Genomic DNA, 60,948 nt, shown 5'->3' on the forward strand with positions numbered 1-60,948 from the left:
AGGGAAAATTTGAACCTCTGCTGACCTAGCGACATGTGGAATCCATCTTCACTGCTTGACACCTCAACACCACGTAGATGGATGCATATCTTGCCGAGTCAAGGGGACGCACCCCGAATTTAGTCCAGGGCACCTCGGCAGGGCGGCTAACAACACCTCTCCCAAGGCCGACCTGTTGTACCTCATCGTTACTGGTCCAAGGAATCTCGATGTGAGGAGGGACCTCCTCGAAGACTTGCTGACTTGTGTACCTCGTTAGTACCGGTCGAAGTGACCTCGGCGTGAGCAGCGAGCTCCTCGAGGACTTGCCAATCTGACTAAGGTCTAGGTGGCGACCTGCGAGATGTACTCACTGACCTCTTCCTTAAGCAGATTATTGTTTCTGACTTCTCTGAGATCATGATGCTTGACTGTTGCACCCGACTTTCCTTATCGTCCACATCAGAGTTGATTGAACAAACTTTATCCCTCTCCATCAAACATGGCAAGTGTGGTTTCTTGGGAATCTCGGACGCATTAAGCTCCTAGTTTCTTATGCCAATATAAAGGCACCCCCTCCCTGAGAGAAGGTACACACGATTCAGCTCTCAGACACCCTACCCTTTTTGCTCTTTAGCTCTCTCCAAAATCTCCAGTTCGATGACTTAAGCATCGGAGCTCCCACCCCAGGTAAAGTAGCCCGGGTACTCTGATACAGTCTTTTTGCAGGTCAACCCGGCGAACTTGCCAACTCAACATCCGAGTTGCCCTCCAACAGGGAGTTTCTAGATCACACAATCAATTGGTGTCGTCTATGGGAACCGCTATTTAATAGACAGGTTCTCACCTCTCATTTTAAATTTGCACTCAGTTGTAACAAGCGCGAACAAGCCTCGTCAGCTTTGTTCGCGTGGTTGCTTCTCTAGGTCGAGCCTTCATGGCTCCCGCGGGAGTTGGCAACCAATGAATTGTGTTGTCACCCTTGCAAGTCGATCCTTTTCAAGGCTCCCATGCGAGTTGGTGATCGATAGTTGGTAGAGCCACCCTCATAGGTTGAGCTCCTTGTGGCTATCATAGGAGTAGATGACCAACATTTCTAAGGGCTGATGCATTGCAGCCGTGGTACCAACCTACTATCCAACCTCGACAACAACCCACGTATCGACGGTGCTATCACAAGAGGGGAAAAATTTGAATGACTAGCCTGGGCAAGCTTCAACGATCTGGCCCAGATTGTCTCCTAGCCCTAATTGTAGAGTCTCACTACTGATCGACCCTCCATGGCTCTCGTGAGAGTTGGCAGCCACCTGATTGTGGAGCCGGACTCACAGGTCAAACCTTTCATGGTTCCCTAAGAGTAGACGACCCACAGACAGTAGAGCCACCCCCTCAGGGTGATCCCCACATGGCTTTGGTGGGAGTAGACGACCAGCAGTTCCAGGAGTAGGTGCAACACATGTGTGGCATTGACCTACAAATGCTGGCCTAGGAGAGTCACTTCTTCGTGAGGGCCTAGAGGTAGTCATGCTTCGTGTTTGGATCCTAGATGCTTCAAGTGCACCTACACAACAACACGATCGATCATCTCTTAGGGTGAGTGTAATTCCGACCTATACCCGTCTATTTGAAATCAAATGATAAAAGTTGCATTGAGTAGAAAAGCAACTACAGAATGGCCGTCTACTTCGACGACCTAGTTAAGACAAACTCTACGTGGAAGTTAAACTGCTTTCTGCTTAAGGCCCTCTCAAGCCGACCTCAAAACATGTCGGCAACAACTAGCTCGACAGGTCATCCAACTAGTGAGGATTGATTCGACTAATGTCTAGAGCAGGTCATTGTTAGACAGCGTATGCCCTTAGCTCCAATAGCATGATGTACATTATGACATTATTGGTAAATGAATAAAGTACAAATTTTATTCATGTTATTGTGGAGTGTTTCTGTGTAATACCCTTAAGATGGACACATATGAGACTCGTGTTAGTTTAGAATCTTCACAGTCGTTGGATGGATCTGGGGAGATTTATCCTGTCAAGGCTGACATTGATGTGCCGCCAAGTTGGTTGGGGTGGCTTGTCTCAGCTGCCAGGGTGAAACCTGAGGTACATGCAGTGTGGGTTTTCTTGAAACCCTAAACCGGACCAAAGTTCCAGTATTGCTCTGGACCCTTGAGATTGATGGGCAAAAATGGAATGTTACACCTGACCCCTAGACTCGATTATTGATAGAGTGCATAATTTCCATATTAATTATATTTGTATTCTTCTTTTTGCACTTAATTGATAGATTTAATTGTGTTTTATTAGAAAACGAAGCTGAAAGGAGCTTGAAGCACAATCCTAGCATTGATTGGATTTCCAAAGGAGATTAACACAATTTCAGCAGAAGACTTGAGCATGCAAGGCGTGGGTGCGCTCTATCAATCTCACACTTGGTGGAATTCAGCTAAATTGGAGGCGTGAATCACTAGAATTTAGTAGAGTTTATTTCATGCTGTACTTCTGAAAAGAGTCAGAGACCCATTTTAATTAGAATTCTTATTCCTATTTAGGGATGAGAATAGATTAGATAAGGGGGTGATCATTATCCCTTAATGAGGATAGACTTCTATTTGAGGAAGAACTCCTAAGAGATGCTGGAAACAACCTCTCTAGGGCTATATAAGTGGGGATAGAATAGCAAGGACGATCATCTTGGGAAGCAGAATACATACTTCTTGTCTTGGAGCTGCGTTCTCTCCATGAAGTGCGATTAAACTCTTATTTTCTGGTTGAAGGTTAAGGAAGCTTTGGTTCTACAACAATTGTGGGATCTAATTGATTTTTTTCAGTTCATTGTTTCTTGAGTATTTATATATTTTCTGTAATTTCCTGTGATGATTATTTTTATTGATTGAGCAAAAAGGATCCATTGCTCAATCGATGAAATAGTCTATTGCCAATTAGGTCAACAAATTCATATATGTTTGTTAGATTTAATCTTTGTGGTGAATAACATAAATTGATTATGGACAAGTTTTCGATTTATGTTATGAAAATATATGATCTGATTTAAATGAACCAAGCTTACGTGTTCATTGATTAGAATTGGGTCTCTCTAATTCTTAATGCTATTGATAGATTAGTCCTAAGAGTTTGTTTAGGGTTGTCTATCAATAAGAAAGGTAATCAAAGAGCTTGTTTTGGTTATCGAAAAATCAAGGAGAGATTGGCTATTAGATCTTGTTAATAGCTATAACCAATTTACTCATAAACACATGAATTCATCCTTGCATCGATGATCAATTGCATGAATCAAAGCTGAACTTATCCCTTCAACCAGAAGCTACCTCCTATTGATTTAATCTTTATTTTATTTTCTTTTTTTTTACAACAACTCCCTAATTCGTTTTACTATTTTTCTTGGAAATAAATCAACCCAATCCCTGTGGATATGACCTTGCTCATCGCTATATACAAAAGTATCTATTTCGAGCAGGATTTTTATTTTTGTTGGATTCGACACCCATCAAATTTTGGTGCCATTTCCGGGGATTGGTGTCTTTAATAAGATTTATTTCCTCTTGCTTGGTTAATTCCTCGTTCTTCTCGTACAAGTGAACTTCAATACAATCCTGAAATCGAAAACACAGTTCGTTGGTTAAGGAAAGAAGCCAAGCAACGTCATAGCCAGTCAACATCGCCCCCATCTCCCAGGGTGAATTCAGAAATTGACCTCGTCGATTCATCTAGAAACTCTGAAGAAGAAATCATGGCCAATATCGATGAAAGAACTCTTAGAGAGTTAGCTGCAACAAATCTAAATCAACAGCCACTCTGCATTGAATATGCAGATCTAACGATACCTTTTGAATTGAAATATGGTCTTATTCACTTACTTGCTACTTTTCATGGACTTTCAGGTGAAGATCCCCACAAACATTTAAAGGAGTTTCATGTTGTATGTTTAAGCATGAAACTTCAAGGTGTTACCGAAGAGCAAATCAAGTTGCGCGGCTTTCCCTTCTCATTAGCTGACAAAGCTAAGGATTGGCTTTACTACTTACCCTCCGGTTCTATCACTACATGGAATGAGATGAAGAAGCAATTTCTTGAGAAATTCTTCCATGCTTCACAAGCTGCTAACATCAGGAAGGAAATTTGTGGGATAAGACAATTCAATGGAGAAACTCTCTATGAGTATTGGGAGAGATTCAAACAACTTTGTGCAAGCCGTCCTCAACATCAGATTCCTGATCAACTCCTTATCCAATATTTTTATGATGGATTATTGCCAATGGACAGGAGTATGATCGATGCTGCAAGTGGAGGAGTGTTGGTAAATAAAACTCCTACTCAAGCAAGGGAACTAATTTCAAACATGGCTTCCAATGCACAACAGTTTGATAATAGACAAGATTCCATCCCAAGGAGAGTTAATGAGGTAAGTACTTCTTCCATTGATCAACGATTAGATACTCTCACTTCTCTTGTGGAAAAACTGGTTGTGGGTCACATACAACAAGTGAAGACTTGTGGCATTTGTTCTACTATGGGTCATCCAACCGACATGTGCCCTACACGTCAAGATGAACCCTATGAACAAGCCAATGCTGTTGGAGGATTCCCACAAAGGAGATACCATCCCTATTTAAATACTTACAATTTAGGATGGAGGGATCGTCCTAATCTTAACTATGGAGCTAAGCCCTTCGGTTTCCAACAACAATATCAAGCTAGACAGCCGGCTCCACAACATTCATCTTTCAAACTAGGTATGTTTTAGATGAAATTGTTAAAGCACTTGCAACTAACACCCAACAATTTCAACAGGAGACAAGGGCAAGCATCCAAAACTTGGAAAATCAAGTGAGTCAATTGGCAACTGCTGTGAGTCGATTGGAATCGCAAGGATCAGGAAAATTGCCCTCACAAACCGTAGTCAACCCCAAGTAGAATGCTAGTGCAATTACTTTAAGAAGCGGAAAGGAGCTGAAAAAGCCCAACAATGAAGTACCCAAGAGTGCAATTGAAGGAGAAATCAAAAAGGAAGCTCAAGACACATAGCTGAAAGACCCAAGTAGTAAACAACCCCAAGCCATAGTGACAACTCCACCTTTTCCTAGCCGATTTGCAAAATCCAAGAAAGAAGAGCAAGAGAAGGATGTTCTTTAGACATTTCACAAAGTTGAGGTAAATATTCTCCTCCTTGATGCAATTAAGCAAGTACCTCGCTATGCTAAATTTCTCAAGGAGTTATGTACTGCTAAGAAAAAGCTGAAAGGTGAATAGAAAGTCCATTAGGGGAGAATGTTTCAACAATCCTCCAAAAGAAATTACCTCCTAAATGCAAGGATCCAGGTATGTTTACTATCCCTTGTAAGATAGGAAACGTTAAGATTGAAAGAGCAATGTTAGATTTAGGAGATTCAATAAATGTCATGCCCTGTTCTATTTACACAACTTTGAACCTTGCACCATTGAAAGAAACGGGTGTGATTCTACAACTTGTTGATCGATCCACTACATATCCGAAGGGGGTTTTGGAGGACGTGCTAATTCAAGTCAATGATCTAGTCTTTCCTACTGATTTTTATGTGATTGATATGGAAGAAGATAATTCTTCCAATTCAACTCCAATTTTGTTGGGAATGCCATTTCTTAAGACATCTAAGACTAAAATTGATGTGCATAAGGGGACACTTATCATGGAATTTGATGGTGAGATTATCAACTTTAATATCTATGATGCTATGAGATATCCTAGTGATGTACATTCTGTTTTTTCTATAGATATTATTGACTCTTTAGTGCAGCAAACTTTTGAGTTGGATGATGAAGATGCATTGAAGGTTGCACTTAACAACGATTTTGATCATAAAGAATTACAACGGTTTTGATCTCCCATCCCTTTAGTGGTATCAGAGCTAAGTTCAAGTCTTGAACCAAATTAGAACAGATCTGAATCTGCGCAAATGGGCAGAAGGCATTCTACTCGATTTGCGCAGTTGGCATTTTTTTGGAAATTGGTTTCCAGATTTTGGGCAGATGATCTGGAAAATAATTCTTTATTATTCTGTCATTTTATAAAATTGTTTTCTGAATGTTTCTTGAATTTTTGGCCTGCACATGTGATGGAGATCGAATCTTTTTGGTGCCAAGATTGGCGCACCCTGCGATTTCTTTTCTATTCAATTTGGTCTGTAAATAATATTTTTATTTAATTTTAGACAAATTGTATAGGAATTCGAAGTGATTTAATAATAGAAAATTTAGGTTTTTCTATTTTAATTCCATCTGGAGATTGCTGGAGTGTGCAACAGAGGAGAAGAAGATTTCGCAGAAAGGAGTTCTGCGATCTGTGATTTTGTAGATATGAATTCTGCAATCTGCGATGAACTGTTCTTTGCAGGTTTGCAGGATATCCAAGAAAATCACAATCTACGATGAACTGCAATCTGCGCAGAAAGGATATCCAAGAACTGGAGATCAAACAGGGTAGGGCGGCAAGAGCAGGAAGAAAAAGATTTGGATCAGGGAACTCCTAATTTGATTAGGAATAAGCTGATCTTTAACTGTAGATAAGATAAGGGATTATCCTTATCACTTAAAGAATTTATATCCAAATAGAGATTTGGATTAGAAGACTCCTAATCAGATTAGGAGGTTGTCTCTTTAAGGTTATAAATAGCGAGCAGGGTGGACATGAAAAAGACACCAGACACAATACAAAGAGAAGACAACTCAATTAGATTGGTCTTTCCTTTAGTTTTTTTTCTTCCTGCTCTTGCTGCCCTACCCTGTTCGATCTCCAGTTCTTGGATCTTATCAAGATTTGATCTTGATATTGTTTCTCGCTAGAAGAAACAATTTTGAAGCTATGCTCACTACCCCATTCGATTCTTGCTGAAGAATCACAAGTTCTTGGTGAAGAACAACTTGCTGATCCTGCCTCATCCTAAGCTATGCTCACTACCCCATTCGATTCTTTCGGCATGAACACCTACATTTGGTGGAGCTTTTTGCATCGATTCCGTATCAGGTATATCCCTCCCTAATCTTGGTTTCAGATTTGGTTCGGTTTGGTTATAAGAACGAACCTTGAAAATGCAGTTTTCTAAATTGAGAATAGGATTTCCGCATGGGAGTAAAGAAATTTTTGAAATTTCGCCCAACCTTCACGTACGGTTCAACCATCCAAATGGTGGATCTCCCATCCCTTCAATGGTATCAGAGCCAGGTTCAAGTCTTGAACCAAATTAGAACATATCTAAATCTGCGCAAATGGGCAAAAGGCATTCTACCCGATTTGCGCAGTTGGCATTTTTTCTGGAAATCAGTTTCCAGATTTTGGGCAGATGATCTAGAAAATAATTCTTTATTATTCTATCATATTTATAAAATTGTTCTATGAATGTTTCTTGAATTTTTGGGCTGCACATGTGATGGAGATCGAATCTTTTTGGTGCCAAGATTGGCACACCCTGCGATTTCTTTTCTATTCATTTTGGTCTGTAAATAATTTTTTTTATTTAATTTTAGACAAATTGTATAGGAATTCGATGTGATGTAATAATAGAAAAATTAGGTTTTTCTATTTTAATTCCATTTGGAGATTGCTGGAGTGTGCAACAGAGGAGAAGAAGATTTCGCAGAAAGGAGTTCTGCGATCTGTGATTTTGCAGATACCAATTCCGCAATCTGCGATGAACTATTCTTTGCAGGTTTGCAGGATATCCAAGAAAATCACAGTGCAGCCCTCCGATTTCAGTTTCTTGATAATCTGGTTATCTTGAATTAATTTATTTTTCAGATCATTATTCTTGAATTAAATCTTGAACTGGACACCAAAACTTGGGCCAATTTGTACCAGATTTGGTCCAAACTGGTTGGACCAAATTGTTGGTTCGATGGGGTTGGTTTTTCTGACCCTAATTTGATTTAGGCCAGAGGGTTGATGGCCCACTTCAAGTTTTAATTCGGCCCATCTCTGTAAAACCCAAATTTAATATGATAAAACTGAATCAGCCCTGATTTAACTACATGGGTTGAACTGCCTTTTGCAGTACAACCCATGTACCTAGATAATGTTTTATGATAATATTATGGGCTATATTGGGATAATACCAATTTAATCTAATTATTAAGGGTTTTACAGATATTTTAATTGATTGGATCAATTTGTTGCATGCATTTAATGTATGGATGTGTGATGTGCTACGTACATGGGCCATAAGTACTTGGCCCATGTTAATTCGGTAGTGGCTCTTTCGCACACCATGGCTGAATGCACATCATTGCCATGGTGTCCATAAGATCATTGGATGATCTCCCCATTTGATGGGCCCCACATCAGCTTCCTCCCCAAGAGGAACCGTGTGGAACCCTAGCCGTTTAGGGCCTGTTTAAACCTGGCTTTAGAAAGCCAATGGGAGCCACTCTGGTTTGACATAAATAAAACTAGGGCATAATATTTTGTTCCCTTGCTGAAATATAAGTGCACGTGATAGGGAGATTCATATGATAAACTCTCTAAAGGCCTTCCATCATTAGCATGAAGATGGGTCATTCAGTAATGAGGAGATGCACCATAAAATTGGGTTATCCATTTGCTGCTAGATCTGTTGGATTGTTTCATAAGATGATAGGGGTGTCATAGACCGATGTGGGAGGGGCCTATCCTAAAATGAAAGACTCTCTCACGGTACCTTGGCGTTCATGAATATGATGGATAAGCACTTACTGGACAGAAAAGGTTTAACCTAAAATGGCAATGAACCTTGTCTGACAGAGGTCAAAGGGAAAGCTCATGAGATGTGTGGATGTGATCCTTCACAAAAGGTGGTGGGGTTACATCCTGAACAATCATTGTCATGAAGTTGTTCTTGATGAGGAGAGCTCATGGGTAGTGGGAAATGTTCCATAAGCTCCAGTTAATAACCAACCTAGGAGATCTACCCGGGCATCTAGACCTCCAGTTCGTTATGGCTATGACCAAGAAAGTTACTTGGTGGAAGCCACGACAAGTAAGGATGATCCTGTACTTATACAGAAGCTATGTTGGACATAGATTCCTTGAAGTGGGTAGATTCCATGAGAACTGAGATGGACTCAATGGAGGCCAATGAAGTCTAGACTCTGGTAGATCCGCCCCTGGGGTAAAAGCAATTGGTTGCAAATGGATCTACAAGAGGAAGAAGGGCCCCGATGGTAAGGTTTTGGCGAAAGGGTACACTCAAAAAGAGGGAATCGATTATGAGGAAACCATTTCACCCGTGGCCATGCTTAAATCCATTAAAATCCTGCTAGCTGTAGCAGCATACCATGACTATGAGATTTGGCAAATGGATGTCAAAACCGCGTTCTTGAAAGGAGATCTTACTGAAGATATCTATATGCAACAACCGTAAGGTTTCATAGTTGCAGGTCAGGAACACATGGTATGTAAACTCAACCGATCCATATATGGACTTAAGCAAGCTTCTAAGAGTTGGAACATCCAATTTGACTCTACTGTCAAATAGTTCTACTCATTGGGAATGATGTAGGAATGCTGACTACGGTGAAAGTATGGATTTCACAACAATTCTCCATGAAAGATCTTGGAGAAGCCTCTTATATCTTGGAACTTTGACTCTATAGAGATAGATCAAGAAGGATAATAGGATTATCCCAGTCTACTTACATTGACAAGATAGTCAAGAGATACAGTATGGAGAACTCTAAGAAAGGAAATGTTCCTTTCAGGCATGGAGTCACTCTCTCCAAGGGTATGTCTCCCAAGACACCTGAGGAGATTGAGGGCATGAAAAAAGTTCCCTATTCCTCTACCGTAGGGAGCATCATGTATGCCATGTTGTGCACTCAGCCAGACATTTTTCAGGCTGTGTGTGTGGTATTCGATGGTAATTTACTACAGATCCTTGGGTATACTGATGTCAATTTCCAGTCAGACCCAGATGATAAAAAGTTTACATCCGATTACATCATTACGATGGGGTCCTGTGCAGTTAGCTGGAAAAGCAGCAAACAAGGGTCCACTACAAATTCCACAACCGAGACCGAGTAGATTGTTGCAAGTGAAGCTGCCAAGGAAGCCGTATGGATGAAGAAGTTCATTTAGGAATTAGGAGTAGTTCCATCTAGCACATCACCCATTCCACTGTTGTGTGACAACACTAGAGCCATTGCTCAGGCTAAGGAGCCATGATCCCACTCGAAGAAAAAGCACATCAAGAGGAAATACCATGCACTACGGGAGATAGTTGGAAGAGGGGACGTCCTGATTCAGAAGGTAGCATCAGCGGAAAATGTAGTAGACCCATTGACTAAGCCACTAACACAGAAAGTGTTTAAGAAACACATGGAAAGTATGAGACTCCGGCTTGTACCCGATTGGACCTAAGTGCAAGTGGAAGCTATTAGATAGTGTATGCACTTAGTTCCAATCAGCATGATGTACATTATGACATTTATTGTAAATGAATAAAGTACATATTTGATTCATGTTATTGTGGTGTGTTTCTGTGTAATACCCTTAAGCTAGACACATATGAGACTCGTGTTAGTTTAGAATCTTCACAGCCGTTGGATGGATTTGGGGAGATTTATCCTATCAAGGCTGACACTGATGTGCCACCAAGTTGGTTGGGGTGGCTTGTCTCATCTGCCAGGATGAGACCTGAAGTACATGTAGTGTGGGTTTTCTTGAAACCCTGAACCAGACCAAAATTCCAGTATTGCCCTAGACCTTTGAGATAGATGGGCAAAACTGGAATGTTGCACCTAACCCCTAGACTCGATTATGATATTGCACTAGGTGTCGGATTGGGCTGTCTTTGATATGCCAATCAGTGAGATCCTTAGAGGGGGTCAAAATCTGGGTATGTTGGAACAGTTTGAGAATTCATCTGAGTATGTGATCATAGTGACAAGATCAACCCCTTTGTCGAACAAAGTGAATGATCGGGAAAATGCACTCTCTCTGATGGAAACCTAAATTGCCGACAGTGGATTTCAAATGTGTTTGAAATTTGTTTTTGCAAAATATATTTATATAGAGATATACATATATATTATGGTTTCAAAATGTTTGCAAAAGGTTTTAATTCTCGGGATCCATGTGAGTAGAGAGTGCAGCACTGTACCTTGCAACCGAGGGAGATGTCCTCTCTTGTCGGGCAGTGCTTGATCATTAAGGGCTGAGAGGTTACATGTAAGACCATTGAGGGTTATACCTGATGGGCTAATCTTGTATCTACCCACAGTCCTTGGGCCTTCATAAGAACGCTAAACCCAAGGACCATTTAGTGTAAATATTGGGCCCATTAAGAGCCCATGGTGATGGACTCAGGGGTTCACTATGTTCAACAGTGAATTTGGCCAAGCCTTATAACAGAGGCTAGGCTGAACCCATGTGGCTAATGTGTAGATCAATGTTAGGGTCTCATGATATACAAAAAGAACCAAGGTAGCCAGCATTAAAAGAAAGTGAGCCTGAAAGCTTAATGGGCCTAAAAGCCATTTCGAACTGTGTTATTTGGATTAATTAAATAGGGACAAATCTGGGTTTGGATAAGTAGATAAGGATAAGAGGATAAGTCTTGTCCACTTAAAGAGTCTAGATCCAAATAAAGATTTGGATCAGGAAACTCCTAATTTGATTAGGAAAAATCTAATCTTTAACTGTAGATAAGATATGGGATTATCCTTATCACTTAAAGAGTTTAGATCCAAATAAAGATTTAGATCAGAAGACTCCTAATCAGATTAGGAGGTTGTCTCTTTAAGGTTATAAATAGAGAGCAAGGAAGACATGAAAAAGACACCAGACACAACATAGAGAGAAGACAACTCAGTTAGACTGATCTTGCCTTCAGTTTTTTTTTTCCTGCTCTTGCCACCCTACCCTGTTCGATCTCCAGTTATTGGATCTAATCAAGATTTGATCTTGATATTGTTTCTTGCTAGAAGAAATAGTTTTGAAGCTATGGTCACTACCCCATTCGATTCTTGATGAAGAATCACAAGTTCTTGGTGAAGAACTACCTGCTGATCCTGCCTCATCCTAAGTTGTGTTATCTTCAGTGGAGGGAGGATTTGGTACACTCTTTGGGAATGAACACCTATGTTAGAAGGAGCTTTTTGCTTGGATTCTATATCAGGTATATCCCTCCCTAATCTTGGTTTCAGATTTGGTCCAGTTTGGTTACAAGAAATTTTTGAAATTTCTTGGTAACAGGATTCCCGGATGGGAGTAAAGAAATTTTTGAAATTTTGCCCAACCTTCCTGTAGGGTTCGGTCATCCATATGGTGGATCTCCCATCCCTTCAATCACCATAGGCCTCATCTTCAAGCAAGCTACATCCTTTGCTGAACTAACCTCAGCTTGAGTGTAGGGGGCAATTGATGTGGGAAAATTTGACCCTTCGCTAACCTAGCAACACGTGGCATTCGTCTTCGTCGCTTGACATTTCAAGGCCATGCTGATAGATGCGTATCTCACCGAGTCAAGGGGACACACCTCAGAATCAGTTTAGGGCACCTCATATACAATTTAAGCACCTCGACAGGGCTGCTAGCATCACCTTGCCTAGGGCCGACCTGTAGTACCTCGTTGTTACCGATCCAAGGGACATCGGTGTGAGGAGTGACCTCCTCGAGGACTTGCCGACCTGTGGTACCTTGTCAGTACCGGTCGAAGTGGCCTTGGTGTAAGCAGAAACCTCCTTAAGGACTTGCCGACCTGACTGAGGTCTAATTGGCGACTTGGGAGACGTGGTCGCCAACCTCTTCCTTAAGTAGATTATTGTTTTCGACTTCTCCCAATTCACGATGCTTGACCATTACACCTGTCTTTCTACATTGTCCGCATCGGAGTTGTTCAAATTGACTTTATCCCTCTCCTCTGAACATGGCAGGTGTGTTTTCTTGGGAATCTCAGATGCGTTACATGAAGCTCTCGGTTTCTTACTCCTATATAAACGCATCCCCTCCCAAACATTCCTATATAAGAGAAGGTACGCATGATTCAGCTCCCAAAACACTCTTGCTTTTTCACTCTTTAGCTCTCTCAAAAATCTCTAGTTCGCTAACTTAAGAATTGAAGTGCCCACCCCGGATATAGAAGTCCGGGTACACTGATATTGTCTTTTTGCAGGTCAACCCGATGAAATCGCCATTTCAGCATCCAAGTTGCCCTCCAATAGGGAGCTGTCGAGTCACACATCATCAATGTAAAAAAAAATTAAATTTCAAGGAATTTATACAAATAAAAATATTAATAATAAAATAATTATTTTAGTAAATAAAATTTATAAATTTGCACATGATATGTATCTTAAAAATTTTATAATTTATTAATTAATACTTTATTTTCTATTAAATAACAATGTATTTATTATTAAAAATAAAAGTATTCTTTACAAATTATTAAGAATGTAGAATAAATTGAATCTATCAAATCCACTAATCTACATTTATATAAAAAATTGATAATTTAAAGAAATAAAAATATTAATAAAAGAATAATTATTTTAAGATTATATATTTTTGTAAATAATTAATTGATAGTTTAATTTATATTTTATAATAGCATATTTATTGTTTGAAAAAATAAAATTATTATTCACCAAACATTTGAGAATTAAAATTTTAGTTGACCTTTTTGTTTATGTTAAAAATTAAGAAAGGGAAATTTAAAATAATTCAAGTATAATAGTTGCATATGTTTTTTCTTTTTGCCTTGGACTTTAGTAGAAAATAAAATAATAATGGTTGTGTTTGTATTAATTTGTAAAAATTAAATCTATATAATATATGTGTTGGGCTCTTGATTAATGTACTATCAATAAAGTCGTATGATATCTATGTTTCCTAATATAATAATTGTAATGTATTTCTTTGTATATACCATTAAAATATATGTCCTATGTATTTATAAACTATTTGCGTTTATTTGACATTAAATTTAGTTGTATTAATATATTTATGGAATTCACATGCATTTTTCTAGTGTATCCAAGCGTTTTCATAATTTTTATCCGTATCCATGCATTTCCAAAGGAAAATTTGTAATAATTGGGGAGGACTTATCCTACCTTGCCCCATATATAACCCAAGCACCACCCAAAGAAAAACAAAGCAAAAAATCCTAACAAAACCTAATTAATTCTAAGGTTAGGCAAACCCAAATTATTTTCGTGAATATGATTAGCCAAATTTCTAAGAATTTGGGAATTACCATTGATCACCTTAAGCGTGCATCTTCAATCAATTCCTTTGTTAGCTATGGCATCAACACAGTGATTTCCCTCTCGTATGATATGGGTCCACCTAATTTTCATTCTCTGCAGTAAGTTCTTAATCCTGTGCAAGATGTAAACAAAATTCCAAGGATAATTTGATATACTCATTAGAATGTCAATAATTATCCTATTATCACTTTCAACCTCAATCTCTTTATTGCCTCTTTGCAAACAAAGGCTTAGACCATCATACAAATCTAAAAATTCTGCTTGAATAGAGGTAGACTGACTATAGTAACAGCGAAAAGCAAATATGAGAGTTCCAAAAGAGTTTCTAAGTAAACCCCCACCTCCTCCTTCACCAGGATTGTCGTGACAATTCCCATCCACATTCATCTTGTGAGCAAAATTACTTGGAAATTTCCAGCAAACCTATCTGAATCTGTTTCATTTTGATGCTTTCAGAGGAATGTTTAGCACTTGAAGTGAAAGAGGGTCGTTATCCATATTTGAAGGATCATGAAAAACCCTTACCATCATATATATGTTTACATCTTTCTTTCCATATGATCCAAAGGATTATAGATGAAGTGTTGCAAACAACTTGATTCACTTGAGTATCTCTGCTGTGGAAAATAAATGATTAAATGATTCTACCCCATGATTACCACAACAACAACACTTGGAAGCCAAATTAACACCTCTTTGTGATATGATCTCATCAACTGGAACAATACCATGCATAAATCTCCACATAAAAATGGTTATTTTATTTGGGAGATTAATTAACCTTCCAAACATATTTAAACCAGTAGATGTGCTGCCCATGTTCCTAATGATATTCCAAGCAGATTTTGTAGTGAAAGAGCCACTTTGATTAAATTTCCAAATTAACCTATCATCTTCATTACTTAAACAACTATTTGAGTCCATAGCTCTCTGTTGAATGGCATGAGGAATAGTTCCAACATCATGAAAATACCATAATCCCTCTTGGTTCAAAACCTTATTTAAAGTAGGGAAATTCTCTAAAACTCATCATGAGTTTTCATCATTTCTTTTAAACTCACCACAACTTTTCAAAATGTCAAAAGCTCACCATATCACTAACTTGACGTTAAACAGACTAACGGGTGTTAATATATTACCATTTTAACCTTCATAGAAAAAAAGGAAAAAGTTCAAAAAAATATTTTCAAATATAAATTACATAAAAATATAGAAATTACAAAAATTATAAAAAATTATAGAAATTGCAAACAAAATTATTGTTTTCGAATTATAGAAACTATAGACATTAAAAAACAAAATCAGAAAATAAAAATTGTAGAGAAACACCAAAAATTATAGAAAACCACAGAAATTGTAAATAAATAAAAAAAATACAAGAAACTTTATAGATTGTAGAAAATAGGAAAATGTAAGAAAAACAACAGAAATTATAAAAAACATTGGAAATTATAACAAAAAACTAAAAATGCAAAAAAAAAACAAGAAAATTGAAAACTGAAAAAGACCATTTTTCCTCTAACTCACCATTCAAGGGTAATTTGGTAATGAAAATTGTTATTTATGCTAACATGGACACCTCTGTTAAGAAGCATTAACAGTGCACTAACAAAATGTGAGTTTTGGAAAATAAAAACTTACTGACATGGTGAGTTTTAGACATTTTGAAAAGTTGTGGTGAGTTTAAGAGAAATTTTAAAAACTCATGATGAGTTTTAGACAATTTCCCTTTAAAGTAAAATCCACAACTTCAACTTCACTTTCATCAATTTGACAAATCAAAGGCCCAAAACCCAACCAGTTATCATACCAAAAGGAAATTTCATCTTTCCCTATTATCCATTGACAAGAATTAATAGCAGTATCTTTGATCTCCAACATATCTTTCCAAAATCTACTACCAGAGTAAGGAGTAGTGAGCAAAGTTAGAAGTGTGGACTTAATATATTTTGATTTCATAAACTTTGCCCACATGCCCTCTTTGTTAATAATTTTAAACCAAACTTTTAACCTGAAAGCCTTAATAATATCAAACATGGATCCCACTCCCAAACCCCCTTCATCCATAGGGTTACAAATTTTTGTCCATCCAATCCAATGTTTTTTGTTTCCAAAATTTGAGGCTCCCCACAAAAAAAAAAAAATTAACAAACATTCTATGGACCATGTTGATCACCATTTTGGGAGGAGAAGCAAATAGACCCTTAATTTCTTCCTTTCTCATAATAATGATTAATAAAATTTTAAGACGGCTGCCCCTCCGCCTAGAGTAACGTAGGAAAAACCAAGAGACTCTTTGATAAGAGATGAAGTGGTAGAACTTAATAGCATATTAATTTGTTTATTAATCAATAAAATATTGAAGGATATAGTAATCCACCTAACATCAGTGACAGAAATACGAAAGAAACAGAAAGTTGTGTGAAATCTCTTTAGTAATTGACTAGTTTCACAAAAGTCCTTGAAGAAATTCCCTCAATTTTCTGCTATCTTAATTTTCCATCAAATTAAACATTGCCTAAAAGACATTGCCAGAAAGAGTACAACTCAGTACTGAAATTCTCCCCATGTCTATTTTCTTTTCTTCAGTTGCTACTAAGATAAGTAAGTAAATGAATTCAATAAAAGGTCACTAGAAATCCAAAACGTAAACGTAGGACCTAAGATGAATAATCAATTTCATTGGTGATTTGGCTTACAACCAGCCTCTCTACCTACCTTCCGTTGACATTGAAAACTTGCATCATCAGAAGAGGCACACAATACACACAAGGGCCCTATTTGAAGTTTGAATACATACTCTTTGAAGAACTGTTTTCAGCCAATTAAGCTGATCCAGTTTCAATTAGATTCAATGTGCGCAGGCAGCGGTCACTGACCAACATTAGTTTTAGTCCATCTTGATCGAGATATCTGATGACATAGAACGACGAAATAAACAATATCTCCATATGGACTTAGGCCTAAAGACTTCAACTTTCAAGGTTAATAATAATTAATATATGCACAACCGAAAGTCTGAAACCTATGTGGGTCAAATAAAGTGTCTCTGTGCTTCTCCTCACCCCATCACCCCATCACCCCATGTCTGAATGCGTTGGAGGAAGACTTTGACTATCCACTAGGCAAGTTTGGTCTCTACATTCTAATGCAGAATTGCCTGAGGAATTGGCATGAAAGTGGAGGGAGACTGGAGTTTTCTACTTTTAGTCTATGGATCTAAGTTCGTTTGCACTGTGATTCATATTGTTCTTATCGCCCTTTCGCCTGCCTTTGCTTGCAAAGTTGATTGAAACTACTCCCCATTGGCCATTGTAATGTTCACACTGCCAAAAGCAAAACCTAATTCGTTATATATGATCTTTATCTGGAGGTTATAACGACGTTTTGAATTTTGATAGAGGGCCCTCTTTTGCTTGTCGAGATGTGACATTGACAAAATTGGTGTGAGTGTGACCCTTTGAATATGTATATTATCAAATTTTCTTGAGGAATGGCTGTGTATTATACTGGCTACACAGCCTGTCCATTTTATGGCTTTCCTATACTAGTATTTGTGTAATGATGATATATAATGTATTTCTAAAATTTTTTACAATATTTTTGTATTTTTATATTTATAAAAAATATTATTATTTATCACATTTTTATGGTTCATTAATATAAAGATATGTTCAAATAATTTTTTTTGCAAAGTAATAAGAATTAATAAAATTCTTATTATTCTTATTTATTATGGTTCATTAATATAAAGATAAGTTCAAATAATTTTTTTTGCAAAGTAATAAGAATTAATAAAATTCTTATTATTCTTATTTATTATGGTTCATTAATAAAATTAATAATTTTTATCGGTCATCTTTGTCAGAATTTTATTTGAATTATCTTTACCATTGCAAGAATTAACTTCTATATGATAAATCCAATTTCAGCTAATTCCACTGTCAAAAACATTATAACGAACTACTATAAAAAAATATCACTTACTCTTGTGGATATCTTGTCATCCAATTATGTGGGCTTTAAGATAACGGAAATGAAAAATTAACCCACCATATGGTGGGAATAAAGAAGAGAAAGCCATCTACTACCTTAATGATCAAGAACTGAATCAATGAAAATAGGTTAAAAATATTTAAAAAAACAAGAAAATAATTTAAAGAATAAATTGCTCATCAATTTGCAATTTGAAAATTTCTTCATGGTAGTTAATGTGGCCCAACATTGGCTATTGAGAACATAAGATGTACTTTCAGATTTTTTTTTTAATTTAAATAAATGAAAGAGTAAATTGCTAAAAACTCCCATAAAATTTTTGATCATTGCTGAACCCCCTCCCCTAAAGTTTGGTAAACTCAATCACCTCCCATGAACTTTTTGACACAGTTGCAAGTAAACCCTCTGTTAATCTTCTAACAAAAAACCCTCTACCCATATAGTTACTTTTGACCAAAATGTTTATTTTTTAAATTTTTTTCTTTATATCAATCACTACCCCAATCCCTTTTAATCTCTTTTTCGAAATTGATGTATTATCCAAAATTGCCCTTCATATCGAAGCTAAAATTTCAACTTTAAACTCTTTTATTTGTTGTTCATAACATTTACATTGTTTTTTACGAACAAACCAGCCTCAATAATAATTACATGGGTATTTTGGACATTTTATGCCTCTTGTTAAAGGATTTTACAAAGGGAGTCTACTTGCAACTATGTCAAGAAGTTTAGAGGAGGTGATTGTAATTACCAAACTTCATGGGAGGTTTGGGCAATGGTCAAAAACTTCAAGGAAGGTTTTAGTAATTACCATGGTTTGTTTTCCAATTATTCAACAAAAAGATGACTTTTTTTTTTGTATTTTCCCTAACAAGCATTAAATGGGAATGTTAATTAAATAATATTTTTGCCATTGATGACTTGTTTTACAATTATGAACAAAAAAAATAGAGCGTTTTGTCTTTTTGTAATAAGCATTAAATGAGAAAGAAGAGTCATTTCTTGATAAGCATCAAATGAGAAAACAAAATTTCCTTCTCTTATTTAAACCTTAGAGATAGTATAGATATGTCCATTTGGTGAAAAATCCGGAGACTCCAAATCAATTGTGGTAAGGTTGTTAAAGGGATTTTGAATGTTCAAAATTCGATCCAATTATCTGAAATTCAGATGATATGTTTATGTATACCTTTATTTGATGCCCACTTATGGCTTTCCGAGATATGCCCATTTAGGGAAAAATCCGAAGAGTTCAAATCAATTGTGGTAAGGTTGTTAACCCATTTTGAAAGTTCAAAATTTGATCCAATATCTCATATTTAGATGATATGTTTATACAATTAGATTGATATCCGATTAATAATCAGATTGGATATAGATTTAATTAACTTCTTCTGATTAAAATTCGAATCTAACTATATTATATTATATATTGAATTTGATACATAAAAATTATATAATTAATTATATTTAAATATAAAACCAATAGATAAATTGATATATAATAAATTCAATATATATGTTACACGACCACACACAAGCATCTATATTAAATTAAACCTTAACCTTTTTGTTATTCTGAACGAAACTAGCTGAATCTTCAACTCAACCAATGGGCACTTACAGCAGGTGCTCACTACTTACCAAGGGCTGCTCATGGTTATTTTTAGATTCTCAGTTAGTTGCATGCTCCATTTATTAATACGTGGTGTGCCCAATCAACATTCATTTCTCTTAGCCCAATTGCAGAGCCCACATCTCCTGCAAGAAAAAGCTCTGCATACACGGCATCCAGCCACACTGAGAATTTCTCCCCTACATGTTTCTTAGAATTATAGGGAGATGTTCCCCATATGTCTGGATGTCCCTGTTTTAGAGTGTTTGCAGAGTTTTTGTTTGCAGGGTTTCCCTCACCTCATCATGCCAAAAGAGAGGGAAGAGGTTTAGGTGATTGGCAGATTTTACTTGTCATGTGGTGATTGAAATGACGAAGAACAATGAAGTCAATTGCGCTAGCATCAGCCAATTCTTTTTCTGCTAAAATAACCAAATGATTTAACAGTTATTAGTAGGGGTGAGTATCGGTCAGTTTGGTTCAATTCCATGCTATAACCTGGAACCTACCTTGGAGGAGACGGTTTTAGGTTTTTGGAACTTCACCTACCCTGTGAATGTCAGTTCTGGAGTCAGTTCCAAGGTTTACCCATGTAACTTGTTCTTTCTTTACTTTCCCTCTTCACAAAAAAAAAAAAGAAAAAGAAAAAAAGACATGTCTTTTAAAAACTTAATTTTTAATAATGATAATATATAATTTAAAACTTATATTATCTTTACTAATTAAATTAAGTAATTTAATATGTGGAATGTCATAATATATTAATATATGGCCCAGAATTTGTTATTATAATTTAAATTTTGTAAATGTTACTATTTACATTATTTAGTATACACATCAAATCACTTAAGTAACTCAATGGCAAAGTGAGACCATGGCTTTTGTAACCATGAGTGCTTGGGTTCAAATAAATCTTCACATCCTTAAAAACTTTTGGAGCATATTTCAAGGCAAGTTCAGTTCCAAGGCCAGTTCCATTAAGGCCAACCAAGGTCGGTTCACCGGGTCGGCTCAGGTAGGGTAAACCCCCTTGACTCTAGAATCGACCTGAGTGGGGGTCAGTTCCAATAATTTGGAACCAGACAGATTGGATAGGATCGGTTCAAGGCCAGTTCAAGGTCAGTTCCATTTGGTTCCAAGTATAACTTACCCATTTGCTCACCCCCCAATTATTAGTCCTACCTAATGCTAGCAGGGGCAGAGTCGGGATTTTTTATTGGGGAGATGCTAATAAACATAGTATAGGGTGGGGGCCAAAAGCTAATAAACATGAATTGAGGGAAAAATATAATTTGGATACCAATGGGGTTGTTGGAATTTGCAAGGCATAAGGAGGCCATGGCTCCCCTCCGCCCCCGGACATTTGATGACCATCCTATCAAGTTGTTAGTAATATCTAGTAGTATCTTCTTTTAAGGTGTGTTTGGCTTGATAGAAATAGAAAAGATATACAAAGTTGAGGGTGTGTTCACAAGGAATTTCACAAATTTGTTAAGAAATTTCTCTCAATTTTCTCTTTTTCACTTATTTTTATCAAACCAAACATAGCCTTAAATTGAACTGCCATTAAATGTATTCTAAAGGAATTAATGTAAGGTTGATGATAATGGTCAGCTGTCATATAAATGTTTTGTTATACCAAATTAAGAAGAAAATAAATACATGTTATCTAAACTTGATGTAAAACAAGTTGTAAAAGGTTTTTAGAGGTTCATGATCGACACAGAAAAAGAGACCAGAAAAGAAACTAAAACTTTAAGCAACCATAGCTTTTGATTCGGGTATCCTTTTTCGATGTATATGCCAAAACTGATCATCTAAACGAGTACAGTGTTGACAAATTAATACCCAAGGGATTCATTTCCGGTATTTTGCTCAAGTTCCATAATTTTGGTCTCATATATAAAAAGTCTCCATTTATAATAAATCTTATACCTTGATCATTTTAGCTTGTGTTTTGAACCCGCGTTTGATCAGGAAGTACTTTTTCTTCAAAGTGAAATGTTTTAGAAGGTTTGAATTCAAATAGAAGTTTTACTATTTCTAATAATTTTGTCATTTCATGTATAGTTAATATGATTAACCTGTTTAATTGTGTACTAAATGACACCTACAACTCCAATTCATATGAAATCAATTAATCTATTTAAATTAAATAATAAAATATATTTATTTAATAAAATAAACATTTCAATCATCCATTACCTAAACACCCAAACCCATTAACTTTGTAGTGAGAATGACAGTTCAGCCCAGGGTCAGAATTTTTAGGCCCAAAGTACAATTGGGGTGGGTGCCAGCTCGGAATTGATGTCAATTCATAGGCAGGTGTTGGTGTATAAAGTGTGGGTTTTTGACATTTTGAATATTTATACCTCTGCAGTCGAAATCAGAAATCTGCATTTGAACCTATTCGTACTTTTCCGAACTTTGTCTTGTATTCAAGTCATTTTCACATGTTGTGGCATATATTGTCAACTCTAGATTTCGTACCCTATTGCATATGTATTATTAGTTATATTGATGTTATTCAATCCAACGTACCCGAATACGCAACAAAGAAGTCTTGCCAATTTGGATAAATCCAAGGTGGTAGGACAAAGTTGTGTACCAAGCAGATTTGTAAGCAAATAGAAAATCAGAGGCCCAAAGATGAGGTCCTCAGGAAGGCACTCTAACACTCAAGCCAGTAAGAGAGTGATAAAGTCGGTTGGGTCGAGCTGATCTGAGCCGAGGATAAGATATGAGAGATAAGAGAGCAGGAGAATGAGATAGGTAAAAGATGGCGAACCTTAGGAGAGATGCCTTTAAATAGTCATGTGTTTATCTTGTATCTGGACATACTCCTCACAGGGTTGTAGGGATGAGATCGCTCACCGAAGTCTTCAGAAGATCCACCTTCCCCAAGGGGGGCACTTATCCTTGGAAGGTGGCATTTATCCTTACCTTTGAGAGATTCTACTTCTGTCCAAGATCTTCAATGACATAATTGTCCACATTTCTCGATGGGCAGCGTGCTGATGTGGTTCGAGGACGTTGGCCATGGAAGTGCCCATGTGGTAACTTTGACCAGCTAGGATACTGCTTGGTGCTCAGCCACAATGGAGTGGAAGAGCTCCTGTAGTGCTCAGTTGAGGAACTTAATAGATTTTTTGGTTAGTCAAAGCATGATCGAACCGTGTTGGAGAACCATTGTGCTGATTTAGGAGTACTTTACCACTAATCCTACAATCTAATGGTCGCGTCGTTTTGTCTTCCTGAACTTACATGTGTGTGGGGTGCGACGATGCATCTAGATCATCCATTGCATTTGCTTTGGACCGTTGGCTACCTATATAAGGAGGAAGGGGGCAAGACATTTACTTTGTCATTTTGAGCTAGAGCATGCTTTGGAGTTAAGCTAGTGCTTGACTAGACTTCATCCTTGCTTGGTGCTTCAAGTGTTCCATGCTCCTTTTACCTCAATAAGATGTCTTCCACTTAGTCTTTTTTTTTTTTTCTTTTCTTCGATTTCTAGTAGCTTCACCTCAGGGTGAGCATGAGCCAAGGCCTCAACAAGAGGTCGTCGAGGTCCCTAGAGAGGCCGAAGTTAGGGGGACTACCGAGGTTGAAGCTGGGATTCTGTCATAGGAGGAAGAGGAGGAGCAAGGTGTCCCTTTGATGTTTGGGGAACACTTCGCCTCAGCCCTTGTAGGCTGTTGACTGAAGACATTTTTTGGATCAAGAAGGAATATATAGCATTCCCAAGGAGTTTGAACTAAGGTGTTTGGGGATAGGTGAGAGGACGGCCACAGTTCGACCCGATGAGATTTGTGTGTACAAGCACAGTCTAATTGTGGACCAAAGGTTTCCACTAAATCAAAGTGTTGTGGTTGTGCTGAGGTAGAACCGCGTCCAACCTATCCAACTAATGTTGAACTCCTTTCGGTACTTGGTCGGGCTTTTTTGTTATTGCACTATCAATGATATAGAGATCACCTTGTTGATATTCAAGTACTTCTTCCACTTGAAGAAGCACCAGCAGGGCTATTATTACCTATATGCTCGACCGATCGTCAAGGTGCTTATCAGAACCCCTTCTTTGGTTAAACATTGGAAGGAGGGAATTTTCTTCATGAGGCACCGGGCCGACTAGCCATTTCCTTCTGAGATGGTCATCCCGAGGACGAAAGAGAGGGCCCCAACCAAAGCTGATTTATCAAAGGAGGAGTTGGTAGCCGTGAGGCAGATTATCAGGGTGCATGTTCAAGAGTACACCTCGCCCTCCATGCTAATATAGTCCTCGGTTGGTTGGTTTTGACTTAGTGTGGCTTTGTGTTCACTCTTTGGCCTTCTATTGAGTGTTGGTTGTTCTTTTTATGACGTGCAAATATAGATATGAATGGCGGTGACGGGTATTCCTCGGCAATCAAAGAGGCCAAGGGCATTAGAGAATGAGGTGGTGGACATGAATTCCAAGGAGGCGCCGCTACACTGCGGTCGTCCGCAGTCTACTCCACGGGGGAGTCATATGAGAAGCAAGTCGCGGACGAAGGGGAAGAAGAGGTCGGCATCTACATGCCAACCTGGAGTGCAGCCCTAAAATAGATTTACAGAATAAAATAAATATTTCAATCATTATTAATAAGTACATTTCATTTAATGAGTAAATTGTTACAAGTAATGCCGACTTTCTTTCTTTCTTTAAATATAATTTGTATTTAAGGCTAAATTTGAAAAGAATATAAATACTGTAAATACATACAAAATAATACAAAGTATTAAATTTTGCAATTTGTACTCTTCCCAAATTGAACCTACAATTTTATTGGACAAGTAATACCTACCAAAAATAGGGCAGTTAATTTTCAATTTCGAAGTTCACCAAAAAAAAAATACTCATCAAAAAGTACGTCAATTTAAAATAGCATGAGACTCGTATTAATGATGATTGATGACCAACTTTCTAATGTTCTTAAATGCCCATGCAAAAACTTTCTAATGTTCTTAAATGCCCATGCAAAAAAAAAAAAGGGTTTGACTATGATGCCGGAAAGGCATTATACTGGAAAATTTATGATCAATTAAATAGTATCATAAAAGTAACAAAAAAATATTTTCATTAAAATTTATGAAAGGTTCTGATTGGTCAAAGCCTTTTTCTAGTATCATGCTTTTCTTAATCTCCCATACGAGTCATTTGAGTTGTACAACACCACACTTAAGCCCTATTTGATTTCACTTGTAATAAGCAAGAACTTCTAATAAGTGTCGGAACTACACTACACAATAGGTGGAAAAAAGTGTTTGTGCATGTTTGATAAAAATGTGACAAAAAAAGAACTTATTTAAAAGAAAAGTGCTTCTTAAAAAAAGCTACTTCAAAGTGGCTTTTTTAAGCACTTCTTAAATAAATGAATATTAAAGTTTTTTGGGACAGTTCAGTTCCTTATTATATTTTAAATACCCAAACTGCCCTCATATGACTTTAAACCTACCTTCTTCTTCTCATCTAGACTGTGCATACCAGAATACTAGCGGCACCAAGGTTTGCTTTCTCAACAACCGGCGACCACCGAAATCATTTAAAACTCATTGGTGATCAGGTCAGTGTGTTATTTTGAATCGTTTTTTCATGTTTTTTGGTGTGTTTTCACGTTGCTCACCAGATCTAGTTTTTGGGTGTGTTTTCACGTTGTTCTCATCGTAGATTTATCGAAGAAGTCAGGTCAGCCATCTACCTTTCAGCCTTTTTGTGCTATTATCCTCTGTTTTGCAATATTTTGCTCAAAATTTGTTTTCTAAGCAAAACATTTGAAATGTGTGCAAAATATATTCTTTTCCTTTATTTATTATTATTATTGATATTATTATTATTATATATTATTATTGTTATTATTATCATTATTATCATTACTATTGTTATTATTATCATTATTATCATTACTATTGTTATTATTCATTATTTTTTCTATTTGGGTCCACTTGGTACTCAACATGTGGGCCCATGTGGGCTCTCATGTGTCACAACATGGTGTTTTGGCGAATTTCCCTTAAAATGTATAATATAATATGCGAAAAGCATTATTTATATGAGTGGGTGAAATGAGGGGTAAAATTGTCATTTATGCTAAAATAAACACTTGTAGAGAAAGTAGCTTATTAAATATCCCTACCCCAATAAGTTCTTAAAAAACCCAATAAGTGATTTGACAAATGGGTCACCAAACCACATTAAGTGGTTAAAATAAGTACTTGCAATAAGCACTTGTGCAACAAGTACTTAGGCTATGTTTGGTGATTAAATGGTTATTAAAAGAAATACTTGTTCCACAAGCAATTTTTAGAAATGCATTTTTTTAACAACCAATTAAGGTTGTTTAGTGACCCACTTACTAAACCACTTATTTTTTAAGCATTTATTGGGGTGAAGATGTTTAGTGAGCTACTTTCCCCACAAGTGCTTATATTGACACAAATGACAATTTTATAATTTTATCCCTCACTTCATTCATACGTATAAACAATGTTTTTCACATATTATACTATAGATTTCAATGAAAAATCACCACATCATGACACCTGAAAGCCCACATGGGTCCACACGTGAAGCACCATGTGGGCCCACATGGGCCCACACCTAAAAGCAAGTGACAAAGATTCATTAGGTCTAGTCCAAATCTAGATCTATGTTCATTGTTTGAAGAGATTGCACTAGATCTGAGTTCCTAAACGTAGATCCGCTGAAGAGATCGCACTAGATCTGGCTCAAACCTCATTGTATTCCTTTATGAAGGCATATCTGAGTTCACATAGATCTAGGGCAGAGGTTGCCCTAGGTCTGATTCAAATCTTTATCATCTTCCTCTATGAATCTGGGTTCGCAAAATAGATCCACGGCAGAGGTTGCGCTAGATCTGGTTCAAGCTTCATTGTCTTCTTCTGTAAAGACATATCTGAATTTGCCAAACAGATCCACTGTAGAGATTGCAGTAGATCTAGTTAAACCCATATTTGTATTAAAAATTACTAACATTTTTACATTTTATTTTCTTGTATTAAAAAATACAAAAGTATCTATCAATTTTTGTAATTTTCCCACATTTTTTTATGTTTGGTTTTCTTGTACTTTTGTTATTTATTTGCATTTATTGATTTACTATAATTTTTGTTTTTTTTGTTATTTTTATATTTTTCCATTTTTAGTGTTTTTTGTAATTTTTTATATTTTTCTTTACATTTTATCATTATTCTAAATGTTTCATAATTTATATTTTTTTCATTTTATACAATTTTCTATATTATTTTATGATTTATTTTCAATTTTTGTGTTTTTTCTAAAATGTTTTATAATTTCTTTAGTTTTTTTGCAACTTCTATTTTTCTTATTTTATACTTTTCTAAATTTTTTCATTTTTGTATTTTTTTGCATTTTCTATGTTTTTTACAATTTTCTATGTTTATGTGAAATGATACTTAAATTTAATTTTTTTCTATAATTTTGATGTTTTATATGACATATATTTAACATTTTCATTGTTTTTGTGCAATTTTGTTTTTATTTAAATTTTTTTCAACTTTTTATCATTTTTATGTTTTCTTAATTGATATTTCTATGTTTTAATGCACTTGAAATAATGGAAAATTAGAAAATATGTCACATTTTGGGTGGATGGGTCATATAGGTGGGTCAACAAGGGTCATATGGGGTGAGTCAGGGTCAGGGTGGATTGTGACCCACTAACATCAATAAATATGGGTGATAAACGGTTGGAGGGTCAATATGCTCAACTACCCAATCAACCCCATCCACCCATTTGCCACCCCTACCTTGTCAGTTATTCAACAATCAGGAGATTTTTCCAGTGTTGAAGTTGTAGAGGTAAAATCTCCTCTACTGTGGTGAAGTTTCTCTCTTATTTCTCATCATCCTTTCCTTTTCTTCCTCTTTTGATACTCAATTGGAAGAATTTCTACTGAACTTGAAGCAATCTTTTATTTAGTCGTAAAGGGATTTTTGTTGTCCAAGCTCTTTGTTTAGGTAGACTTTAGTTTTAATCATATCACTTAATTTTCTTTCCGTTTTTACAAATGATCTTCTCCTGTCTCCGGTCTCCCTTGCATATTCTAGAAAGCAACAATGTCGAGCCCCAGCATGTTCAAATCCGCCACACTACTGGAGTAGATGAAGCTCCATCTCGCCATCGACGACGGTAACGAGCTTACTAAGAAGGTCGGCCTTGTAAACAACCTCCTCTCTCTAATGGATCAGATACAACCTCCTCTTTGCAGTACCTAATCCATCAACAGCACATCTCTCGTCAAGAGAAGGGGAAGACTCCTCGGTAGCAAAAGACCGTGGCCGACGATCCGCTGAGGCCATCTCTCTCTCATAGAAAGGATAATTTTGACATTGAATAATATTACAGTTTTAGTACAGTGACATATTTTGAAGTTCCGTACTAATTTAACATTACTCAAAATTCAGGGTATTAAATTGAAATTTTCCCTATTAATAAATAAAAAAAAAGGTAATATAGTAATTTAAAAGAAGGGTAAAATACAAAAGCCTCTGACAATTATAAAACCCTCCCCTATAGTTTCATTTTAATAAATACTTTCCCTGAACTTTTGAGAAACTCAACAAAAAACCTCTCTTCCGTATTGATGCATCAGTTTTTTTAAATACCCATTCTACCATTTTATAAATTATTTTACATACAAAATTACTGAAATAACCCTATTTTAATTCAATAAAAACCTCTTTTAACAATCATTTCAGTAATTTTACATACAAAATTACTGAAATATATTTTTTGTTGAGTTAAAATGGGATTATTTCAGTAATTTTTTATGTAAAATAATTTATAAAAATGTAGAATAGATATTTGAAAAGAACTGATGCATTAATCTAACGTTTTCTGTCGGAAACAATAATGAAAGGGAAGTCTTTGTTGAGTTTCTCAAAAATTCAGGGGAAGTATTTGTTAAAATGAAATTGCAAGAAAGGCTTTTATGATTGTCAAAAATTTCAGGGAAGGTTTTTATATTTTACCCTTAAAAGAATTAAATAGCTGAAATAAAATCTTTTTGAAAGTTAAATAAAGGAACTCTAACTTAAAGGGTATTTGTACAAAGTAAATTCGCTGAATTGAATTATTGGAATTTCATCAACCGTAAAATATTATATGTGAGTTGTTTAGTGAAATTCAATTCAATCCTGCCTCCTCAGTCTTCAGTCCTCACTGAAGGCTGTGTTTGATATTCTCCCTCTATATAAGTGGGTGGGTTGTGTCTTTGATTCATGAGACTTTCACAGACACAAACACACAACACGCAAAACACTTTTCGAGGTTGCTGGGTTTGGCCGTAGAGCCAAACCTATCCTTGTTCTTCAATATTATTTTTCCGGCAGTGCTCACTTCTGAGCTTTTTATCTGTCTACTTCTCAACTGTTTGTAAAGTTTCTGCATCCGTCGAATTTTCTGGAAATTCCAATAGACTAATAAGTCTCCGCTGAAATCTGTTTCTCTCCAAAAAGAAACAAAGAAATTGGTACGTAGAGATTTCTAGTTTTGTGATTTCATCTCACCTTTTTCCTTCCTGATCCATCTTATATATTCTCAATTTCTCAGAATTTTTCTGCTCTCTATCTATATCTCTAATGGGTATTTGAAGAATTGAGAGCTAAAATTTTCTGTTAGAAGTTCTAATATTGGAAACAGCTAGCTAGCGAAAACGGTTCCCATTTTTTCAGTGGGTTCAGAGCTAGCTTTCTGTTCGTCATGAGTGGGCTTGGTTGCTGGTTGTTCACGTCTGCAAGCTCTGACGCCAAACATCTGGAAACCGACTGATAATATGATAAATAAGAAAAATGAATGATAATATGGAAACTTTTAAACTGGATTGAGAAACATAGCTAAAAGAGTTACAGAAGATATCCACTGAATAGGTTGGTATTCTTTTTAACATTTGTTAATGTCAAAAGTAGCCCAGAAAGAAGAAAAAAAGGTTTTAAATAATTAGTCGTTCATCCAATTATGCACATGATTCAACATGAATAAAGGGGCTAAAATACAAGTAAAACTAAAATAAATTTAAAGAGAATTTTGAAGGCATAGGGGGGGCGTCTCCCCTCCGCCACCCCTGATTGTTTGTGTTGATTACTAGCTTGATTACTTAAATTAAAATTAATGGTTGAAGATTACAGAGAGTAGTTGCATGAACAAGGTGCAATTAGTTATAACTGATGATTAATTGTCTTAACAATGTTTATCTCAGAGAGTTTGTAGGGGTCAAGCTAAGGAAGAGAGAAGCTTGTGAGCTGCAACTAAGTTTCATTCATTCAACCGGTATGTGGAGGCTTAAGATTGCCCAGGGTGGTGATCCCTATCTATACAGCACCAACAACTTCATCGGACGGCAGATTTGGGAGTTTGACAGAGATTACGACACACCGGAAGAACTCGCCGAGGTTGAGAAGGCTCGTGAGGAGTTCAGGAAGAACCGACACCATGCGAAGCCCAGCGGTGATGTCCTACTACGCTTGCAGGTAAGCCATGCATGCAGCATCTACCAAATCTTTTTTTTTCCCTTTTCTCTAATTAAGGCTATGTTTGGTTTAAAAGAAAAAAAGTAGGGAAATGAAGAAAAAAGTAAGAAAACACCTATACAAGTTTTTTTTCCTTTTTTGTCCTACCTTTCTATGTCCTATACAACATTGTGGAGACAAGATCTAATAGGCACAACATAAGTAAGCACGTACTCATTGAATGTGCTTACGATCAACATTCTGAGCATATTTAATGAGCACACTTAGAAAATTATTTGACACATGTCCCTTAATATACACAAATCTTACCCTTGAAAAGATGGAAAACAACTTATGACAGATGTGCTTATTAAGCACTTATTGAATGTGCTTACAACTACATTGTTAACAAAAAACCTAAAGTATTTACTCTATCCTTTGAAAAAAGGGTAAATTGTTGAAACATCCCCTGAAGCTTGGTGATTGCGATCACCATCCTTTAACTTTCAAAAATAGTTACAAGTTAAAATCCTTTAACAAGAGGCATAAAAATGTTCAAAATACCCATTAAATCTATAAACACGGAAGGATTTCATAATTGATATAGAAGAGCATTGACCAATTAAATCGGCATGAATACCACTTAATTGGATACCATTTTTTATGATTGATTGGTTTCAATTGATGATGTGCATCTCATTAATTATAAATTGAATTTGTTTTAATCTCTTAAATTAAATAAGAAATTAGGTTAATTATCTAGTTATTTAAAGAAATACAATAAGAAGGTTGAACAATTGACACATGTTTAACTGTTGAACTTGGACTTTCCCAGCGAGGTAAATCATTTAGACCTATAATTCTAACATTGGGCCTACCACTAAAACAACAATAGTAGGTTGTCTACATGATTAGCTAGTTGGTTCATTCAACACTTTTCTTTTTTTTTTTTTTTTGGACTTGTGGACGATAAAAGAAGTTAGAGCAAATAAATATGGATTAGGAGGTGGGGCAAAAAGGGACAAAATATATTATGTTCACGATTTTTTAACCGACGTTGATCCAAATAGTCGGAATGTTTGACTTGAAAATCGTTCAGGTTACTGGTTCCATTTTATCCTTAATCCGTATCTTTGCAAAAAAATGTTGATTTGGTCAACAAAAAGTTGACCTAACTAGTAGAACTGTCAATCTGTTCAACCGGGATAATGATTTTTTGGTGATTTTTTTTTATTTTAATTAAATTTTCATTTTTTTCACTTTTAAATTAGAATGAACAATCTATTTAAATCAGACGGTCAAACTGCTGACCCAGAAACCAATTACCAAAATGGTTCTAGTTCTAGATCCATTTTTAAAACATTGATTAAGGAAGATATAAATGGGAGATGCAGAGATTTTTAAGGCTTAGGGGGCCATGGCTCCCCTCAGCACAATGGAACTAGGGATTTTTTTTTTTTCGAGGTTGGGGGGAGTTAAACAAGAAAATGAGATAGGGAGGAGAAATAGGGTTTTGAAAAAAAAAATGGCCTAAGAAGGTTTAGATTTCTTACAGATTTTTAAAGAAAAAATAAATAAGTTTTTCCTTTTAAAATCCTTTACAATTTTAGTTCAATTGTGGAAGAATCCACTTTATTATGTTTCTAATCCAGCCTCCACTAAGTAACCATGGTTTTAACAAAAAGTTTGGAGAGGTGAAGGACCCTCCACCAATATAATTGGCTCCGCCCCTACCTCCACCAACCCGGACTCTGGCCCCTGACTCCACCACCATTCTATAACGGTGACTTTCTCTATTTCAAAGCATTAAATTAGTTTCAAATTTTCTTTTTATCTGAGAAACAAACTAGTGATTAAGGGATGTGAAGCTAAAGTACACTTGAATTAATGGACAAGTCCAAAAACGAAGCTTGTCATGCAAAAAGCTAAGGTTGGACAGATTCACATCATAATATCATATGCTAATTAACCAAGGGGAATATCTTTGCTTACCAGGCAAATACAGTTTCTGAGTTGTTAACACCGTTGAGCTTCTATTTATTATAAAGATATCATCATCATCTAATCTTGTTTGCCGGTGTGCGCTTCATTTACACCATCAGTCCTAAGGTAGATAGAAGAGGGTGGTGGCATCAAGTTGGTAGTCCATATTAAAACCCAGCCTATAGCTGAGGCAAGGCTTAGATGATGATGATAGATAATATTACTTAGGGCTAATCTCATTAAAATCGTCCTAAAAATTTTACTTCACCATATACTTACAAAAATTTAAAATTTCCAACATCCTCTTTCATGATACTATACCCCTTTGTATTGAATCTGGATCAGTTCACACTAAAATATTTTTCCAACTAGTTTCAACATGAAATGTATCCACACATCTTACTATGAGACTGGGACCCACCATGGTAAGATGTGTGAACACAGATCATGTTGAAAAAAAGTATTTTATTGTGAACAAATCCCAAGTCCCTTGTATTGGCATCAACTCCCCCAATGTCATTACGAAGTAAAAGTTTGTAAGGTGGGAATAAATGGAGATTCCCCTATTATTTTTAAAGCAATGGAATACACAAATTTTGTGGGGGCCCTTCAATGGCTGCTGCTTTAATATACAAAATTTACCTAATGATCTAAAAAGGTTATTTACTTGGACAACCTTATAGTTTTACGTATTTAATAAAACCATATTATTACTATAACAACCCTTATAATTCTGAGCTGATTTATTTAATTGTCCTTGTAGCCGTTTGTATTTCTGCCTAGGAATGGTCATATGATCTCTTAAAGGGAGTGGAAAATGTGAAAGGGCGTGAATTCAGGGTTTTTTATTTTGATAATATCCCTAACAGTTTATATATTAACCATTTAAGAAACAAAACCCTGAAATGTACATGCATGATTCGACCATTTCCAGATGAAAAATTAGAAATACGATTTCTAATGAAAGGTCAATCAAATAAAACAGTTGCAAATTATAGGGTGCCTTAATAATATCGAAACTAGAGAGTAGGCTTGTGCAAATACGTGAAACTATAATGTGAACAGCTAAAAATGTTGAGGGGCATTCTACAATACGAGAAATATGATTTCTTGTGTTTTCGTCTGAAGAAACAATTCACGTTGTAAAGCACATCCTTATAAGGCTGTATTTGGAAATGATGCAAATAGAATATAATTCTCAGTTTAGGGTAAATTTGCACTCTTGGTTCACTTTTGCCTGTATTTGGCAATATTACAGTTATGCATTTTTAAATGACGGATTAATGCATATTTACATTGATAATAAGATCAACAAAAGTGCATCAATAAAAAAGAAGTAAATTTGCGTTCAAATGGGCTTTTGATAAAAAAAAGCATATATTTCATTGAAATTTATATTTATATTCATTATAGCTAAAAGTCTATTTGATAAAAAGATAAATTTATCAATGCAAAAGTAACCCAATTTTTCAATTTATATTAACGGTTTTACACTACATATTTACATCGTTTCCAAACACAACCAAAATGATTCTACCACTCACGATGGTTGGATTTTTCTAAGTCAAAAATCATTTAAAAGTCAAAACTCAATCCTTCAATTTTAGTATTGATGCAGCACGATTCAAGCACTCCTAGCTGGCTGCTGACTGGCTCCTTGCTGGCAACGGACAGCACCTAAGAAGACGAAGAAGAAGGATTCCCGGGGATTTGCCCGGTGGGAATACTCCGATGCTTAAGTTAGTACTGTGTATGGGGAGTAAAGAGAGAAAACGAAAGCTAAGAGTGGATGTCGCGTTTTATCATTATATTCGAGAGGTTTTAGGTCTCCAGAGAGAGCTTCTCCTCTGCCCTGAGGGCTTTTATAGGAGCGTTCTTGCGAGATCAGGCATAACCGCCACTGGGCTCCTGTCGCAGTCGTTACCTGCCAGGTCTGCGCAGGTGATCGTTATAGTGTATTATCCGCTTGGCTGAGTGACACATCCCAAAGGGGCAGACACGCCTCCATCTGTCGAGAGACGTGGGTACAGACTGTCGAAAGGACAAGGACTGCACCGCCAGTCGAGAGACGTAGCGCCGTCTGTTCGGTACGGCCTTGTTAGATGGAAGCTTCCTGAGAGTGTCGCATCACTCAGTCGCAAGTTACCTCGTAGCGAGCTATCCTTGCCGCGAGCTACTTTGTAGCAAGTTCTTTGGAGTACTTCGAGGTGACCCTCATCAATGTTAGTCTTTGGGACAGTTCTTCTACCCAGGTGCTAGAGCGAGCTGGTCTCCCTAGCTCGCAGGCTGAAATAGCCTTGGAGTATTTCCTTATTGGTAGCTTGGGGAACCTGGAGCTCGCGTTGTAGCGAGTCTCTCCTTTCCTCGCTACCGCGTAACGGGCTGCTTTATGAGCCTATCACTTAACCATATCGGAACACAATGTTGAACTGTCACTTACACTGAGTCAGCGTCCACATATTGCCGTTTCATACTTGGGGTCAAATCATCCTTGATCAAGTATAAAATTGGATTTTTCAATCTTGTTTGCTTAGTATTGCGTAGACGAGCCGAACCGGCACGGGCGTTGTGATATGACTGCTATTGACTTGTGCTTGGTAGGCAAGTCGCTATTCTTTGCGAGTGCTTTTTCAATGAGGCTTATTTGTATTTTTTATATGGGAAAGGACTTTTCCACGACTTTTTCACTTATTTCCCCAGGAACCAAAAATTGCTAATATTATCTTAGATCCTTGATAATTTGATCAGACGGTGGAGATTTCACTATGTTTCTTTATTGTTGGTGAAGTGGTACTGTACTGATCCACGTGCTTAATTATTTTATTTGTACAGCTCTTGAAGGAGAATAGCTTTGTTCAGACTATACCCCCAGTAACGATAGGAGACAATGAGGAGATATCCTACGAGGCTGCCACTGCTGCACTTAGGAGAGCCGTCCGATTCCACTCCGCAATACAAGCAAGCGACGGCCATTGGCCGGCGGAGAACGCGGGCCCACTATATTTTCTTCCTCCATTGGTAAGTTTGAACCAATTAAGATTCTAACCGATAAAAGGAGTGTATTTCATATACAGTACATAAAATAATTTTGTTTAAAAGCACTTGCTTTATCAACACATATAAACAGTTTACAACAGTGTTTTTAAACTGTAGTTAACCCGGACAGTAGACCGTTGGGTCAGAAAACAGTTTAGGCAACTGGTACCGTTTTATCATTAACCCGGTTCCAACCAGAAGTTGATTTGGCCAGTGATCCATTGACTTGGGCGGTGAACCGTTGATCCATTTGATTCAAATAATAGTTTTTAACTGTTTTTTTTATTTTTTATTTTAAATTGAAATGGAACATTCATTCAAACGGGACAGTCAAAACGTTGACTTAAAAACCAATGGTCAAAGTGATTCCAATTTTGAATCCATTTTTAAGACCTTGGTTTACAATACATTTACTGTCATTTTTATTAAAAAAAAATGTCAGAAAGACTTTTACCAAATTTTGCTTGAAAACCCACCTGATCGGTTACCATGATTTAAGTTGGATTGATTTTAAGTTTTTCGGTACGTATCATGTCTTTCAGAGATCATAATCGTGTGCTCCTTTTTATACTAGATTACATTATAAAAAATGATGTTCCAAGTTGTTATTACCATAGATAATTATAAATGTTAAGTATAATAATTAGTTCGGTTTTAGGTTTATTTTATAGAACCGATTACTAATCAGCTTGAAGATTTCTTTTTTTTTTTTTTTTTTTGATATTTTTTGAAGCTTGAAGATTGAAATAGCCAAATGGGGTGATGAATATTAATGATTAAAACTTAAGAAATATAACGTAATTAACTACTGCAGGTGATGTGTTTATACATTACTGGACATCTTAACACAGTCTTTCCAGCAGAACATCGCAAAGAGATTCTTCGATACATATACAATCACCAGGTAATTAAGGACATGACCATTCAATCTCCTGAGCATTATTCAAATCAGAACTTCGGAAGTTTGAAACTGATGATCAAATAATAAATATGGCAGAATGAGGATGGAGGTTGGGGACTACACATAGAGGGCCACAGTATCATGTTCTGTACTGCACTGAGCTACATCTGTATGAGGATTCTGGGAGAAGGGCCTGAGGGTGGCCGAGATGGGGCTGTTCCTAGAGCTCGCAAATGGATTCTTGACCATGGCGGAGTTACAGCCATGCCCTCTTGGGGAAAGACTTGGCTTTCGGTAGGACCTACCATTTTAAGAATTAATAGTACATTTGATCTCTCTACATTGCTTAATTATGGGCTGTTTTAGCATGCCTTTTTGGGAAGATCATCTGAGAGTTTTGATATTCAAAAGATGCATTGAGCTTTTGCATAAAGTTCTGAGTAGTCCAAAGCACGTTTGGCAAATACACATCTTTTCACGTCTTTCCACGTGAGATTAAAACGCGAAAGATGCGAAAGACACGAAAAGCTTCATTTTAAGCTTCCTGAAATCAGCCCAAAATGAGCGTCTCGCGTCTTTTCAGTTCTCCGTCTTTTGGTGGTTAGATCTTTCGCAAGCCAAACAAGAATAGATCGAAAATCGATCTTCCCAACTTGTAAACAGCCGAAAGATTGCACAGAAAGGCACGCCAAACGGGCCCTATGGTGTTTTCAAATATATATATCAAAGTGATCTAGCTCGTTCAATTCATTATCCTTGTGATATGCATTCATGTAGATACTTGGAGTCTATGAATGGGAAGGCAGCAACCCAATGCCTCCAGAGTTTTGGATTCTTCCATCCTTTCTTCCCATGCATCCAGGTTTGCACTACCACTATCAATACTTTCCTCTTTGTTTGCGGTGTAAATTTTATTTAATCAGGTGGTACTCGTCAAAATTCATGAGATTGCTTTGATTGGTCAAAGTTCTTTCGATACTATGTCATGCAGTATGGTAGGTTTTCCCTACGACATACGATGTAATCCCCACCTTATATCAACAAGAACAGGGGTTGGAGGGTTATTTCTTTGGGAATGAGGTAGGAAGAAAGACGATGAGGTTCCCACTTTATATGAAAGAGGATTAATGAGGTAGGAGGGCATCAGTTTTTGGGATGCAAAATTTACCTTGCTAGTGAATGCAAATGAGATGATGCAAAGTGTAAAGCACAGCAAACAAGTGGGCCCCATACAAGAAGAGCAAAATAACTATTCAAACAAAAGCAAACAAAGACTATAATTACTTCACAAACAATATACTACAAGGCAAAACACACATCATAGGAACTAACAATAGACTAGAGCCCCTATTTATGGTTGAGTTTAACCACTTATAAGGGGCAGTTTACAAAACTTATGATGTTCAAATGGAGCCCAGATTTCTCATTCATTTTTCCTACCCGTTGTGGATTTTAGCCACACATCTCTCAATTCATAATAGAGATGGCTCCAATTCACGACGGGTAGAGAGTGGGTAGAAAATCCCGAGTGATTCAAATGGACCACGTGGGCCCTCTTATAACCACAAGCGAAATCAGTGTTAAAGTCGGTATAGGATGGTTGCTTGGGAAGTTGGTTAGCTAGAGAAGTCAGTGATGACTTCTATCACAAAGTTTGTATATTAGGTAAGAATGCAAATCATAGTTACAAAAGGATGTAAAACTGAAACAGCTGCAGAATTTATATCTGGTTCAGATTTGCACGGCAAACAAACGGGGCCTTTTTATTTTGATTAGAAATGCTGTATTTTCCTCTCTCTCTCTCTCTTAACATGTTGTTGGGTATTTATATGCAAATTGAATGCAGCAAAGATGTGGTGCTACTGTCGCATGGTTTATATGCCAATGTCCTATTTATATGGAAAGAGGTTTGTGGGTCCCATCACTCCTCTCATTCTACAATTGAGGGAAGAGCTTCACACTCAACCCTACCATGAAATAAAATGGAGCAAGACCCGCCACATATGTGCCAAGGTTGGTTCTATTTGATTGTTTCTCTTATTAATATTATATATCCTTCATCAATATGTCAATTAACATGTTTATGTTACATTAATTAAACTTATCAACTTGTTATTACAGGAGGATCTCTACTACCCTCATCCCTTCATACAAGATTTGCTGTGGGATAGTCTTTACATTCTTACTGAGCCTCTTCTCACGCGTTGGCCCTTTAACAAATTGATCAGAGAGAGGGCGCTGAAGACAACAATGGAGAACATCCACTATGAAGATGAGAACAGTCGATACATTACCATTGGTTGTGTAGAGAAGGTACAGACCTTATAATAAATGTTGCATATATCTGAAATCTGTTCAATCTTTCTGGTATTTAATAGTATTTACTAATTTGAATTGGAGTAGGTGTTATGCATGCTTGCTTGTTGGGTGGAAGATCCTAATGGAGATGCTTTCAAGCACCATCTTGCCAGGATCCCAGATTACATATGGGTTGCTGAAGATGGAATGAAAATGCAGGTATGCACACATCAGGCTTAATTGAGCCTCAGTTCTTTTTCAGTTTAAAGATGGGCAAACTCCTTAGTTATCAAACAATTTAGATCTGATTCTAGTAATCCAAATCTGTTAGAAATGTGTTGTCTACTCTTAAATTAAGTTGCTTCAACTTCAACTATGAAGTACTTGAGATTTTTTATTAATTCTCTGGTAAAACAGGATTTCAGAGAGAATTTCACAAACTTGTAAACTCAGAACTTCAACATTCTGTTTTGGAATCTGTAGAACTTTAAATCGTTAACAAGTACTCAATTTCCTCATGTCATCTAATTGCAGAGCTTTGGTAGTCAAGAGTGGGACACTGGTTTTGCAGTTCAAGCAATACTGGCGAGTAACCTTCCTCTCGACGAAATTGGACCTTGTCTTAAGAAAGGACATGACTTCATTAAAAAATCACAGGTTTAATTCTGGTGTCCAAAACCATTCCTACTTGTAACCATGTATTCTACTTTTCTTCAACCTAATTGGTGGGTGCTACTTAAATTTGAAGGTTCGCGACAACCCATCTGGTGACTTTAAAAGCATGTTTCGTCACATTTCCAAGGGATCATGGACATTCTCAGATCAAGATCATGGGTGGCAAGTCTCAGATTGCACTGCAGAAGGCCTAAAGGTAACTAGCCCAGATCCAACATTATCTCCAAATAGCTAAGCATTGTCTAAAGGTTTGTTGTAACTGTGTCCTCTGTTTTACAGGCTTGCCTCATGTTTTCACTATTGCCTCCAGAAATTGTTGGTGAAAAAATGCCACCAGAGTACCTCTTTGATTCTGTGAACCTCCTACTTTCCCTACAAGTATGAACCAAGCCACAGTTACATCTATTTTAGTAAAAATCAACATATATTAATCACTATACATGCCTGATTTTCACATTGGCTTACAAAGAAAAACTAGTAGGGGTGTCTACAAAAGTAACTCATATTTTCTCATTCATTAAGATATCTTAGTTACTAAAGAGAATTTCTAGTCTATATTTTTCAAAACTTAAAAGAGTCAAACGCCCCTGTTTTAATCCATTGAATGCAATATAGCGCTGTTGTTAATAAATTATCTTTCACATGTTGGTTTTCAGAGCAAAAATGGTGGTTTGGCAGCTTGGGAACCAGCTGGAGCAGAAAAGTGGTTGGAGGTAGGCTCCTGTAAATATTGGCATGTATTATGCAAGGGAAAATTGTTTCCACTTAAAAAAACTCAGATCCATAAAAGAACTACTGATGGGTTTGTTTCTCATTATCTCAGATGATTGTAGAGTACACAGACTACATAATTGAGCTCTATCAAAGATGCATCTATGTCTTCCCCTGAATGCACTTTATTTTACAGATTGAACAATAATTTGGATCCATAAATCATTTGTGTCCTTGAAAAGAGATAAATCTAATCTGACAAAGGAATAAATATGTTGAAATAGTCATGACCTATATATATATATAGAATTATTTCTCCTTGTCTAGACCATACTAATTAACATGTAGATTAACTTGAAACAGATTTGCCACCTAGTTTTATGATTGTAAACTGTCCTTAATAAGTACTAATTGAAATTTTGCTTTTTTTTCACAGCTGCTTAATCCTACAGAATTCTTTGCTGACATTGTTATTGAGCATGAGTATGTGTTCTGAATTTTTTTTTTTTTTTTGTTCTTCAACTTGTTCTTTTATACTGTGTAGAATTTCCTTAAGACTAAAAAGAATGTGATTCCAGGTATGTTGAATGCACTGGGTCGGCAATCCAAGCCTTGGTACTATTTATGAAGTTATATCCAGGCTATAGAATGAAAGAAATAGAAAGTTTCATCTCAAAAGCAGTACATTTTCTCGAGCAAACACAAATGCCCGATGGTTCATGGTACACTTTCATTCTATGTTTGCAAGAACCACAGAAATGTTATATATTGTTAAATATTAGTTTTATTTCAGATCATATTCTACCCAATATTAAGAAAAAAACAGGAGGTATTCTATTGACTGACAAGAATATATGCAACAGGTATGGAAATTGGGGAGTTTGCTTTACCTATGGCACATGGTTTGCACTAGGGGGTCTAGCAGCAGCAGGAAAGACCTATTACAATAGTCTAGCAGTTTGTAAAGCTGTCAATTTTCTGTTAACAACACAGCAAGAATCTGGTGGTTGGGGAGAGAGTTATCTTTCATGCCCAAATAAGGTATATTTGTAAAGATCTCTTGTTTATTTTTGTTATAGGTTTATTCATTTAGAAGAGATATTTTAGTAGGCAATGTATTTCCAAACATTCAAAAACAAATTAAACAGAAATGTGGGGGAAGTACCTTCAAATTTAGTGAAGAGTAGTATGAAAATCTCAAAATGGTAGACCCAAAATCTTGATGTTTTGTCTCATACGTTTCTGGGTGTGTCTTGTGAAACAGGAATACACTCCTCTAGAAGGTAGTAGATCAAATTTAGTGCATACAGCATGGGCAATGATGGGTCTTATTCATGCTGGACAGGTTAGTTTGCAGTTGTAGATCAAATATCTACCTACTAATACCAGTATTGTTTTAACCATACAGAAGTGATCCTGTTTGAGAAAATGATATTGAGATTAGTTTTTTTTTTCCCTGTAACCAGGCTGAGAGAGATCCAACACCCTTGCACCGTGCAGCAAAATTACTGATTAATTCACAAATGGAAAATGGTGATTTTCCCCAACAGGTAAGAAAATTCACTTAGACAAACGATCAATTCAAAGTATAGTAAAACCTATGAAAGTAATTTTCTATCTAATATTGTTTTACTAATTTCCTTGTTTCTTATGATGTTTAATTCATCGGTCATATACTACAGGAAATCACTGGAGTCTTCAATAAGAACTGTATGTTACACTATGCAGCATACAGAAACATCTATCCAGTGTGGGCACTTGGAGAATACCGGAGGCGGGTTCTGAAACCATCCAAGAACATCCAAAATTAATTCATAACTTTCACAGTTCTCCTTATTCAAATAAATCCATGAGAATGCTTCCACTGTTTTTTCCTTTCATTCATGTCTGTATTTTCCTTCTGTGAATGTGTGAGGTTGTAAATACAGATATCCACCATATATAATCTTCATATGTTTAGCTGAGAAAGATTGCTGGGCAAAGGCATGAGTTCTCTCTCTCTCTCTCTATCTATCTATATATCTATATATATATATAAGAAATAGTTACTTATATACCTTGAGTTTTAAGGAAACTACTTAATATAACCGATAGTTTTAAAAACAACTTACATATACTTGTTGACCATTCAAACGTTAAATCTAACAAATATAATGTAAAGGACAAAATTTAAGAGGTTTTTTTTTAATTTCCTCCTATACTATCTTTGACCTAAGCTGTTAAATCCATCCACATTATTATATATCTCCCTTTAAAATGTAAATGAAAGCCTTCTTTATTTTCTCCTTTAGGCTTAGCTTGTAAAGAGTACAAATATAAATATGTACAGTACAAACACATACAAAATAATACAAAATAAAAGGTTTGCATGCTACGTATTTGTATTTGTACTCCTTCCAAATGGAGCCTCAGTCTTTAACCTAGTCTTTTAAAGCCTTCCACATTCTTGTATTTATTATGGGCATTTCAGTAATCCAAATGTTTTCACCGGAGAAGATGAAGAAACCAATCACTAATGTTTAAAATGTACTTCCATTGTTGACCGAAATTCCAGCAGCAAAATTCCCTTCTCTAACATCTTGACCCTCACAAAAATCCCTATGTGATTCCTTTTCTTTGTTGCTCAGTAGCTTGCTGCCTCTAGCAAAGAGGGGTACCTCTCAGCACTCGGTTTTTGCTCAATCCCTTCTTTAACCCATCTCTTGTATTTTGGATGCTCGATCAAAATACACCAATCTCTTTAAAATGTGCCAAAACCCTAAGAAACTAAACTTTAGCCCAAATACCCTCAAATCTACCACTAAATCTACAGTTCCCTTCCAATGGTCACAGTTGTGCCACATCACTATATTTGATCCCCGATCAAACTCTATTACATGAAACAAAATCTTTAAAAAACCAATCACACCAAATTTCTACCCTAAATTCCTTAGTTTAGTCATTCATCTATAAGAGGTTCTATTTCAACATACTTGATGCTACGCCACATCTTGAGCCTAAAACCTGTGATCTATATGTCTCTAACACAATCAAACCCTTCCAACAGCATCGTAACCTAAATCCATGTCACTATACCAAATTTCAAATCAAAAACCCCCTATTAGACCTTCCATCAAGCTAAGATTCTATTTTGGAAAATCTCATTGATTAAATCTTACCAACCGTGAATCTCCATCACCCAAGCTTTGTCTAATCAATCAGACCTTACCACTTCCTCCAGAAACACAAGAATGCCCAGAACATCAAATTCCTCTGTTTCCCGTTAAACAAGCAAGATTCCATTTTGGGCCTTCTCGTTAATTGATAAACCATAAGCTGAGATTTGACCTTAACCAAATCTATCAACCTACACCCCTGATCAAAGACCCATCACTCTCATCAAATTTGGAACATCCAAAAGTGCCTACCCACCAAATTTCATCTCAAAACTCCCCCGTTCAACCCTTCATCAAGCCAAGGTTCTATTTGGAACTCCCCCATTCACCTCGCTGTTGTCTGTGTGCTTTTTCTTAATTGTTATGCAATAAGCCGAGAGTATTTTAGACAACTTATCAGTCCAGTCCTTTTGGTTTTCAGCTACCCTCTTGCTTAGCATCTTCAGTAAAGTCTTATTAGTCGCCTCTGCTTGCCCATTCCCTTGTAGGTAATAGGTTGTTGATGTTCCCAGTCATGCCCCATACTATCTCAATAAGTCCTGGACTTCCTGGTTCTTGATAGATAACCCATTGTTCATAAGTATCCTCATCAGGACCCCAAACCGGTGGATTATGTGTTACCTTAAGAAATTTACAATATTCTCTATGCAACTCCTTCTAAATGGTATGGCCTCTATCCATTTTGTAAAGTAATCTGTGGCCACAATGATGAAGCAATAACCTTTAGAGGGCAGATGTATTTTGCCTATCAAGTCTACCCCCCCCCCCCCCTAGGGTGTGGAAAGGCCATGGTGTGATGATGGGGTGAAGGTCATTGGATGGTCGGTGTATCTGTTGGCCATGTACTTGGCATGTGTGGCACTTATGTACATGTTTTTGGGTATCCTCCTACATGGTTGGCCAGTAGAAACATAAGTGCATAATATGGTTATAAAAGGCCATTTGTCCTTGGTGTGGGGCTGGTCCGGAGTTATGAGTTGCATCCAATGCTTCTTTTATTTCCTCACTGGCTAGGCAGTGCAGAGGCTTCCTTGTGTAGGACTTCCTGTATAGCACTCCATTTTGCAATTAACACCTTTTGGCTTCGGTTAGAAGTTTCCTTTGCAAAACTGGGTTGACTGGTGTAATACCATTCTGGATGTAATCTATGTACATGTCTCTCCAATCCACATCACTCACTATGAGGCATTGATTTTTATCTGCCTCCGGTATACATTCTCACAGTCGTTTTGTATCTTAGCCGAGTCTACTTTCTTCTTTATCCAATAATATCCTAACCTTTGCAACCTCCGATAAAGTGTTGGCATTACGTCTCCGCAATAGGCTTTGTGAGTTTCATTCAGGACCACTGATGTTTCCTTGGGTCCTAGGCACCTTGCCCTTACTCCATCTGCCATTTTGTGATATAACACCCCATTTACCAGTTGGAACCTCAAAAGAATCCTGCCATCTTGCACCGCTACCGTTGGGTTACTTAATTTTTGTATTATACTATATCTCCAATCTTCTTCTTTAACATCATACTTTGTCTTAACCTAGTGCCCCAATCTTTTTGTTAATGGCTCACACTACATCAGAGTTGCTATGGTGATTGGGCTCTCACTTAGTTGTATCTTAGATCCCAGGGTGGCTAGTGCAACGACATACCTATTTTTTGCCCTATTCTGGTGCTCATAGGTTACTTCCAGATCTCTAGTCAACCTTTGGATCAATGTTCTATATGGTAGGATTGTCAACTCTTTCACCGTTGTGATGATTTCCATTTGTCTAATAACTAGTTTGGAGTCCCCTACTACTTTTACCTTCTTTGCCCCAGAATCCCTTTCTATTGTTAGGCCTAGCATTAGTGCCTCATATTCTACAATGTTGTGCGAGCAGGGGAATTGTAGTTTTAATGAGTAGGCTGAAGTTTCTACGGCAGGCGAAGTCAATGTGACTCTGGCTCTTGTGGAGGAGTTTGTACTATTGCCATCAAACATTAGGGTCCATTCTGCATCATCTACTACTGCGATGAGGGGAAGTTCTCCAAGAATTTCTTCAAAGATGGGGAAGTCATAATTAGTGGGGAAGGCAGCTAGGAGATCTACGACCGCCTGGCATCTAATTCCCTTGAGCTGGGTGTACTCGATGTTGTATTTGCTCAAATGCATCATCCACTTTACTAGTCTTCCAAAGAGTGGGGGTTTGTCAATGAAGTATTGGTGTATTCGGAAGCGTGTCGTTAACCACTTCGGAACACCAGTTTCAATATTTATAAATTTTACGATTCTCAAAGTAACTACAAAACGCAGTTAGTGGTGAGAAAGGGGTCGTATCCACAGGGAAACGACGGAAAAATTGTTACGTACTTCAATCCGGACAAAATAACAAGATTTGAGATTGCAAAAACACAAAATTTAATTAATTGAACTAGAATCCATTAAAATAAAATTCTAACAATGCTGAATTTAAAAATTGCAGAAAAATAAATAAATAATAGAAATAAAAAACTAAATAAAAAATCTATAACTCAACCAGAGGTAGCAGTCTCCGAATCTATCCTTTGACCTTCGAACTCCTCGATCTGGGCCTTCCGTCTTACCTGGCCGAATTTTAGATTTGCAGAAAGGAAGACAAAAATTAAATTTGATAAAAATAAATTGTAGAAATAAAATAAAAACAAAAAATTAAAGAACGGAAAATAAAAACACATGTAAAAGTAAATCTAAAACTATGAGAAACTGGTTGGAATCCGGATCCAGAGGTGGCAGTAGTGGCTAGGTGAACTACAAGCAGGAACCCCTCCTGTTGCCTCGATTTAGTCCGGTGCCAGAACCTCCAGTTGTTGCCTCATCGCGTGTGACTATCGATGGCTAGGGGGTTCTGGCAACAGCTCCTATGGAAGGGCCCGTTCCAATTGTGAAGCTAGCGGAGCTAGCGGTTGCATTATCTTCTCCTGGGCATGCCATTGTTCAATTTTCGAGTATGCGGATGAAGAGGAAGGCTCCCCCTCGCCCGAAGCAAGATCTCAAGGATGATGATTCGGTAAGCTTCTTGTAAGTTATGCTTTGTTTTTTTTTTTTCTTTATAGGATATGTTGAAGTGAAACTATGCTAAATTTGCTTGTCTTTTGGTTTTGTTGCAGTCTGTTAGGAGTGATGGCGATCAGGCCGTCATGGGTCTTCCGGTGATTCCATCGGAGCAGACAATGGAGGCCCTAGCAGCGCCCTCGGTCGGGGCAGGTTTGGTGAGTACTTAAGCTCGTGTCCTAATTTTAGTATGTTATGTCTATTATATGTTGCAAGGACTAACTATGAAATAGTCTTTTATTCTGAGGCAAGTTGATCGCGATGAAGCTCAGCTCGGCGAAGGTGTTGTAGGAGTTAATGAGGCAGATCCAGAGGTAAGTCATGGTTATATTTCGTTGTCCATTCGTTATTTGACTTGTGACTGGTCTTAGTAGGCTAACTGCTTGTATTTGGCTTTAAGGGAGGCTGCATCCTGAGATTGTGGGTCCTGCCCTTAACACTACTGCTACCCTAATGAGTCGTGTGATGTGTCACCCGTCAGAGGGTTTGTCGTGGGCTGACTTTGCCTGCTTGTTGGAGGCGTGTCGAGCATTTTCATCGATGAGTTTCTTCATGACCCAGATCGAGCAACGAGTCATCATATTAGTGCATGCCTTTTGGAAGGCCAGCTGGGACATACCTCATAATGACTTGTTCCATTCCATGAAGGATGTTCGCAAGCGCCAGAAAATTGTTGAGGCAAGCATCACTAGGGTCACGAACAAGCTCAAGGGTCTAAGGAAGGTGTGCGCGCGACAGGATCGGATCCTTGATGATTATAACGCGGAGTTGGAAAACCTGAAGAGTCTAGCCACATGCTAGAGGCCATATCCACAATCCGGGAAAAGTGTGCTAACTGACTGTTGCTTGTTGCGTTGTAATAGACTGCTTTGGGGTCACCCCAAATATTGTATAAATAATCATTTTTGTTAGATAGTACAAAATTCAATTGTATTCAATATTAATCTTGTCATATATTATAGTAAGATTTTTGGTTTTCAGTCTTTTGATCACCAATTGCGTTGTGTGTTTCTGGTCCTTATGGTTCTTGTAAGGCTGCTAGTGGTCTTATAGGACATAAGTAGCATGGTGTTCGCTTAGGCTCAGCCCTCTGGTTGGACTCTGTTAGCGATAATCTGTAGTTTGGATACGTATGCAACTTGATCGTGGTATGCTACTCTCATGTAGTGGTGATCGTAAGTTAACGAATTCCTAGTCGGCTTTATCATATTTGAGGGTGAACATAATATCGCTTTATCATGGACTATTTAGAGAAACCAAGTGGCGTGGGATGTCGCCTTTGCGATTGTAAGTGCAAATGGCATGTTTTGTGTGGGTAAAATTTGGTCTCCTAAATTTTGCTAGGGGAGTGGGAATTTGTGTTTGTGAATTTCAGTGGGGGGGGGATTCTTGCATTCTGTCAACGGAGCCCCCAATGATTTCGTGGACGTGTGCCCTCCTTGTGTAGGAGTCATGTCAGTCTTTCTTGTATTGCTGTAGTTTTATCATGAACTGGGCTCGACCATGATATAAGCAGGTAGCATAGGTAGGACTTTCATCGCAACTATGTTTGGAGGAACAAAGTGTTGTTTGTTAGCGGAGTTTTAATGTTGATGTAGAGATAGATGGGATTTATTTGCCATTAGTTCATCATGATTACCCAGAGTGTTTGTATGAATTGAGTAGAAGTCACCTCTACAACCGATGAAGCCCCCCAATGGCCACATAGGGGTGTTGCTATGCCTGGGTTCACTAGGACTTTAGCTGTGCCTAGGATTGCAAGGATTTTGTCTGGGCCTGGGGTTACCAGGGCTTTGTCTATGCTTGGGGTTACTAGGGCTTTATCTGTTCCTGGGGTTGTCAGGGCTTTGTCTGTGCCTGGGGTTGCCAGGGCTTTGTCTGTGCCTAGGGTGTTGGGGCTTACTGATGTGCCCGAGGTGTCTAGGGCTTTGTATGTGTGTCCGGGGTGCCAGGGCTTAGTAGAGTGCCTGGGGTGTCCGAGGCTTACTAAGGTGCCAGGGGTTTGTATGGCTATAAGTAAATAAGCAAATAAAAGATTTCATTTTGTCACAAATTATGGTTATGAACAAGACATGGGTATGAGCAAAGAAAAGAATAGTTCATTTTGTCATGGATGCATATGTTTCTTAATTGAAGGGTAGTGCAACTTTATCGTAATGATAATGCTAGACTTCATCGCAAGAAAATAGTCAAAAGAGATCATGTAAAACATAGTGAATTTATTCATAAAACATGTGCATTGGCTTGCGTGGGTACAGAAGCTAATCAAAATAAGGTTTCAACCAGTAACCATTTATGGTTTCATTATCTTCGCCTGTATCTACAGTTTTTAATACTCGAGCGATGGGCTTCTTTTATCAAGTAGGGCCCTTCCCATGTTGGTGCGAACTTCCCTGCAAATTTGCCTTGTCTCACATTGAGAGCTGTCTTTAATACTTTATCTCCTTTGAAATTTCTAGGCCTTAAGTGTCTATTGAAGTTGTTAGATAGGGCTTGTTTGTATTTGCTTTGCTTCTGCGAGGCTGCATCTCTGATTTCATCAACCACTTCAAGTTTGTTTGCAACTAAGGCATCTAAGTCTTCTAGCCTTATCTTCTTACCCATTGCAAAGGCTATCCTAGCAGATACAACTTATATCTCGGCTGGGAGTACTACTTCTTGACCGTAGACTAAGGAGTAGGGTGTCGCTTGTGTGCTTTTTCTGATAGAGGTGTGATAAGTCCAAAGTGTTTCTGATAGTTTATCTGCCCAGTCCCTTTGATTATTGGCCACTGTTTTACTCAACATTCTTAGTAGTGTCTTGTTTGTGGCATGTGTTTGATCATTTCTCTAGGGGTAATATGTTGTAGACATTCCCAATCTTGCCCCATACTACCCTAGGAGATCACAGAATTCCTGGTTCTTGATGGATAGGTCGTTATCGGTCAGTATCCGCATTGGTACCTTGAATCCGTGGACTATGTTTTGTTGTAGGAAGTTTGCTATGTCGGCTGCACAGATCTGTCATAAGGGAATGGCTTATGCCCACTTGATTAAGTAGTCTGTGGCTACGATGATGAAATAGTACCCCTAGAGGGTGGGTGTATCTTTCCAATGAGATCTACCCCCCAAGTGTGAAGGGGCCATGGTGTGATGACTGGATGTAGGTTGTTGGCAAGCTTGTGGATTCTTTCGCCATGGATTTGGCACTTGTGACATCGACGCACATGCCGCTGCGTGTCTTCCATCATAGTTGGCCAATAGAAACCGAGGTGTAGGATGTGGTTATGTAGGGCAAGCTGGCCTTGGTGAGCTGCAGGTTCAGAGCTATGGGCTGCTTCTAATACGTCATCAATCTCCTCACCAACTAAGCATTGCAAAGGCTTTCCTGTGTGTGATTTCCTGTACAACACTCCATCTTGGAGATAGAACCTCTTGACCTTAGATAATAGCATCCTCCACAACTGGATATCGATGGACGATGGGGAGTATGTGTTCCCGTAGGTATTTTATGTACATCCTCCTCCAGTTCTCATCGCAGACTATTAAACATTCTCTGTTGTCTATCTGTGGGACACATTTATCGCATTCTCTTTGTACCTTAGTAGAGTCCCACTTCATCGTAGGCTACTAATACCCTAACCATTGTAGTTTGTGGAATAGGGTACTTGTGACATCCCCGCAGTTGGCCTTGTGAAATTCGTCCAGGATCGCTTCGCCTCTAGTTTGCCTAGGCACCTTATCCTTACACCATTTGATTCTCTGTGATATAGTACCCCATTTACCAGTTGGAACTTTGCGATTAGCCTAATGTCTTGTGTCCCTATGGCCTAACTTTTTAGCTTTTGTATTACTTCATACCTCCAATCGTTTGTTGCTATTTGTTCCTCATCTTCCACTCAGTCTCTTAGGGTGAAAGTTGATTGTTTGTTGACCGATTGGATGGAATCCATATTGGCTCTGGACTGGCTTGCATCATCGACCCTAAGGTTGCTAGTGCATCGCCAGACCTATTTTTGGCTCTGTTTTGATGTTTAAAGTCTACATCCAGGTTGCGAACTAGCTTTTGGATTAGGGTCCTATATGGTAGGATGGTTAGCTCCTTCACCGTCGTGCTTCCGTCAAGTTGTCCGATCACCAGGTTGGCGTCACCAGTTACCTTTATCTTTTTTGTGTCGGCTTCTATGGCTTTTATTATGTAGAGGACCAATGCTTCGTACTCTACTATATTGTGGGAACAGGGGAATTGAAGCGTAAATGAGTAAGCAAAGGTCTGTCTGTCAGGGAAAGTTAAGGTTACTCTAGCACCGGCCGAAGTGTTCATGCTGCTCCCGTCGAAGGTATGTCTCCGAGAACTTCTTCTAATATGGGAAAGGTAGAGTTCAATGGAAAAGTGGCTAACATATCTACTGCTTTGTGTTACTGGAAGCGTGTCGTTAACCACTTCGAAACACCAGTTTAATAATTTATAAATTTTTCCAACCCTCATGTAACCTTAAACAAAGTAGTACATGGTGAGGAAGGGGTCGAACCCATAGGGAAGCAAGAATAAAAATTATTATTTTTTGTTCCAGACAAACAAAAAGGAAAATGGATCTAGGATTTGCAAAAAATAAGAAAATAAAATCTATTAATGCTGAAATTAAAGGTTCAGAATAAAACAAGACTATAATTAATGTTCAGAAATTAAAGAACACTGAAATCAACAAAAGAAACAAATAAAAGTAATCCAAAATTCGGATGCAATGGTTGTAGCTGTTCGGGAAGACGAAATACAAGCTTTCTCCCTCCGTTCAGCCCTCGAACCCCTCGAGACACCTTAGCCTTGAACTGGACGAATTCAGATCTACAAAACACACAAATAAACAAAAATTAAATCTAAAAGATTGCTGAAATAAAAATAACATAAAAGAAAATAAAGAAAATGAAAAGAATGACTGATCAAATCCAGTGGCGGTAGTTGCAGATTGGCTGGACTGCTTGCAGGAACCCCTCCTGACAAGAACTGGGCGTCCATCCCTTCTACAACCCCTGAACTCCTTAAGAAACCTTAGCCTTGTGAACAAGGTGAGACCAACCCCTTCTCCAGGGCCCCTGGGGTCCTTTTTGTAGAGAAGTGTGGATAAAACTGGGATTAGAGAGAAAGAGGGGGCGACAACTAGGTTTTTGCAGAAATATGGGTACCCTAGGGTTGAGAATGGAGGGTTAGGATTGTTCTAAGGTGATCCTATGGCTGAGAAGAGAATGAGAGGGTGTCCAATATTATGTAGGGCTAAGATTTGGGCGCCTAGAATGGAGGGAGCAGATTTGGGCGCCTAGGGCCAATAGGTTGAGAATAAAAGGAATGGATGGGGCCCTAGAGTGAATGGCTGAGATAAAGAGTGAAATAGAAGGATAAGATCTAGTGGCTAAAGGCTAAATGGTGGGGATTAGAAGTTAGGTGGCGCCCTAAGGTTAGAATGCTAAAGAGAGGTGCCCTAGAATGGAGGGTGGAGATTAAAAGGAATGGAATGTGAGGATTTAGCAGTTAGGGGCGACTAGGGTTTGTTAAAGGTGAAAAGAATGAGTGGGGAGGCGCCCTAGGGTTTGCTAAGGAGAGGGTAGTACGCTAAAATAGTAGGAGGGGCATCGTTCTAGGTTTAGCAGATTAGAGGCACCCTCCTGTACTTAGTTTTTCATAGAAACACCCCCTCTCTCTTAGTTGGAATTCACACCAACTTCCCAAAAACTGCATTTCAGCCCTGGCGTAGTACATGGGGAGTTCCACTTTGCCCCAATCCTTCTGTGCTAGTAGGCATCCTATGGCTTATGTTCCTGTTGCAATGTATATTCTGAATTCTCGCCTGTCTTTGGGCGGTGGCATCGTCGGTGCCTTAGCTAGTGTTGCCTTTAATTGCTCAAAAGTAATTTGATGCTCCTGAGTCCATCTGAATTCAACAGATTTCTTGACTAATTTCATCAACGGCAAAGTTGCGTGCGCGAGGCCGGGGATAAACCTTCTTAAATACGAGACCTTTCCTAGGAATGTTTGTAACTGGGACCCATTCACTGGTGGCAGAAGATCTATGATGGCTTCAATCTTACTTTCGTCTGGATGTATCCCAGTCCGATCTACCTGATATCCTAGGAATTTTTCGGACTGTACTCCAAATGCGCACTTCAATGGGTTCAATCTTAACTTGAATTCTATGCATCTTGCGAGCACTTTTCTCAAAACTTTTGAATGCTGCTCGCTTCTTCTTGCCTTGACAATTATGTCATCCACGTAACACTCTATTTCCTTGTGAATCATGTTGTGGAAAACACTAGTCATCGCTCTCTAATATGTGGCTCCAGCATTCTTCAAGCCAAAGAGCATCGTCTTGTAATAGAAGTTCCTTATGGGTATCCTGAAGGCTATGTGGGGTGCATCTGTGGGGTCCATGAAAATTTGGTTGTACCCATTATAAGCATCTAGGAAGGAGAAAAGCTCATGTCCCGTGGTTGAGTCTATCAACACCTCCACGTTGAGAAGGGGGAACTCGTCTTTCGGATAGGCCCTGTTCAAGTCCCTAAAATTGACGCAACATCTGCGATAAGGTGAAGTTAGTACTTGGGTGGTTGACTATTGTTAAGGGACTAGGTGGGAAAGGTACTAACCTCAGTTGCCCATTCTTCTTCTTTACCGGAACTACATTAGCGAGCCACTGAGGGTGAGCTATAGGTTTGATGAAGCCTAATTTCAAAAGCCGCTCTACTTCCTCCTTGATCTTTAGAGTTATTTCCAGCTTAAAGATCCTTTGTGGCTGCTTCACTGGCCAAAATTTTGGATCTATGCATAGAGAATGGTGGACAAGCTCTAAATCGAGTCCCGACATCTGGTTGTATGACCAGGCGAATACATCTTGAAATTCTGTGAGAGAGACGTGGGTTAGACTGGTTTTGAGCTCTAAAGTTTCTACGATAACGATGTTTCCTTACCTTTTAGAAATGCGATGAGTTTCCCTCTGTCTTCGGCTGCTAGCCTAGCGGATATGTATAAAGGTCTTTTATCTGTTCCATCGGTTGCCAGATTAATCTCCTCCAATGGTTCCTCGACCATGTCGATGGAATCCGTCATGCACCTCGGGGGTGCTCTAACTTCATCACAGTATTCCAATGCATTTTCTTTCAACTCCTGAAGTTGTCCAAGTCGTTATTTGTTTTGAATTTTGGAAAGTTCGTGTCTATATAGGTCTACGGTTTAAACGTTGTATCTTTGTGCCATGTTTAATAGTCAGGTTTTTGCCTAACAGTAGGACCGTAGCAACATCGGTTTGCGATGTGGTGAAATGGTACTAGTTAAGACATTACTTAGAGTCTTCCATTAGAGAAATGCAAGAAAACTTTTTTGAGAAAAAAGATATATTTAATTTGGGAAATCTAAGTTAAGGTTGAACCTTCTTTTGAAAAAAAAAATAAACTTTATATTTTTAAATATAAGCTGCGATAAGGCTAAGTTAAATAAATTGTAAAGGCATACCGTAGGGATCGCTTTCTTAGCTACAGGTGGTTCATCGTCCTCATTGTCCTCGATGATGGTGTAGTATTCCTTCCTGTCATCCGTACGCATCTGCTTCTCTTCCGACGTTTCATTGTTCTTGTGGGTTCATTCTCAAGTGGGTGCGATAGCTTTATTCCCTCAACCTTGGCTATCCTCATTTCGCCGTCTTCAGCTAACTCCGTGAAGTAGATGGCGTCTTGGAGGTGCGTCTTGGACTTATCAAATGGGGCCCTGGTGGCTGGGATCCTTATCGATCTCTCTTGGTATCTAGCTTTGATGCATTGGTGGTATGTTGAAGGGATGAAGGCGAGGTCGTGGATCAGTGGACACCCAAAGAGGGCGTGATAGCAGGTACTTCCTGGGATTACTTAGAACTCTTGCATCATGGTAAATGGCCTGATCACAACCTGCAGCTCGATAGCAAGTCCTCTTTTTGAACATTCATTTATTCTAATGTATGGATGGAAATGAGGTTAGCAGAGATTCCTTGGGCAACCATCGATCGTCTCATGTCAAAACCTTCTATCTTTGCCATGATGTATAGGGGTCTGTTGTGATGAGGGTCGACGACCAACATGTCCTCCATTGTGAACTTGACGCTGCTATGGTCACATCTGTACGGTTGCTGCCCTAATGGCCAACTTCTGTGTTGTTGTGTTGGCTCCCTGTTTGGTGAAGAACTGCTGTAGCTCTTCGCTTTGCTCCAGTTTTTCTATCAGAGCATTAGCATGGTACTGTCCAGACGCCCCTACCATGTTGGTGCTGCCTCCTTGGGTATGGGCCGGGAGGGGGTCAACTTCCATGTGAGCCGAGTCTTTCTTTACAAACTTCTCTAATTTTACTTTCTGTGCGAATATCCTTCTCAAGGTGAAATAGTCCATTAGGTCATGGTGAGGGTCTGATGGTAGTTGCACCACCTTCCTCTATGCTTGTCTTTCTCTGGGTCTATTCCCAGCGGTGGTGGCGGAAGGTTGATGCCCCTATCCTCCACCAACTTATTCATAATCATGATCACCTCCTCCCTTGTGTAGGGAAATGGAGGGGGTGGTGGTGGTATTCCCTTCCTCTGGACATTGTCTCACTGATACGGCCCTTGTTTGGCTCCTCCGTTATTCTTGGGCCTCCTGTGAACCGCGTATGCCTCGTTTCTATTGTAAGGGGAAGTGTCTTTGATGGTTCGCGTCATTCTCTCCAAGCATCTCCAAAGCTGGCTGAAGGTTTCGGCTTCGATAATTTTTATGCCAATTCTGTAGGTAGAGCACATACCTTGAACGCACTGCTCAACAAAACTTCTTTCGGGGGCATGCTCGTCGGAAACAGAATGTGTAATTTTCTGGAACCTCATGACATATGCCAAGAAGTCCTCTCCCGACCCTTGCTCCACATTCTGCAGATCGGCCATTTTTAACTTCCTTTCTAAGGTAAACCATTTAAATAGGAATTTCCTAGCAAGCTCACCCCACGAATCAATGCTGCTAGGGGTGAGGCTTACGAACCATGTATATGTTGGGCCGGTCAACGACTTTGAAAACTCTCATACTTTTAAATCCTTGTCGAGAGCAAAGGAGCCGAGGATGTCCTCGAACTTGCTGATGTGTTCCTTCGGGCTACCTCTTTGGTCGTCGTATTGCGGCCACTACTAAGGAGGGTTGTACCCGATAGGGTAAGATTTGTATAAAATACGATCGGAATAAGGTTTCTATAAGACTGCCGAATCCTGGGCCCGACTGCAACTTTCAACCACTAGTCCCTTAACTCGTCTCTACTAAGACGGGCCTCTAATAGCAGGTCGACACAGGGGAATGCATGAAACTGGTGAGCATGTATGGAGCTTGCTTGGGTTGGGGTCGGATTGGCCTTATGGAGCTGTTCCTCAAGATGGCGTTGCTGGCATGGTGACTAGGGTTAGGGTTGGGATTCGGGATGCCAGGAATAGTGGTGGCGGGGGTCTGTTCAGCTTGGGGTGAATGGTTGAGCAAGATTTGGAGGGCGCTCCTTATTTTCTCCATGTGTTGTTCGAGTTCCCTGAATCATTTTTTCGAAGAGCGCCTCAAACCCGTAGACCTTGTTTGACAAGATCTCGATATCAGCCTGAATGGGTGTTTCCATCTCTTGCTGGTTTTCGACTCCAGGGTTGGTGTTTTCTTGGATGTTGCTCTACTCCTCAGGGATGGTGGTAAGGTTGATCTTTCTTGAGGCCATTCTTCGTGATCAAAGATGGAACCAAAGATTCTACTGTTGGATAGGGATGTAAGGCTAGGTTGGGGAGTGGTCTCTTTGAAAGACAAAGAGAAGCCTCGAGAATGAGGGAAAGTGGTGGTCTTTAGGTAAAGGGCCTAGGAAAATGAGAGGGTCGTGGATACTCAAGAGTATCAGTAACAAATGCTTAAGATCAGATGAGTTCTAATGTGAGGATAATCTCTATTTATGGAGGAGATCCTCAAATCCTCAATGGTAGGAGATTAAGACATTCACTCTGTATTGAGGAAGGGAATATTTGATTCTCTGTCAATCATTGGGTGCACTACTGAGGAATCGCCACGTGTTTCAGGAGGATCTTCTCAAGTATTGGCTTTCCTTATCCTTGAGATTCCTCATTGATTGCAAGCGGCTCGTAAATGCTTCTATGGCATTACTTTTGTTGCGATGAAACTATAGCTTATGCTAATTTTTTGCATTATGACTGAATCCCAAGTGTACTACCCACAAGGGGCCCTGTTTCTCAAGGCACGACGTCTTTTTCTACAAAGTAACTCAATTCCCTTTTCTATAAATACGAACCCTAATACTCACCTCACAGTCCATTCCTCCTAAATGTTATTGAGATTACTTTTTTGAATTTGATGATGTTTAGATATCGGAATAACACTCAATTCCTTTTCTCTAACGATTTGTGATAAAAGTCACTAAACATGTGCCCATACTCGTTTAAGGTAAAAGATCAACGGGTGCCCGACGTTAATACTTGAATCTTATTATTTTCAATGCTATTTGACATTTATGTAGTCCTTACCAATGTCATTGGACACTTACGACTTTCTTCTCAACATTGTTTAACACTTTGCGCTGAATCTCCAAACTAGACCTGTTCATGGGCCGGGTAGCCCGACGGCCCGGCCCGCACCCCGGCCGGGATTGGTCATATAATTAGGCCCGCGGGCCTGACCTCGGGCTTAACACAGTAAGCCCGACTGTGTTTCAGGCCGGGCTCGGGATTTGTCAAAAAAGCCCGGCCCGAGCCCGGCCCGGCCCGACTCAGTATTATATATTTTATAAAATATATAATATGTATTTTATATATTATATAAAATATATAAATAATATAATATTTATTAAAATATATATTTATAATTTAATATATATATATATATATTTTATTCTTTTCTTTATAATTTCAATCTATCTCTCTGTTTATTCAGCTGCTTCAACATTAATAATAATAATAATAATAATATAGGCTAAATTTCGGGTTCGGGCCCAGGCTCGGGCTTCGGGCTTTTTATGAGGGCCGGGCTTGGACCCAAATTGTAAGCCCGATGGTCGGGCCGGGCTCAGGCTCGGACCTTAAAAAAATTTGTTAATACACAATAAAAGCCCGGTCCGAGCCCGGCCCGGCCCGGCCCATGAACAGGTCTACTCCAAACTAATGAGTGCGCATGATTTGTTTAGCCCATTGTGAATAATATTTGGTTTTAAGACCTACGCTTTAGACTTCCGGAGAGCATGACTCACTATTAACACGAACGCCGTATCTTACAGAACTTCGGAACTTTCTTAATGTTCAGATCTTTTTTTCGATATGCGATAAAACTTTGATGAATGTTATTGCGATGACTCCATCGTAACATCCAAGTACCGGAATAACATTTAACTCTTACTCTCGGATTAAGCATTGAGAATGTTGTACATTAAAACATGAATAAAATTACCCGTTTGCGCTAAGTCTTATAAACCTTAAATGACACCTGATGCTTACACCCTTTAGTTAGTTTGAATGTGTTCAATGTGATAAAATTCAAACTTATTATAATTTAAGCATGAAATTAACAAACAAGGGATATCGTGCATGACAATTATACGGTAAGAGGAAGGCGCCGGGCCTGATGGCATGCTGGCATTGTGATAAAACCACTGAGATACAATTATTGTTTAAGTCGTTAGGGAACACACTCAACACCAAATATAAGTCAAAGTTAAATCTCATTTTCCATTACAAAGACTCCAGTATTTACAGGGTATGAAATCATAGATGATTACATAGCAGACCAGCTTTTTCTCATATTATATATGTCCTCAAGACCCTTCTTTCAGGTCTCGAAGTCCATCAAGTCCTTTTCCTCAGCCTCATACTATGAAACTATTTTTTGTTGGCGGGCACACTCTTATTGGAAGGAATCTAGCTTCTTGGTCTCCTTCAAGAGACCAGCTCTAACCACCATCAGACGATGATGTACATCCTTCAGTGACTGACCAAAGACAGACTACGATCCCTTAAGACGATGATGTACATCCTTCAGCGGCTCAACCATGTCAAACCTACACACAGTCCCAATAGCAGTACCGTCCATCTAACTTATTGGCCCAGAAATTTCAATGGCCACAAGGGTAGAACCAATTCCAGCAGATATACCCTACGAATCAACCGGCTCAAGCTTATTAGGATTACCCACAACCTCCTCAATCCCGTACAGTAGATGACCAAATAGAAAGCACAGACACCCGGTTCTTATCAGGAGGGGTTTCTACAAGTTGTTTAGTCGATTTGCAGCTACCGCCACCGGATCCGGATTCTGGATCATTTTTTATTTATTTCTTTTATTTCCTTTGTTGATCCCCATAATAAATTCTGATTTTTTATTTATTGTCTTGTTTAAATTCGAAACACTTAATTTCAGCAATAATAGTTTTTATTTTCGTATTTTCTGCCATTCTCGATTGCATTCTCTTGTTCGGATCTAAGTATATATTAATTTTTCACTTTTCCTTGTGGATACGACCCGTTCTCACCCATTACGTTAGTAGTTGTTTGAGAAGCTGTAAAAAATATGAATGTTTAAACTGGTGTTCTGGAGTGTTTAACGACACGCTTCTGAACACACCAAGTTTTTGGCGCCGTTGTCGGGGAAGCACGGAGAAAATATTTTATTTACTTTTTCTGGATCTATTTCATTTTTTTTCTTTTCCGTTTTATTACTTAGTCTGTTATTTCAGTTTAGTTCTTGTTTCTCTTTGATTCTGTAGCATGGAATAGCGAAAGGTGGGGTACCGGAGCATTGCGAAACTATGGGACGAAAGAGAAGAAAAGAGAAATTGGATTGCGTTTCAAGTGTAGTCGTTCCATTTTATTTTTAATTTTCTTATTTTTATTTTCAAACTCTTTTTTATAGAATAGTTATTTACTAATTTTTAATTAATTTTATTTTCCATATACGATTTATTTTTTAGTATTATCTTTCTTCCATTTTGTTTCTAGATCTTTTTTTTTATTTTAATTTCTTGTTCGATTTTTTTTTGCTTTATTCGACTTGTGCTTTTATTTTATTTCAGATTAAAAAAACAAAAAAAAATCATTTATTTTATTTTATTTCTTGTAGCATAATTTTTTTGTTTAATTTATTTTATTTTCGGTTTAAATTTTAGATTCATTTTTTTCATTTATTTCAAATAAAAAAACAAAAAAAACAAAAATAAAATCTTTTGTTTTATTTTATTTATTTTTTCAGCGTATTTTTCTTTCGTTAATTTTATTTTCGTATTAATTATTTTTAGATTTGTATTTTTTTATTTTATTTTATCTATTTGTTGCATAATTTTATTTTTGATCATTTTATTTTTAGATTAGCAATTAGTTTGTTAGAATTATTTTTGGTAGTTGTTAATTCTATTTAGCACAATTAATTGTTGTTTTATTTTCTGTTTGCAATTATTATTTGTTGATTTATTTAATTTCTTCTCTTTTAGTTGTTTAATTGAATAATTAATTGCTAAATAGGAAATTTGTTGAAATTTTTTAATTTGAGTTTAAATTTCAAATCTGAATTTAAATTTAAATTTGAATTTGAATTTCAAATTTTGAAATTAAAATTTTAAATTTTTGAATTTAAAAACAATTTGAAAAAGAAATAAGTTAAAAATTAAAAAAAAATCAAATTTAAATTTTAGGATTTTAAATATCAAAATCTGAATTTGAATTTAAACTCCCAAAAATTTAAATTTTGGATTAAAAAAATATTAAAAAAAATTGAATATTTCTCTTGCATTTTCATTCCATTATTTAGGGTTTGATATTCTAGAGCATGCATCATATAGGTTTATTTAATTGCTGAAATTATCTTGTTAATTGTGAATGTGTTAAGTTTTTTTTGTTTTTGTTATTTTAATTGCTTCTCTTGCTTAGTTATTTTATTCTTTTATGATATTGCTGAATTGCATTTTAGAAATAATTGTTCATGCATTGTAGTTAGTTGCATTTTGTTGTGTTTATTTTGTCTTTCCATTAATTCTTTTAAGGGCATCCAACCTAAATAAGATAAGGTGGGGAATTCATCACCCTTCCTTGGCCCAAAAATACCACCTTCCACGTGCGGTCCACCCTAACCCTAATTTAAAATTTGGATAGAAAGATCCATTAGGGAAGCCTCACATTTGGTTCAAAGGTGTGTTGAAAGTTAGGGAAGCTTGAAATTATTTTCCATAATTGGAGGTTGGTGTCTATGGAAAGAGGTTAAATGGCTACACCTAAGCAGGTTTTGTGGTTACTTAATTAGGTCCTTGCGAGAGCAAGGGGAGCCTCCCACATGCCCACCTCTTACCTAGCTAACCAAAGGAAGTGGTGTAATTCCAAGTGAACCTAAAATGATTCACATTGGTTGAGCCACTAGTTTAGGAAACCCTAAGTCAGCCCTAGGTCATGTGGTTGATTTTTTTGCATTTTCTTTGAAAGTTTAAAAATTCAAATTTGAATTTGAATTTTAGGAATTTAAATTTTGAATTTAAAGAAAAAGAGAAAAAATAATAAATCATAAAATAATAAAAAAGAGAAAATTTCAAAAATTGAGTTTAAATTTTCGAATTTAAATTTCAAAATCTAAATTTGAAATTCAAATTCAAAATTTCAATTTCAATTTTCAAAAAAAAAAAGAAGAAGAAAAAGGGGGTTAAAATAAGATAAAATGAATTCAGTGGCTGGAGTTTGTGGAATGAGAAACTACTTCCAACCTGAGCCACAAATAGATAGGAACCATAAGTCTCGACAACTGGACTAGATTAATGGGATGGCCCAA

General features: G+C 37.6%; 3 protein-coding genes across 3 annotated transcripts; all 3 read left to right on the forward strand.

The window, feature by feature from the left end:
• Positions 1 to 3,732: 3,732 nt before the first annotated feature.
• On the forward strand, positions 3,733 to 5,860 carry LOC109115927 (uncharacterized). The gene is made up of 2 exons (XM_088901688.1): positions 3,733 to 4,735; positions 5,349 to 5,860. Exons 1-2 carry the CDS (start codon positions 3,733 to 3,735, stop codon positions 5,858 to 5,860), a joined length of 1,515 nt encoding a protein of 504 aa, XP_088757814.1.
• Positions 5,861 to 29,107: 23,247 nt separating this feature from the next.
• Positions 29,108 to 41,818, forward strand: LOC104585798 (beta-amyrin synthase-like). Its single transcript, XM_088896215.1, has 19 exons — positions 29,108 to 29,361; positions 30,088 to 30,358; positions 35,153 to 35,338; positions 36,171 to 36,260; positions 36,354 to 36,551; positions 37,035 to 37,119; positions 38,104 to 38,270; positions 38,379 to 38,570; positions 38,661 to 38,774; positions 39,090 to 39,212; positions 39,304 to 39,426; positions 39,510 to 39,608; positions 39,887 to 39,943; positions 40,378 to 40,424; positions 40,520 to 40,663; positions 40,805 to 40,982; positions 41,206 to 41,286; positions 41,408 to 41,491; positions 41,624 to 41,818. The coding sequence occupies exons 2-19, from the start codon at positions 30,161 to 30,163 to the stop codon at positions 41,750 to 41,752; spliced, it is 2,295 nt and encodes a 764-aa protein (XP_088752341.1). The 5' UTR covers positions 29,108 to 29,361; positions 30,088 to 30,160; the 3' UTR covers positions 41,753 to 41,818.
• Positions 41,819 to 41,946: 128 nt separating this feature from the next.
• Positions 41,947 to 47,071, forward strand: LOC148804513 (uncharacterized). The gene is made up of 4 exons (XM_088896216.1): positions 41,947 to 46,120; positions 46,221 to 46,322; positions 46,398 to 46,478; positions 46,565 to 47,071. The coding sequence occupies exons 1-4, from the start codon at positions 45,974 to 45,976 to the stop codon at positions 46,616 to 46,618; spliced, it is 384 nt and encodes a 127-aa protein (XP_088752342.1). The 5' UTR covers positions 41,947 to 45,973; the 3' UTR covers positions 46,619 to 47,071.
• Positions 47,072 to 60,948: the final 13,877 nt, after the last annotated feature.

Source organism: Nelumbo nucifera, chromosome 1 (assembly GCF_055504915.1).
Source record: "Nelumbo nucifera cultivar China Antique chromosome 1, China Antique-T2T, whole genome shotgun sequence".
NCBI classification, from domain to species: domain Eukaryota; kingdom Viridiplantae; phylum Streptophyta; class Magnoliopsida; order Proteales; family Nelumbonaceae; genus Nelumbo; species Nelumbo nucifera.

Coding starts and splice junctions, on each gene's coding strand:
- LOC148804513 (XM_088896216.1), top strand. CDS start 45,974: ATGGAAGGGCCCGTTCCAATTGTGAAGCTAGCGGAGCTAGCGGTTGCA. Junction 46,121..46,220: donor ATCTCAAGGATGATGATTCG/GTAAGCTTCTTG, acceptor GTTTTGTTGCAG/TCTGTTAGGAGTGATGGCGA. Junction 46,323..46,397: donor CCTCGGTCGGGGCAGGTTTG/GTGAGTACTTAA, acceptor ACTATGAAATAG/TCTTTTATTCTGAGGCAAGT.
- LOC109115927 (XM_088901688.1), top strand. CDS start 3,733: ATGGCCAATATCGATGAAAGAACTCTTAGAGAGTTAGCTGCAACAAAT. Junction 4,736..5,348: donor ACATTCATCTTTCAAACTAG/GTATGTTTTAGA, acceptor CTTGTAAGATAG/GAAACGTTAAGATTGAAAGA.
- LOC104585798 (XM_088896215.1), top strand. CDS start 30,161: ATGTGGAGGCTTAAGATTGCCCAGGGTGGTGATCCCTATCTATACAGC. Junction 40,425..40,519: donor GACATTGTTATTGAGCATGA/GTATGTGTTCTG, acceptor ATGTGATTCCAG/GTATGTTGAATGCACTGGGT. Junction 41,287..41,407: donor GTCTTATTCATGCTGGACAG/GTTAGTTTGCAG, acceptor CCCTGTAACCAG/GCTGAGAGAGATCCAACACC.